The sequence below is a fragment of the Helicoverpa armigera genome, chromosome 17 (genome assembly GCF_030705265.1).
Source record: "Helicoverpa armigera isolate CAAS_96S chromosome 17, ASM3070526v1, whole genome shotgun sequence".
In the NCBI taxonomy this organism is placed as follows: Eukaryota; Metazoa; Arthropoda; class Insecta; order Lepidoptera; family Noctuidae; genus Helicoverpa; species Helicoverpa armigera.
The window spans coordinates 3,600,068-3,672,156 of NC_087136.1; the positions used below are offsets into that span (position 1 = coordinate 3,600,068).

General features: G+C 34.9%; 4 protein-coding genes and 1 long non-coding RNA gene across 6 annotated transcripts in view; 3 read left to right on the forward strand and 2 right to left on the reverse strand.

The window, feature by feature from the left end:
* Positions 1-725: 725 nt before the first annotated feature.
* On the reverse strand, positions 726-49,261 carry LOC126055842 (uncharacterized). 2 transcript variants are annotated; one of them, XM_064038862.1, is made up of 3 exons: positions 48,707-49,261; positions 47,423-47,438; positions 726-3,453 (listed from the first exon to the last, which is right to left on the reverse strand). In XM_064038862.1, exons 1-3 carry the CDS (start codon positions 48,866-48,868, stop codon positions 3,320-3,322), a joined length of 312 nt encoding a protein of 103 aa, XP_063894932.1. In that variant the 5' UTR covers positions 48,869-49,261; the 3' UTR covers positions 726-3,319. The 2 variants fall into 2 exon arrangements, with proteins under 2 accessions (XP_063894932.1, XP_049702529.1); XM_049846572.2 differs by having other exon boundaries at positions 47,417-47,438; positions 48,707-49,252.
* LOC126055461 (uncharacterized) lies at positions 35,734-38,896 on the forward strand. The gene is made up of 2 exons (XR_010277322.1): positions 35,734-37,740; positions 38,425-38,896. It is a non-coding gene; the product is annotated as an uncharacterized LOC126055461 (long non-coding RNA).
* A 5,238-nt stretch (positions 49,262-54,499) lies between the features above and the next one.
* On the reverse strand, positions 54,500-55,277 carry LOC126055704 (WAS/WASL-interacting protein family member 3). Its single transcript, XM_049846077.2, has 2 exons — positions 54,954-55,277; positions 54,500-54,862 (listed from the first exon to the last, which is right to left on the reverse strand). Exons 1-2 carry the CDS (start codon positions 55,275-55,277, stop codon positions 54,500-54,502), a joined length of 687 nt encoding a protein of 228 aa, XP_049702034.1.
* A 5,044-nt stretch (positions 55,278-60,321) lies between these two features.
* LOC126055688 (chromatin assembly factor 1 subunit A-like) lies at positions 60,322-65,804 on the forward strand. The gene is made up of 6 exons (XM_049846035.2): positions 60,322-61,461; positions 61,928-62,168; positions 62,507-62,974; positions 63,365-63,543; positions 64,065-64,226; positions 64,831-65,804. Exons 1-6 carry the CDS (start codon positions 60,478-60,480, stop codon positions 65,311-65,313), a joined length of 2,517 nt encoding a protein of 838 aa, XP_049701992.2. The 5' UTR covers positions 60,322-60,477; the 3' UTR covers positions 65,314-65,804.
* A 4,967-nt stretch (positions 65,805-70,771) lies between these two features.
* Positions 70,772-72,089, forward strand: part of LOC126055691 (dual specificity mitogen-activated protein kinase kinase dSOR1) — a 5,559-nt gene continuing 4,241 nt past the window's right edge. Inside the window, exons 1-2 of the mRNA XM_064038964.1 lie at positions 70,772-70,981; positions 71,520-71,702. Coding sequence (XP_063895034.1) covers positions 71,584-71,702 — 119 coding nt within the window. The 5' untranslated portion in view covers positions 70,772-70,981; positions 71,520-71,583. The remainder of the gene's footprint in view (positions 70,982-71,519; positions 71,703-72,089) is intronic.

Genomic DNA, 72,089 nt, shown 5'->3' on the forward strand with positions numbered 1-72,089 from the left:
GTTTTTTTATATGCCATTTCAATTTTGATATTTATATGGAAACTAGCTGGTGCCCGCGACTTCGTCTGCGCAGGTTTAGTATTTCGAACAATATGTTTACAAATTGTAGCCTATGTGTTATTCTGATGTATAAGCTATATTATTGTAAAGTTTCATTAAAATCCATTCAGTAGTTTTTGCGTGAAAGAGTAACAAACATCCATACATCCATACATACAAACTTTCGCGTTTATAATATTAGTAGGATAAATTCAATATGCGAAGAAACTAATAAGCTACTTTTTGCTCTACGTTGTTCAATACCGAACTTCATGTTGTTCTAATTCCGCCATTCAACTTGTACACAGAAAACAAATATCGCCCAATTATATAAGGTTCTACATATTCTATTGTGCATTATTTACCTACCAATAATTTTCCCAATATCCAATATGTAGTGCGATACCACTCACGGTTCGTTCGGCACGGGTTATGCTACGCGCGTCATCGGGAAATTCCGCGTAGCTCTCGTGCTACGAATGTATGCTACGAAAGTTGTACCACCAATAATGTGGAATGTTTGTTTTGTTACAATTTCAAATGTGGAATTGTATAACGAATGAACTACGTATGTTTCATTTAATTCTGAAAAAAATACAGTCTACGCGTTTTATTGGTTTACACTGGTACAGCTATACCTAGGTAGGTATAGCTGCTTTTAAAAAATATTGAAAAATAAAACAAGCTTTTATTTATAAAATCAGTTTATATTTTAGAAGAAGTTATTTTTTTCTGTAGAATCACACCGGAAGTAAAGGTATTACAGGCAGGATATCACATTGAACATTTATCTTATAAACACTTAGTAATTTACTTGTGAACATTCAACTACTGAAACTTTTACACTGAAAATATATACTAACTTTTATATATTATGTTATCTTTTTATAAAAGACATATTTTTACACACTGTATCCCATTAAGGTCGTTCTATGAAATACTTTTTCTCTCTCAAGTCCGACAACATAATTTGAAGTTTTATTTAAAAAAATCTTAAAACTACTGCAGTTTTAAATTAAACTTAAATTATAAAATAGCTTTTTAAAAATAATACTAATTTTCCATATTAAATTGTGCTGTTTTGTGCGTCGATAATTAACAGCAAAATTATTAAAACTTAAAATCGAGATTAACATACAGTAACCAATTCCCAGTAGAGTATAAAATTACATTGTAAGTAGTAGATAGTATAAAATATTTGGTATATAAATGATTTTTATTTATTACAATACGTAGATAATTATAAAAGTTACATATAGGTACACAGGTGTTGCTGGTAAAAACACTTTTTTTTACAAATTTATAATTTAATCGAAGTGTAAAGTGAAGTTTCTATGAAAACAATAATTATAGATAATGTCTACACAAAATATATGTGTATCGTACAAAGGTGAGTAAATACATACAATACGTAGAAATTACGAAGGCGCGGCATACTTACACAAACACTATTATTATAATTAATACTCATGTAGATATATTCTTTCTACCATATTTTTGAAAGGACAGAGACACCAGTTTATTCAAGTTGCTTGACCCTAAGTTTTGCGGGTACAGAACGTTTGTAAGTAAATAGGCATACATTCATTATACTTACCACACTTCCAATTAATTTGCCGTTCTGGAATCTTAGGACCATAAACTTTAGAGACAGATTTACAATTAAATAGTGAAAATTGGTAAAGTACGTTTTTCAATCATTAAATTCCACGCGCCTTCGCAATTCAATATACCAACAGCATAATGTTCAGATATTTTAATTTTATTACTAAAATACACCTTATGAACTATAAGCGTAATCACACCGATCACATAACACCATGTTACACCGTTTTAGGGACACTAAATAGGAAGACTAAGGTTTATAACGGGACAGTGTGGGATCCACCAGGACTTAAGTCGAAAACCTTTCTTACATAATAAGGGCTCTTGAGATACATCACGCTTGATACGGCGACAGAACTTTGCCAAATGTTAGTAGGTAAATCTTTTGACGATAATCCTGGCCTCCCCCTTTGAAGAAAAGAATAGTCATTCTACATTGTGGACATAATATGGATAGAAGTTACTAGAATACTTTTTGTCTAATTCGCAAATCGGGCTTGCAAATGCAATGCAAATTGATTTCGAATGGGTATGAATTCTCAGCTGTTGTGTCGGCCGTCGACCTGATACGAAGGTCGAAGGGGCGTTTGCCTAAGGCGCCAAGTTTGAAGGGTCGCTCGTTTTAGGAATAGGTACCTGCGTCAGCTAGAAAGTTTGAAGTCTGGACAGTTGATCGGTTTAACTTTAACATTCTCTGGTCTTTATTTTCACGGGAACATTGAACTTCATTGATTCTCAGAGAAGATATACGTACGTTTTTTTTTTATTTATACATAATAATTATGAACTGGGTAAACATCTTTGGTAAACAACTACACAGTCACATTTGGATAACTAGGTTTAGGTGTCAAAGATATGTTGATTATTTCTGTAAAAATAACCAAACGAATAATCACGTTAAATGCTATGATATTTGAATTATAACACTTATTGACACTACTATTAATGTTAGTAAATCTACAAAGATCGAGTGGTTTTTACTATTTACCTTTTGGGGTCTTTCGGTAAATTCCTTTGACAGTAAGAAAGAAACCCTGAAAGTATAATTTTAATTAAAATCTTTGAGCTTTGTGATTATTCTTTTCCTTTGTAATAAAAGGGCTCTCGAAAATGTTTTGTGATCAACTTAAGAAACATAATTAGAATTGTTTCTTTGGGGCCAAATATTGTCATAGCTCGAGGCATGCCCCTTACCTCGCCTCTTAAAAAGTTGTAAGAACCCGCCAAAGTAAACACAATGATTTGAACTTCAAAGAATACTGCAGATCCAATTAAAATAAATATCTAAAAGCAAAGAAAAATCAATAAACCTCTAATCTTTGTAATACAAACCCAAACCTTTAAACTCGATATCAAATAACGAAAGTTTGAGACAAAGGGCCTAGTACGAATATTTATTTAATGAAGGTATTGTGGTAGGTACGATAACCTTTTAGTCTACTCTATTCCTTTCACATATTATGTTTTATAAATGTTTTATTTGAACAGCTCAAAAAAATGAGAAAATTATACGCTGGAAAATATTGCTGTTTCCATTATCCATCTATACCTGAAAGCAAGTCATCAATATAAAGGACTAGCTAATTAATCACTACCGTACCTTTCAAGTAATTCGTAATTTCGTACTAAGCCCACAGAAGTCAGATCTACAAGTTCAAAGTGCCATGTGATCGGCTTAGCGCTTAGTAAAAGGGTTATTTCGGGCCGTAGTGCGAGCAGCGGCTGCAGCGGTCTGGGTGCAGTTGCATAGAGCGTCAAACATCCGCAGCACGAAGCCTCGCGCTCGGCCCAATCGCCTCTTCAGATTACCTGGAACAAAATACGTAGTACATTAGTCGAGGTAACTTAGGTAGCTTTTCCTATATCTACGGAGGTCAGCTTATTGTTTTAACCTGTGATTCTGTGACTGTCTGAACTGAGTGGCTGTCAACTTTGCCACGAGATAAATGGATGTGTCAGAAAAAATGTACGTGAAAGAAAAATTTATTTCCCAAGCGGTTGGCCGTCGTGTACCTACAATATGTAGGTACAGGCGCCATGTTGCTATTATTTTTTTACCGTGTGGGTGCCTACAGACAACGAAAAATATCACCGAAAGTCTGGCTTGATACGGCAACTTTCGTAATAATGGATAGTGTTTCGAAAAAGGTTTTGCATTACGAACTCTAACCTCACATTAGAAACAAACGGACATACAAACACTTCGTGCTTATTCCCACACCAAGTTATTACGAACTGCATCAACCACATAACCTACCGCCTATGTCTACACCTAACTGCACATTATCCAAGCCTTAATCAAACAAGCATTGTTTGCTTCCCGGCGACTGAAATACGAGCGCATGGCATGTGACGTCACTTGTCATGTTCGCATGACACGCGAGAATGTACTTTGGAAACTGTAAACAAAGCCTGTGAAGCGAAAACTTTTAAGTGGGAAGTATTGAGGGTTTTAATTAATGCGTATATTCTGTTTGAGTTCAGGGGAAGTTATAATTGCATAGGATTGAGCCTGTATTGTGTTGCAAATATTGAATCTTGACACGTTCTAAATTATTTCCGTCCACTTAAATACTGTATTCTTTATTAGACATCCATATTTTATATAGGAAAGTATTTAATAAAATAAAAACAATATAGCAGAACCGACTATTTTATTGTCTTGACGCCTTAGGCGTTTTCTGCCAATCTACCATTGGTTGGCAGAGCTGCAAAGCGATTTAACGTAACTTAAACTTAATTTTGCAATGACATTTTTAAGAATCTTAAATTCTCAAGCTCTGTCTAGACTAACCCCTGTGCTTTCTTCCTAGTTACGTACCGTATTCAAATACACAAATACTCATCCTGAAGTCATGTCATGCTCAAAAGAAGGCATGTCACTTAGTATGACGTCACAATTTATAAGTCGTTAATCATTGCTACCGAGCATAGTTCTCTAACTTAAGATAAGATTTTATGTTCATTAAGATTGTAATTACCTTTTTGCTTTCTTACATTAGACGTGTTTTCGCAGTTCGTACCTAAGTAGAGAACTTTTTCATTTCATTTGTTACGTTTTTTTATTAATTCAGTCTTTGTTTCTCAAACTTAGAGGTTTCAATTTAGCTTTCTTTCTGTAGGTAGTTAGATACTCCCATTTTTTTTTTACCTGATTAACCTTTTAACAGACAAGGGTGCAAATAAAAAAAATATTTAAGGAAATAAAAAACAAAAGCTGGATACTTCAAATTGCTGAAACTTCGTCCATTATTCACACAAAATACACATTCTCACATTTATTTAATACCCAGCCACTTACAGCTAAAACATTAAGCTTCAATCAAACAGGCTTTGTTTGCAGACGTACGACAACGTGGCTTGTGACGTCACATTCTTGACTAGAATTACTTCAAACAAATGAACGGAGGAGATTATAAGATTTCAGGTTAATTAAGATTCTCATTAGTCGGGAGTAGGAACGTTAAGAAGTGAAGCTTATTGGGAACTGTGTTTGATATTATGTTTTCAGACTTTTTAGAAGATGTCTCTACCTAGCTAAGCACTCTATCGTAATGTGTATAGTTATATGGTTAAAAACACCCGTGTCCTGACAAAACTTGTTTTTGCATCCCAAAAAAAGACAGCATAGGTACTTATATCCATTGCAGGCTATCAAACTATCCGTGAACCAATTACATAGAAAACGGTTCAGCTTTGGAGCTAAAGCCGGGCAGACAGGCAGACAATACTACAGACCGACAGGCTCAGGTAGGATTTTGGCAAAGACTTCAATTAATAAGTAAATTATTGTGATTTCATGTTAAAGGAGATTGGGCAAGAATGTATGAAAGAATGTATGTGTATTCAATGGGGTGAGCATATAACTGGCCTCACGAATAGACTAAGCTCTGCTGCGTACGCTGTCAGAAAGGTAAGAGCTCTCACCGATGTAGCCACGGCGCGTTTAGTGTACTTCTGTTATTTCCACAGTGTTATGTCTTACGGAATTCTTATGTGGGGCAATGCTGCCGACATAGAAAATGTCTTCGTGTTACAGAAGCGTGCTATCCGTGCAATATACCGACTAGGTACTAGAGTCTCCCTAAGGGAAAGGTTTAAGGATATTGGTGTTCTGACTGTGGCGTCTCAATATATTAAATGCCAATATAATATATGTAAGGCAAAACATAGAGTTATTTAGTAAAAAGAGTGACGTGCACAATTTCAATATACTAGAAATAAACATAAATTAACCGCATCCAACTATCGATTGCATAAAGTGCACGGTTCGTTTGTGGGCCTTTGTATACGCATTTATAATAGAATCCCAGTTCATTTGCTAGAACTAACGGACAGTTCTTTTAAAATCAAAATTAAGGATATTCTGATTAAAAAGGCGTATTATAACATTAATGATTATTTCACAGATACACGCAGATGGCAGCTCTGAAGTGGACAACAAGTGTTTTATATATATGGGTGTTATTCATAATAATTGTACGTAACTGATATGAAAAGAAATTTAATGTAACAGAAAAGATAACATATAGGAATTGTAAGGACTAGTGCATAATACGCATAAAATAAATATTATTTAATGGGTCTTCTGGTCATTACTTTTATCCAGTATACTATATAATAAAACGCTATTATTTTATTTTACTACCAGATTGCTTTATTTCGATTATTTTAGGAAAGTAATTTTGAGGAATCACATAATAATGATTAATATCTCAACTTAGGACTTTAAGCCCGTCACAGACTTACATAGCTATAAATATAATATGAATCATAACAAGGCATTTTTATATACTATATTAATTATAGATTGACCGCATACGCAGCTATAATATATATAAATATAATAGTACATTTATATATATGTATATATAATATGGGTATTTATATATAATATATTTCTATGATATCACTAAAATATGTCGGGATATATATTTTGGTGCATTTTAGCATAATAATATATATATTTAGGTTTCAAAAGTATTTGGCAGACCGAGTGAGGACAAAATATATATTATACAATAGCTCCCGTAAGGGGTAAGCTATACTATAATTATCTCGAAAAATATTATAGCTACGTATCTGATGGGCTAAAATCCCGTCACTTATAGTAACATCGAAATTTATCAATGTCAATAGTAGGTATAGAAACACAACATCCTTTTTTGTAAAAAGGACTACATCGATCGGCGTGTAATTTTTTAAATCTTATTAAATAATGCGTAAAAAGAAATGAATATACTCCAATTTGACTTTGTAATCTAAACCCCGTTATTTTGAATTTCTTAGCCCTAGTTGGGCAACACTGAAAACCCGAAAAACAATTATATAATCTACGTATAGCGCGATAAAATGTTAGGAACTGCAGATAATGTATTTTTGTTATTTAAAGTAAGTTATTCAAACTATCGGGGTAAGTAAACTATGTTAACAATCAAATAACAAAAAATCAACATCTTATCAACTACGTTAACAATGAAAATGGCAAACTAGATTTTTAGCGATATTTGTAGAAACTTACAATAAAAAAAATGTTTTCTTAATTTGGCAATCAGTCATAAAACTTATCCAGAAAAATAAACCAATAAAAAAATCAACATCTTTGTAGAACTGAAAATGGCAAACTAGATTTTTTATAGCGATATTTGTAGAATCTTACAATAAAAAAAATGTTTTCTTAATTTGGTAATCAGTCATAAAACTTATACAGAAAAATAAACCAGTAAAAAAATCAACATCTTTGTAGAACTGAAAATGGCAAACTAGATTTTTAGCGATATTTGTAGAAACTTACAATAAAAAAAAATTTTTTTCTTAATTTGGTAATCAGTCATAAAACTTATCCAGAAAAATAAACCAGTAAAAAAATCAACATCCTTGTAAAACTGAAAATGGTAAACTAGATTCTTCACCATATTTTCAGCAATTTATAATTAAAACAATTAGTGTTCTTAATTTACTAATCAGTCATAAAAGTTATACATTATCCGTCAGTTGCACAAAGCTTCATTAAGGTTAAAGCTTCTTTAATTCTATTGCTGACTCTTTCCTTGTCAACAAAATAAAAAGTGTCAGCAATAGATTTAATGAAGCTTTATTTTTAATGGAGCTTTGTGCAACTGACGGTATGTCATTTAAAGTTTTTGCGGTCTGAACCATTTGCTTAGTCTAAATAATATAGAACTTTGCAAAACAGTGGTAAAAGCAATTGCAAAACAGTACACCATCCAATAGAAAGAAAGTCATCTACACGAGTTTTTTCCTACGAGTTTTTGTGATTTCCGAGATAAACAAAATAAAATATGTCAATTTTTGTGATTTCCGAGATAAACAAATTAAAATATGTCAATTTTATTTTGTTTGATTTTTTATATTTGTTGCTCTAGTTTATAAAATCATTTAATTTCAGCTATCAACTAGAGTTTACTAGAACATCAAATAAATTAAATCAAACACAATAAAATCTGACAACAACTCGAAAACCACAAAACAACGCGGAACATAAGTACATGTAGTATCTTAGTGTACCCCGAGGCATAAGGAATCCGGATTTTGCGGCTTGACGTCAAGTTATGGACCAACTTGTACGTAGATGGCTTTCTTTCTATTGGATGGTGTACTGTTTTGCAACTGTTTTTTACCACTGTTTTGCAAAGTTCTACATTATTTAGACTTTGTATAGACGTACCATAAAGCACAACACCATAAAATTATTGCTTATTTTGTTGTGTACAAAAATCCTTAAAAAATGTCATCATCGTCGTCACTATCGTCAAAGAAATTTGTTGCACATTTGTTTTGAGTATTAGAAGCAGAAGGCAATAATTCATCTGGCGTCGTCAGCTCTTTAAAATCTATTCGTATGTCATTTGTCGAAATATTATATGATTTTGAAGATCCCATCAGAGATTGTAATGTTTCTCGGTCGTAATTGACTTTAACCTTTGAGAGATTAGTTACTGTTGGAGTAGTTTTTCTATAAGATTTTTCTAAATCTGGGAGTTCGCTTTCTTCCGAAGATGTTGATGGAAGTCTTCTAGCACGTTTAATAGGCTTCAATAAGTTATAGGTCTTTAGTGAGTAACAATCACACATTCCCCTCTCGGGTGAACGAGCGCAGAAACAGCTTAAAATACGTGACGCAATATTGTGTGTGTAATTTGTGCTTTGGATTTGATGGATCTTCATCGTTTTAGGGACAGCTTTAAGTGAAAGCAAAGATGCTTTATAATCTTCCTTAATATTATTAATCTCCTCTTCATCAATACAGAAAAGCTTTACGCTGGTCTCTTTTTTCAAAAGCTTATATGCAGTTTCTGCATTCAGGACGTCATTTCCATGTGCCACTTTACTATCTAAAAGCCTTTTAATAACACCACCTACGCCATCTGCAGCTCCCTTTCCATGGGCTGCTTCAAAAAAATTCCAGGTCCCAGTTAAATCGAAATCTTTAATGATTGTATTAAATAAAAAAAAGTTTTTCTTTTGCCTGTACTGTGTTGTAGGTCCATCCGAAAAAACGTGTAGTGTGTCAATTTCTGGAGATTTTTCAGTTACGTGGGTTAATATGGGTTTTAGATGTGCCCAGATAGCTTCTGGCGAATGGTCAGTTGAATCTGAAAAAGTACAGAAGCTCTGTGGTTTTTTATTCTTCTCATATACCACACTAGTATGTAAAGATATCTGAAATTGTGAGGCCCCGAAATGAACCGCTTGGATCTCTTGAAACATTTTACACGTGAAGTTCTCGGAAAAATCACAATGTAAGAGTATTTCATTCGTTTTAAGATTATCCTTCATATCTTTATACATTCTGTACTGATGGCCGATATTGTATAAATGAATTTTATAATCGTGTAGCTCTTGTTCAAATTTACTCACTAAATCTTGTAAAGTGCCAGTCTTAATTTCTTTTACATTTCTTTTACACTTCTTTATTAAATCATCGTGTTTATATTCTACTTCTTTAATAAACCACTCCAGCCATGTAACGTTTTCATCAAGTGTAATTGAACTTAAATCACAAGTTATTCGTTTTGTTTTACAGATTGTACATTGCCCATACATGCATTGTTGAGAGTTTGAATCGCAAACTAAAGATTTCACTAGATCGTTTACATTTCTATGTCCGATTAAAATTGATAATCTTTTCAGGGAGGCGAATTTAAATTCAATATTTGAATGCTTCTTACACAAACATGTATCGCGGTCTGAAAGTTTTGGGCTGACTACATAAAAGGGCTTATTTCTTAAAAATGTCGTGTAAGATAAATTAATACCTGTATCTTGTTTAAACTTTTTATATAAATTAGTTATGCTATCCAGTAAATATCTTTTTTGCATCTTATTTTTTTTTACGGTCTTTGTCTCTTTTTTTCCAGCAGTTGCACGGGACACGTCATCTTGCATATAAAACTCTTGTATTTTGCTGATAAGCTCTGCATATTTAGTATTTTTTTGACTTATTGTATTACGAGGCCGACCTTTCAAACCTATACAGGAACCCAATCTAGTTTTCATTCTATATTTATGGATCACAGCATTGTTGACAACATTCTTTAAAATATTTCTTTCAGCGTTACTTTTAGCGTTCTTGTAAGAGTTTGTTAAGGATTCACTTAAAATGTTCTTTTCGAGTATTATTCTTCTTACTTTATCCTTTTCTGGCGAAGGAACATCTTGTAACTGCTGAATGAACGACTCAGTTTTAGATAATGGAGAAGTTGACGTTGATGGTAACGGAGGTTCAACGTTTTCTTTACTGTCTTCTCTATCATTTTGCTGACATGCCAATAACAACTTGTATCTATAAACTCTTTTTCTCAGGGAATCTACATTCTTTTTCAATATATTTATTTTTCTTTTCTGCTTTTCATTTTCTTTGGTAATTCTGTAATATCTCTGTTTATATATTTTACGACTAGATTTATTTGGTAATGTTTGTTTGCATTTTTGTTTTTTTTTTAATTGCCGCCAAATTTTGCGTCTGATAGCTTTTTCGGGCTCCGATAATTCCGATATTTTTATATAATTTTTTCTTTTTTTCTCAGCATCTTTTTTCTTTTCTTCATTCCATTTAATAGGATTATTCTGCTTTAATCGTTCCCTATATCTTTTTTGTCGTTCTGCTGATGTTAATGGCATTTTACCTAAAAAAAAATATTTACGTTACTTACTGTATATTTACACAAAAAACTTTTTTACAAAAAAATAAAACCGACTTCCAAAAACACTAAAAAGCCAAAAAAATAATTTTAGGTGCATCGGACTAGAAGTCGGTGTCTAATGTATGTACCTAAGTTTATTTCGCCACCGACTTCTAGGCCGGTTCACCTAAAATTATTTTTTTTGGCTTTTTAGTGTTTTTGGAAGTCAGTTTTATTTTTTTTGTATAAAAGTTTATTATTTTTGGATTTTCAGTGATAAGCATAGTTGTCACTATCCACATTAGCGCAAAGGTATCTTCAATACAAATGATATAAGCCCAAACACGAGGTAGTTTACATATTCAGCTGTCGAGTTCCCTCGACCTTTTCATCCTCCGGTCCTCCGGACCATTCCATCATCAGGTCAGCTCCAAACCTTCACTGTTGCAAAGGTCTCGTCAATACAAATAACACAAGCCCAAACACGAGATAGTTTACACATTCAGTTGTCGAGTTCGCTCGATCTTCTCTGGTCTCCATCATCAGGTCAGCTTCAAACCTTCATTGTGAAATATTGCTACTAGGCATACAGTTGAGTGTCAAGTTTTTACCCTATGTATGTCTACAACTTTCGAAACTTTCCCTCGATTTCTTGGAAATTGGTTTCTGATGACCATGGGACTACCTCGGAAGTATACCCTATCAAACCAAAAAAGAATCATCAAGAAGATCGATTCATACATGGCGGAGTAATCGCGTAACAAACATCCAAAAAAAATAATAATAATACGGTCAAATTGAGAACCTCTTTCTTTTTGGGAAGTCGTTATAATAGGTATTCTGATGTTAATTAATAAATCATGGTACTTATAATAAAGATAAAAAATCACTAAATCACTTCTTAAATTCTTGAAGTTAACCTTAACACCTTATAAACTCAGCTTTACCTTTCATATCTGTTACGTAACAGATAAATGCAACGGAGAAGTAACATATATGAATATTTTGGCACGTGTCTAACCTACAAAATAAAGTTTATACCCGTCATCGATTAGTTTTAACTAATTCATTCTACCAATTTCACTTCTGTTACCAAGATTCTTTTCTCATAATAGTATAAAACCTGAAAAGTACTTACCGTATTCAAATATGCCACAAAAACAAATTAAAATAATAAAAGTCGAATACTACCGACGTGCACTAAAATGGATCGCACTGAGTGAAAGAACAAAATGGCCGAATCTACAGTCACGCCATCTGATAACTGTTTGTGGTGTAATGTTGCCAGTAGATAATTTTATTTCCAAGTTGGAAATAAAGTTGTAAAACACCGTTACCGAGACGAAAAACGGATATGAGTAGATTATTGGACTTCCATTTAAATATGTAAATAAAATGTTTTTAGTACTGTTTTTTTAATGTATTTTAAAGAAAAATATTTTTCAATGGTTAAACATCCTATAGGAATACTAAGTTTTGTTCTAAAACAATTAGTTTTTTTTATATATTTTTTCAAAGTTGATTAAAGTAAAAATGGACAATAGTCCTCTCTATGAAATTACTGTGGACACAATTTTAAAATTTGATAAACTGGAATGTTTTGTTCTTTCTATTAGTTTACTGAGTATTTTAAATTGTAGTTCTATACTTTAAGTATTAGGTTGAATAAAATTTAGCCAACATTTTATTACCAAATTAAAAATAGTCGAGCTGGACGCGGAGAGGGAAGCAAATGTACAATTTTTGTGAATAATGCCCATATATTTTGTGACTAATATTGAATTGTATAATTGTAATTTAAATATAATTAAATTGTAATAGACAGCTGTGTTGCTGGGAAGTTTGTTCTTCACCACTTCTTCTTCCCAGCCATAACACTAGGAAGTGGTGAAAGGGGGGCGTTTTGGGGGTGCTGTCATTTTGTATTTTTTTGACGTGAAAAAGTGCTAGAATCTAGCCTATTTTCAATAAACGATTTTGACTTTGACTTTGACTTTATGAAGTTTGGTCCAAATGTCCACCACGAACGGGACCTATATAATTAAATAGTCCACTTAATTTAGAGTAACTTTTACTAAGAAAGTAAAAAAAAAACAATGCCAAAAAAAAGTTATAGCCAAAAATGTATTCTTAATTTTCGGTAGTTTTTGAATGTTATCATTATTTTTTATTTTTTTATTCTACCATTTCCGCATTTGATCTAAAACTAAGATGAGATGTAAGAAAGACACATTTGCATATAAACAGCCCATATTTTTTTGCCCGATGTATATACGAATCACTAACCAATTGAGGCGCCAGAAGTGCTTGAATAAACTCAGCGGTGCCTGGATCTAAGAAAGTTCGATGTAACTGGTGGTGTCTTCTCTCTAATAATGAACAATTCTATTTTGTCAGAAGTTACAGAAAGTACGAAAATCGAACATCACGAAAAGTAATTGAAAAAATGGAATTGAAAAAATCTATAAAATGTTTTATTTGATTTTGCTATAACTTTTTTCTGGCATTATATTTTTTTTTACTTTCATAGCAAAAAATGTTCTATATTTAACGTGCTATCTAGCCATATAGGTCTCGTTCGTGGTGGACATTTGGACCATTATCCTTTAGAACAGGTATCAAAAGAGCGAAATAATTGCCAATGCATGAAGGTGTAGGTAATTATTCAACTCCTATCATTTTGAAGTGACCTAAATACGTCACGAGCATACAGTGGTAGGCGCATACTCGATGTACCACATATGCCTATTGCATACGATACAGGTAAGATAGGTCGAGGTTAGGTATAACATAAACTACATATATCTAGATAATCCATAACTGAGCGAATGCAAGCCTTGTGTATAACCTTGAAAATATTTTGTAGAGAATACCCTATCGAATGAAATAACGCTCTGAGTTCAAAATTCAATAGGATATAGTGCTAAAATGCCTGGAAAGAATGTTCTTGTTCAAGCTATAGTACCTCGTTAATTTGGTCTAATAACATTATTCGCCCTAATATATGTAGTTACATGGACCGTCTAAGTCAATATTGAAAATTATTTCAATAATAACAGATGATATTATACCTACTGGTTAATATTATGATCCTTTTAAATGGCTTAAAAACACTACGCCATGTCTCATGAATGTCACATAAAGCCACAAAAACTCGAATATACGTAAGTATACTTAGGTAAACGGTCGGTAGTTAAGTTTGCCACAAAAATAGTCCATGATACTTACTTTGTAAAATATTTTACGCAAAATACAGACTACTAAATAAATAGTTACCTAAAGGGATAATATAATTTATCACAATAGTATTACTCAGATTACAAACGGATAGTGCTCTTATGTAGTCTCGAAAGAGGAAAACACGGATCAAAAGGGAAAACTCTTAAAGTAAATCATATCAGTTACCAAAATCACACATCCGCACCATACTAGGGTAAAGCTCTCGAGAGAATATATGTACATTACTTAAGTCCCTTATATAGTGCCTTTCACTTAATCCTTGCTAATATGATAAACGACAAAAGTTTGGAAGTATGGATGATGTTTGATGAGGTTTCAGGCAAAAGCTAAGAAATTTTCGCAGATGCATTTCTATTGCTACTATAATAACACACATTGAACACTAGCTAGAATATAGTCATTATAGAGCTTCCATACAACAAACATGATGGAATCCAGGAAATGCAAAGTTGAAGTCTAAAGTGAAACCAAGTAATCCGTAACGTCTGTCTGCTTATGCTATGCTCAAAAACTTCAAGACGAAATTTAATGTGGTTTTCACTAATAGATAGAAAGATTAATGAGGAAGGTATAGATGTAAGTAATATTTGTATCCGTACCCAGCCGGGGCAGGTCGCTAGTCATTAATATTTAAAGCAACATTTTGCCGTGAAATGGACGAACTTTCCTGACACATATCTGTTTATTATTCAAATTTGTAAAGTTTGAAAGCCTTTACAAGGCTTAGAGTCACGGTTTGTTTCCCAACAGTTCCGTAACTATAACTAAGGGAGATGTTTCCTTTCTGCTAACATGTATTTGGTTGTGTTTCTCATTAAATTAAAGCTTGAGGCTGCCTTGACAAGCTCTGCCTGAGGTATTTTCGTTTCAGTAGCAGTTTGTTAGAGAATTCTAGGCACAAAATAAGAAATATTTCAAAATATGAGCAGCTAACCTTAAAAAAGCAAATTCGTTAAAATCTGTTTTGCAGTACCTAACTTTTATGCGGGATTAAAAAGATCTCAATGTTCATAAAATCTAATGTTACATTAAACCCATTAGTTTAGCGGTCACCGCATCAAAATTCAATATCACTAATTCAAAACAACCGCACATCAAACCAAAACCACAGCCAAATAATGCACTTCACAAAAAACAAATGAAAAACAACTTCATTATTGTATTCGCGAAATAAAGCAGAAAAACGAATGCCAAAGTGAAATTCGATGCATTGAAATCAACTACAAAGGAACGTGTTTGCAAAAAAACTGATCCCACCAAAAACATTAAATGTAAAAAAGCCAATCCTCTACGCAATTCCTCCACCGTAAAAAGTTTTGAGATCGCATAGAAGCCAAGTCCTGTTCAACTTTATTTGTAATAATAAATCAATATTTTGTGACTATATCAATAGTTTTGTTCACATTACAATAATATTGACTTGGCCATTTTTAATCATTATTTGTACGCCTACTACCCGTAATATATCTATTTAAAATCGACTCCATCCAAAGGTTGTCTGTAAGAGATTGCTTTTGAGCGATAAGACCGCCTATTGTACTTACACGTATTTTTTTTGTAATGTCCTTTTCTGTTTATTTTGGTGTACAATAAAGAATATTCTATTCTATTCTATTCTATTCTATTCTATTCTAAATATATAACAAACTAAATATGTAGACCTAAACTAGCACGTAAACAACATTTTTTTAAAATAAATTAATCAATTTCGAAATTGTCGAATTTTTTAATCGAATATCTTTTAGAATAAAAGAGATTTATTTTAGAGGTAGATGGCGCTATCACATGAAATTATTTGTTTTTTTTTTAACTAAAAACCGTAGCGCGATTTAGACCAGGACAACGCCATCTATCGAGCGAGCATGCAGTATTTATCGCACTGCATTAATATGAAAGATTTTATCATTATTCATTTTATTTTAACCTAGCTTTTTATTCATATGTATGTATATTTAATACATAATAACAATATACCACACTACGTAACAATAAAACAAATAGTAACATTTTGTACATAAATAAATAACAAAGTTATCAATGCAGTCAAAATTCATACACAATGTTCTTGAAAAACCGCAAATATAAATTTGTTTCCTATTTTTTTATTAAGTTTTAAGGTTTTTATAATTTTCCCTTTATATGTAGCCAATAACCTATCTTGGTGCCAAATTTGAAGGTTCTAAGTTTGCTAGAAGTACCTTAGACTTTTGATGATCGGTCAGTGAGTGAGTCAGTGACAAAATGGTGTAACTTTGATCGCTCATAACTCGTAAACTATTTATTCAAATTTCTTGTAATTTTGGGACTGAGCTTGTTCTAATACTTACTCTTGGTCATCGAAAACCTAAACTCCTGGCTTTGTTCACATGGAAGATACAGGGGGCTGAAATAGCCGCGAAACGCTTCGAGAAAAGATGGTACGGCCGTGCCCGCTTTGCTCGAGTCTTGGCTGGGGCACTGCCGTGCCCTCAGATAAAAACGGAACGTTGTTGTCCCGAATCAATATGGCGCTTTTGTTCTATATTCAAAAGATGTAATAGCTCACTAATGGATGAACTAAACGTTTAGTCGGAGTCAATAAAAAATGAAATTACGTGACTTGTGTGGCTTGGCTGTGGCTATTAATAATTCACACGTAACTAATGGCTTTTTTCCTTTATTGGTTAAAAAGGAAATTATGTAGAAAGGAACTTATTTTGGTCCGTAAAGTTTTTATTACTTTGCTTGTGGTTTCGCGTCTTGCCCTTCCTGAACTTACATTAGAATTATGCAAATCTCAGCTTGAGATATTTGAAAAAATACAAATAGGTATCTACTATATATATACTTGATCCTTGACTCTGTTGGCGGTTAGAAAATGAAGTAGCTTTTATATAAAACGATTAAGTTTGCACCTACGAAGAAAAATAAAGCGAATATTCCACAGCCTCTTTATTAATCTAATACAACCTTGATTCTATTCTTATTATGGAAACAGAACTTCGCAACGTAGGTACCAAGTTTTAATAAAACGCAAAAGTTTTTAAGACCATATTTAATGTTACTTTCTGCCTTATGAAAAAACAAATGGTAAAAGAAAATGGAAGTTTAAAAGTAAGAAAAGTGAGAATTATTAAGCTCAGATGAGCACAAGATAGGCCACAAGTTTTTTTTTTATAAGCTAACTCCGTTCCTCTTAAATCGTTTTAAAGATTTATCTGGCCAGTAAAATGAAAAAAAATTTAAGGAACAAACGTGATTTTTTTTCCGTTTTAAAAATAATAGTACGGGACTGAAATAATAGTGCGTCTCGCACTTGGCTGTTTTTTTTTATTATCTACTGAGTTTCTACAATCATTTTTTACTTTTACTTAAATATCCACCTAATAAAGTCATCTTTACTCCAGCCTCTAACATACCTACAATACTTCTTACTTCTAAACATAGGCTTTTCTAGGTTACATCAAAATGGTCTTAATCACTATTGGCTTTTAGCACTTAATAGGCCCATAAAATGCGTTCTAAATCTGTCTTTTTATGCCTCACTATAGCTATCAGTGACTCATTGTTCAACTCTGCTAAATCACAAGCTTTTGTACACACATTGTATACCAATCTCTTATCATGTCATAAATCCCCCTTGTTTGTACAGTCACGCTACACTCAACGATTTTTAACCGACTTCAAAAAAGGAGGCTAGCAGCTTAACCGTATGTACGTTTGAGGGCGATTATCTTACGTTTGAATTTATTCGGTCCCAATATTCTATCTATCCTTTTCAGATATTCTTTAGTTCCATACAAGTAATGTACAAAAACAACATGGAACGGTATCCGTCGGACTTATGAGAAGGTTTTAGGTAAGTAAGTAAGTACATTATTGAAGTTGCTATTTTTTGTAAAAAGTTTTTAGGAGACAAGAATGGCAAAATAGAATAATCAATATTCTTTCCATCATATGTAGTTCTGACCTTCTTTTCTTGGCCTTCGATGTATTTTCCTTGCATTAATATTGCATTGTATCGTGTGTCGTTTACAAGGCTGATAAAATTACACTCTTGTTAGATCACTTTGTTTTTTTTGGTTTATAAATGAACAGTAACTATTATAGGTAAGTGTTACTATTTTTAGAGACACACGAACGAACAGGTGATGGAAATTATATTACTCATTGTTAAGATAGGTACCATGAATAAACATGAAGTATTTTTTTTACTAAGTGAGTGATCGAAGAGTCTCAACAACAAAAAAAATATGTATCCTGAACACTTGACACTGAATATGAATATCGGTGATCTAGTAAGTCCAATTTATATATTTGATATGCTTACTAATATATGTAGTATTTTGCTTTGTAGGTGACTTCACTAAATAGAGGAATATGTGATTCAACAGAGCTTTTGGCCCAGCGTTTGCTGCAAGAGTAGAACACAATAGCTCCCTTTGTTGGACATTTTTCTGCAACAGATAGGTTCCCTTTGACGTTGCATTCCCTCAAATTCAGTTATCCAGCCTAGATAACTATCAACAATTTGAGGTAACTTGCTATTCTGCAAATTTGATAAAAACTATCAACTGCAATGTTGATAACTATCAACATTCAGTTGCAGAATATCAATACTAGTTAACCTAGTAGTAGTAGTGGTAGATAATTTGGTATTGATATAATTCTGAAAGAAAATTACATTCTTACTATTGTAGCAAGATTGTGAAACAGAGAAGTTATAACGCTTCCTATAAAGTACTTTTTTACATAATAGGTATAGGTACCTATACAATAATAGGTACAACCAAACAATTCACAACATGAAACAAGTTCCAAAATTAAGTAAGACCGCCATTGTTTCTATTATGAAATTATAATTGGACGTAGTTATACGGATTTGTTCCGAGAAATCTTTCTTCTTGTCTTGGGTTAATAAGGCTCTTTGAAACGTACTAACTAAAGGAATCCTTATATTAAAGAAATAAAAGTAAAGACTTTGGTACGTTGACGAAAGTAAACAAGTCAAATTTTCAGTGACAAGCTTTATAAGTAAGATATTCGCGAAGTAAACATTATGAGTAAATAAATTGGTTCTCGAAGGAATAAGATCAAGAACTGAAATCAAATTATTTACAGTAAGAATATACACACACCCTTATTATACGTGTAACTAATTTTATACAAATAAATAAGCCAAGGTTCCTATCTATTGAGTAAATAAAGTAAATAACCATTCTAAACAAAATAAAAATATAGAACGGTCTAATATTTTGCAAATAGGACCCATCCTCCTCCTTTATGAAACTAATAATGGTAGGAATATTTTTTGCTAACAAACATAGTAAAATGTTTCTATCTAAATTATTGGTGAGTACGGGCCTTCTAATAAAGAGCAAAACGATACGATACCAAGAATTGCGAAGCAAAATTTCATTGGAAGGTCAACGCTAAAAGGAATTTTTAGATTAATGTTACCTATTACCTATTCGCGGAACTTATTGGAAAAATATTACCTATCTAATGTAAGGGAAAACTATACTATGGATAATGTTTGTGTGTCTGAAAAGGATGAATGTGTCTTTGTTAAAATATATTGTTTTGTTTATTATAGTAGTTAAATTGTAATTATGGTTTATATTAAATGCGTACCGGGTAATAAGTTCTCTAGCTTTTAATCGGCTTTTATAGGTAGTTATCGCTAAGAGACACACAAATAATCAGGATAAAGCTTTTGCACGATATGGTAAGTATCCCTGTAAAATATACATACTTAGTTAAAGCTCTACTTCAATAAATCAGAGGTCGCTAAGCCCGTTGTAGTATGAAATGTTTTCCTCATAGAAAATTCTTTTCAGAGGTCAAAATAAAAACCTAATACCTACCAACGTATTAAAGGTCAACAAGGACCTTGTATTTTCAGTATTAAACCTTTTTATTTTTTTTCCTCCTTGCTATAGGTACTGGATATGTTGTTAAAAGTGGATTACGGTTGTGTAGCCCAGGCGATATCCACCAATCTGGGTACCTTGTGTAATCGATAATTTTTTCTATTTTCAAATGAATACAAAAAAAAAACATTATTTTTGTCTAAAGAGGTTCAATTACTTAAAGAGTCTGCAGACGTTTTTATTAGGTACTACCATTCGAACAGAAAAATACCGATTCAATAACTTCGAGAAAGCAGTAAACAAAAGTACTGAGAATAAAAGAAAATTATTCTGGATAAAAGCTTCGAATACGAATCGGGTGACGAGGTTAGAAACCCGAATAAGTGAATATTACCGAGATAGTAGTTCTTTATGAGGTCGGGTTTAGGAGAAAGTAATTTGAGATTCCATGAACCAAATACTCCGGTGTTTTATTTATTAAATAGAATATTGTGCCCATTTCTAGGACAGAATAAAAGATATATTTTTAATAACGTCAACTGTTAATGCATAAATCTTAAATTTTATTATCGTAAAAACATTAATTAATGATACTATCTCTAGTACTGGACATATTAATTAGATTATAATGAGTCATAATGTCATCACATCCTAATGTCATTTTCAATTTTCGAAATGGTCAGCATGCTTACCAAATAAATCGAGACTAACTCTTCAGTAACTCTTCGTCCTCTAATGAGTTACATCATCTCGGTTCCTATAGAACCAATTCAACCACGTCCACTCAAATGGAAGCCAATTAGGATAAACGTGAAAGAGTTTTTCCAACAACTCTCGGAGAGATTTCGAAAATCAGATATTTTTACTACATTTACCGACGGAGGTACCGTCCTTTCCTTCAATCTAGCACTCACTAACAAGACGTCACGGCAAGGGATGTTTCAAGCTCAACCTATTTTATTTTATTTTTATTTTTATTTTATTTTATTTGGGAAACAAACAATCATACATTTCTTATTATTTCTAAATTACAAAAACTATTACTAAATGTACAATCCACCACGTTTCCACATATTACTATTTAGAAAAAGATACAGTTAGATGAAACAATATAAAAGAGATATACAATTTCTTCTCGTTAACTTCAACAATACTGACGTTAAATGCAAAAGTTAAGCCTACAATACTAAACTTACGCGCGTAGAACACAACAATCAGCAACTTTCGGCAAGGCGCTTGATTATTTGGTTTTTAAATTTATTTTTTGTTAGGGCAAATACATCAACATCGTTAAAGTTACCATTGTAAACCTGAACCAATCTCTGAAGCGGTGCTCTTTTTCCTGCATTTGTACGGCAAGGCGTTGTAGCGAACAGTGGATAAGAACGAGCCTCTCGTCTCGTTACCGTTCTGGGTACAATGTAACATAATTTACTAATTAGTTCAGAGCAGTCGAACCTATTGTTCACAAGTCCATGGAGCATCATTCCTTGAAGCAACAGACGTCGGGAATGTAAAGATAATAGTTTGAACTTATTTAGAGCATCTTTATAAGACAATCGTTTGATGCGACATTTATACTGCATTGTACTGAGGAATTTACGCTGAACTCTTTCCACTGCAGCGTCATACTTAATATAATAGGGATCCCAGATCATACAAGCATATTCGATCTGTGGGCGAACTAGAGATTTAAATAAATATAAATATGTAGCTGGTCGTTTAAAATCGGATGTGGCTCTCATTACGAAATTATACATTTGATATGCTTTAGAGGTAAATTTGTCAATGTGTAAATTTAAGTGAAGTTTGCTATCAAGAAGAACGCCCAGGTCACAAATATAAGTTTATTTAAATAGAGTACTATTACAGAGTGAGTAATCATACGGTATCGCCTTTTTATTTTTTGTAAAACTTATAAATTTACACTTAGGGAGACTTAGTTTTAATTTGTTTTCGTCACAATAAGCAGATAATCTATTTAAGTCCTCCTGCAAAAGTTCGCAGTCAACAGTGTTTTTTATTGTTCTAAATACCTTGAGATCATCAGCGTATAATAAAAAGTGACTATTTCTAAAGCAACTACAAATATCGTTTATATATATAACAAACATCAATGGGCCAAGGATAGATCCTTGGGGAACGCCCGAAGTTGCCACATATGAGTCCGACCTGTATCCATTGCACACAACAATTTGATTCCGATTGCTGATGTATGAACAAAACCAACGGAGAAGGTTACCTCTAATGCCATTAAAGGCTATTTTGTTCATTAAAATCGAATGATCCACCCTATCGAATGCCTTTTTAAAGTCCGTGTAAACAGCATCGGTTTGACTCCCTGCCATTGAACAAGTGTTCCGTAAAGATCATTAAGTTGGTTACTGTAGACTTATTTTTAACAAAACCATGTTGCTCCGGTATTATATTGTGACGCAAAAATGGATAAATAGCCCGGTGAACGAGTTTTTCAAATATCTTTGCAAAAGCACAAAGTATCGATATAGGTCTATAATTTTCTATGTCTTGTCTAGGTCCACTCTTGTGCACAGGTATAATATTTGCTTTTTTCCACAAGGACGGAAATGTACCACTATGGATGCACCTGTTAAATAACATGGAAAGAGGTTTACAAATTGTTTCAGCTGTACTCTTTAGAAAATAGGGCGGTATATCATCGGGTCCCGGCCCCTTGTTTGTGTCTAACATTTTTAATTGACTACGAACTTCATGAACAGTGAAATTTAAAGTACAGAGAGTGCTATTATTGACATTACTCAAGTCAGAAGGCGGGTGCCAACCTGATGAGAGACTAGAGGGCTCATAAACTGATTGAAAAAATTCCGAGAACAGATTACATATCTCAACCGAGTCATTAGAGGTTACATTGCCATAGGACATGCAGGTCGGTATACCTGATTTACCTTGCCGATTAGCGATGTAAACCCAAAAGTGCTTAACATCTTTGGTAATACCTTCCTCGACGCTGTTCATGTATTTTTGAAAACATTTGTGACATTCATCCTTAAAACGTGCTCTGTAAAGGGAAAATACTTCATAGTCACTTATATTATGATATTTTTTCCATTTGGACCAGGCTTTCTTTTTATACTTAAAGATGTGAATGAGCGGTTTGGAGAACCATACCGGAAAGTGCGTATTGGGGGGTGTCGATAGCGGTATGCGATTTTTTATTATACCATATAAACAGTTATAAAAATTATCAATACACTCGTCCGTCGAATTACTCTCCAAAATGCCTTCCCAGTAGATCTCATCAATATCTTTATTAATAACTGTGTAGTCGGCTCTACGGTAATTATATTTCGAGGTGTGTAGAGGTTTTGACAAACTGATATTCATGTTAAGTGATAATAGTGTGTAAAATGGTGGATGATGACTATCAACGGGTAAAAGATCTAGATTAGGTATCAAAACAGTGCAGTTCGCGTCCGAAATAAGAAGGTCCAGTATGCGTCCGTTAGGGTTTGATATGTGATTGAATTGTTTGACGTCGTGGACTATCAAAAAATCCCTTAATCGGTTACAAGTTGGTGAAGTTCCCAGACAAGTCATATAGCTTTGCGTAGGATCAAGTTTAACCCACTGAGCTATAGGTATATTGTAGTCGCCCAGTAATAATATATTCTCCGTTTTTATTGAGTCAATTAAATTGTCCATATTATTGAAAAAAGCGTCGTATACGGCAAAAGGTAAGTTGTTAGGCACATAGGCTGCGTGGATAAGGATATTTGAAGAATTGTTGTGGCTAGGAATCATAATGGCAGCTTGTTCAAGGTAATGGTCTAGTGTACCGAGCTGTGAAGAAGGAACACAAATAGGGTTATATTTTCGCAATACCGCTATCAACACGCCGCCACCGTCAGACTTCCTAGTAGCAGTTCTATTTCGGTCACAACGAAAAACTATGTACCGTTTATCAATAAATTCTTGGTTGTTAATTGCAGGAATAAGCCAAGTTTCTGTTAAAATAATGACATCGAAACAGTTAGAAAGAATATTCATATATAAAGTATTCAATTTAGTTCGAATGCCTCTAGTATTTTGGTAATATATGCTAAAATCCTGATGTTTTGTAATATTAGCCATTGCAAGTAGTGATAACATAAATGATACATAAATGAAATTAATTAGCTAAAAGTTAATTACTCGGGGCGCTCTTAATATTTCTAATATCATTTTTACATTTAATAGCTATAGTAGGTGATGTTTCAGACTGCTTAACCAGAATGGTGGCGTGTTTTACCCAGACAAACTTATAACTACATTTTTTAGCCGCATCTCGGGTCTCATTTTGAGCTCTAAAGTCATAAAAATAAGTGTCCTTTTGAAATCTCCCAAGAATTTAATAAATCAATCAAATATGAATCTTAAAGCGTAACAAAATAAGACCGACTTTACTTTTGTTTGACTTCAAATTACAAAGTAAATATGCCACAAAGATAAAACTGAAAAGAAAAACATCGTTCAAAGTTCATCGTAAGAACTCAAACCACATTTCCTAAAAGGAATAAAGATAAACGAAGGACGTGAGTTGAAGATACTTTCAGAGCTTTGAATCGCGGTCCGTATGAAATATATGTACTTACATCACGATAAGTAAATACTGAATAAATAAGTTACGTACATACGTAACCAATCGAATACAGTCGACAGGAAACGTGAATTCGTTTCTTGTTTTTTGCAAAAGAAAATATTTTTCTGATATTGACTTTTCTTATAAATATGAGGTACTTTTGGCAAAAATAATGGAACTATATAAATCATAATTATAATCCCGAAATAAGTTATATATCTAGAAAATGTGTAATGTACTGAAGACTTCAGATAAGAAAACCTTTAAACAATAAAAAAATAATAAGATCACATTAGAACCTGGATTGTTTTGAATGTGGGTAACAATTATATATTGTACTTACCTAGATAAAGATAAAGATAAGATAAAGATTGTTTATTTGTCCAAAACATGAGTATGCAGTACAAAACAGGTTTGCAAAGCAGGGTGTTACATAAAAAAAATCAAAGTTCTTGCATGTTTTGCCCACAAGGGCGTACAAAAGTTAAATAAAAGATAATGCTTACATTTCTAAAATAATTTTAAAATATGAAAAGTAAATTAAACTAAGATATAAACTAGATTACTTATTTAAAAATTCGTTAACATTATAAAAACAGTTTTCTATTAAATATTTTTTTAAATGAAATTTAAATTTTGAAAGCGGTAGCTGTTTAATAGACTTAGGTATTTTGTTGAATATCATGGGTGCCAGACAGAAAATACTTTTGTGCATGAGCGCAGTATTTGATCTTACTACGCACAGCCGATCATTGTCTCTCCGATTACGGACAACTACGTCTGAAAGGCGGCTGAATAAGTGTGAGTTAATTTTAACAAAAACGGCTACTTCATATATAAATAGGGAAGGCAATGACAAAATTTTATATTTTATAAAATAAGGTTTACAACTATCAGTGGTTTTAAGTCTAAACATAGCTCTAATACATTTTTTTTTGTGCTTTGAAAATAACTTCTTTACTGGTAGAGTTACCCCAAAACATCACTCCAAACCTTAAAATGGAACCTACAATGCCATGGTAAGCGGTAACAAGAGCGTCACAGTTTATTAGGGCTGCTAATTTTAAGAGTGCGTATGCTGAAGAGCTAATCCTCTTTGCAAGTCCATCTGCATGCGCTTTCCAGTTAAGATTTCTATCTATTGTAATGCCTAAAAATTTTGTTGTGTTAGCGGTGTTTAGTTCGGTCCCATGGAAGTTTAATTTAAAATTAGGGGTAGGTACGCGCTGACTAAACCACATTATTTTAGTTTTATCTAAATTAATTTTCAAATTATTATTATTCATCCATTGAATTAAGGAATGTAATGTATCGTTGATTTCTTTTTCATTTTTAGAGTGAATCGTTACAGTACTGTCATCGGCAAAGAGTGTCATGGGGTAGTTGGTTACTTTCGGTAAATCATTGATGTATATAATGAATATAATGAATCCTAATACACTACCTTGGGGTACTCCGTACAAAATTGTTCGTATATGAGACTTCCTCCCTTTTTTTTAATGGATTAATTTTAGTAATTTCTGTATATTGTTTTCTGGCTTTTAAATAGGTTTCTATTAGTTGGAGCACATTTCCTCTTATACCGTAAGCTTCTAGTTTCTTTATTAAGATATCGTGACTAACATAGTCAAAAGCTTGAGTCATGTCGCAATATATGGAACAGACTGGCGTCTTTTTATCTATTGTTCATTTACTAATATTTTTTGTGTTTCTAGGTATCTATATATTTGATAATAGAAGTATTTCTCAAATATTTTCGAAAAAATTGATAAAGGCGCGATCGGCCTATAGCAATCCATTTGTAGCTTATCGTTTTTTTTTAAATAATGGTTTAATAACAGATATTTTTAAGTTTTCTGGGAATATACCAGTAATGATGCATAAATTTATGATATGGCTGAGGTGTGTACAAATGGTTTCGGCTACATGTTTAATAATTTTAGTCGATACTCCGTCATGCCCTACACTGTCAGTGGTCTTCAAAGATTTTATAATTGTTAATATGTCATGAGGAGTGCTAGGTGCCATAAACATAGAGTTATTTTGTCTATCAATCATGGATGTAATAATAATAATACCTAGATACTTCATTGTATAACTACCGTGGAAATGCAGTTCTCATAAAAAACTGAAAGAAAAATATAAACATTCTATTGTTGACTGTACCTATCGCACTGTTTGAAGGGAAGTTTAAATATACAAGGATGTTTTCATAATACCGTTCGTTTCTGTTTATTCTTACTGACAGATTGTCAATGTTTTTATTTGAAGTGTAACTATGTACCTAATAGTGTAGATATTATATTCTAGTGTATTTCTTGTTTTAGGAAACAAATCAATCACACTCCATAATATGTCTTTTTGTGATTAAAAAGTCAATAATGATGTCATCTAGCGATGTTCATCACTACCTATCATGCATACTTATTACATTTTACATTGTATAAATAATCGATATTGAACACCATTTCAGAAAACCCTATTCAAACACTAAATATTTACCAACAATCTCTCAATTGATATCACACTCGCATGAATAACACAAATAGTAGATTCGAATATTCGATTATCATAACGTATGGTTCAAATATCGATATAGTAACACCCCTACTATAACCTAGTTACATCTCTATTACGTTCCATAGTGATTACGGCGCCATCTTGGATGTTAACCACATTTGTCTATTATTCAAAAGGTCTTCTGTCAACGGACTTTGACAATTGAAATGTTCAAATAGAATACGAACTTGTGTGTTTAATTAAATAATGAATGAAGTTTTGCCTTTGATAGAGAATTGTTTACTTAGGTCGGTCTTCTGGCCCGATACTTACATCCGTAGTTGATTAGTTGAATCTGGTATTAAATAGAGGGCAACTACTTATCTAAACTAAACTGTGATATAAATTAGACCGAATATCAATTAAATAGAGCAGTCGATAGTGAGAATTACATATTTTGTGTACCTACCTAATAAAACTTCATGTACGTTTTTGATCAGCAGAACTGTAGATGTAAAGGAATGTTGTTTGCTTTTGTATATTGATTACGATGATTAAATGGTAGCACTCATTAATTACCAACTGGTCTCGTACAACTTCGTGTGACATTTCCTTGCTAAGTCCTCCTTTCTCTGTCTGAGCATATCTGCTGTACACGTGTGTGAGGTTTATGAACGTCACATTCTAAGACAAGCCCCCTAGAAATCTGTTCAAGACACGTTCAAGGATTGATCGATTGCTTCACTCATGTGGTTTGCTAATTGGTATGACCTGTAACTGGCGACCATGAATACTATAGTACTTTACAGTAGGTATTACTCAGCAAATGCATGTTTGTAATCTCAAGATAAGAAATTAAGAACACAATATCCCGAGCCACAGCATTCTTGAAAAGAAAATATCCCCTAGCTGCGAACATTACACCATTCGATAAATACAGGCGTATGTACATTGGAGCCGCGTACATAAAAAAACGCCTTTGTGCAAAAAGCCAACATGACAGGCGCATTATCGAGCGATATTTCCCTCGTCTCTGCAATGTAAGCAAAAAAGCAGCATACCCATACAACCAAGCTGGTCTAGCGTGACTGTGTACAATATCCTTAGTCTATATCACAGTATAGAAACACCGCCTAGACTCCCCTTTGTCACGACAATGGTGACGAAATATCGATTTGAGCCCAACAACCGAGGAACTCCGAAATTTAATGCATAATTTGGAGCTGCGAACCTATTACGTTCCAGACTTGACGTAATAAGGTGATTGCAAATTAGCTTGAAGGATACGAAAATAGAAGAGAACTTTGTGATTTGGAAATGGCTTTTTCAAAATCCTGAACATGTTCCAGTCGTAAAAATCTCTTTTACTCGTGTTTTATTTTTAAGGTCAACCTTATAAGTACCTAAGCTCTTAAAATAATTTTGTATCGACAACGATGGACCTTGGGCGCGTATTGGATCGATGTTACACAAAAATAGAATATTGGCTAATTGACATACTTGATGTCACATTTAGCTTACATGGATGTAATTTTGATTACCTACCTCTAGGGAGAAAATATATTTTTACAGGGAATCTTAAAGAAAGGTGTAAATGTGATGCTAGTATTGCGAGTTGGCACTGTGTTTTCAAATACACTCAGTGCTAGAGCAACTTTTTGGAACCCATACTGGGAATAAAATGCCTGAGAATAATAATAGAAAAACATACATTTAAAACAAATGAATTACAGTATATTGTCAAACGCAGTCCCAGCGAGACTCAAGTGAAATTACATTTAAAATTGAATAAAATTTCCATAGATGAGTGCCCTTTTCACCTCCCTTTATGCAGAAGTCTTACATTATGAGCCATAAACAAAGATGGTTATCATTGAATATGCAAATAATGTGATAAAACCGGAGAGCACGGAAAGCTTGTGAAAAATGTATGAAACATCGTGCGTCACTCGTTTTGGAATAATTCAGATGCAAATGTTCTTATTTATGGATTTTTTCTGGTTGATAGACTGTATATTAGTCATCTGGTACAACTAACGATGCATCTTTTAACCTTACCTTAGAGTTAGTTACTAGGGTCACTGACTTAGCTAAGTTAGGAAATCATGTGTACGTTTTTTTTTATGTTGGCCTATAACAATTTGCCATTCCTGGTATTTACAAACAACCACTTTAGCAAATAATATAATTGCACATGAAATAACTAGACCCAGACTCTACAAAAGCAGAGCGGAGACATCAACCAAGAATCGAATTTGTCCGCTCAGAAATTCCACTGAGTGATAAGGAAATTCTATTGGTGATAAAATTTCTCCGACTTACTCCGCTTTGGAGACCCTTCCTCAGAAAAGCTTTCCTTAGACACATCGCCATATAAACAAGGATTTCATTTACATGATGTAAACTACATTCTCGGTAAACGTTCTAGTTTAAAACTATGTGCGCAAGTTGTTGTTCAGATAACCGTTGGGACCGCATCGCTCAGCGGGCCGCAAAGTTAAGGGGTGCCTAAGTGATTGGATAGAAGCCCCTGGTTCAAACTTTATACTTCCACGTTAACATGATTGTATGGGATACCATCTAACTAAATCTAATTGCCCTGGAACAACTCAGTTCATATTTTAATCACACTAACATACAAAAAGTGAACATTATTGAGTATGTTACATCATGCAGTGACTACTGAACGAATTTATAAATAAGAGTTACAAATCACTATTTATCCAGGTACAATTAGACGCTCTATCGGGTCATCCGCCTTCCAAAACAGCGTAGAACCACAATTTAATTGTAACAGGCATTTAAATCGAATAAAACTTGCCGAAATTCTGTAATCATTGACCTGTGATAATTCCAAAGTCAAGTCAATAAATAAAATAAGATTTATCTAAATTCTGAAATCAATGAACTTACTTCTAAAGTCACCTACAAGAAACAACCTAGGAGAAAATATGAAAACATCTCAAGATTCTCAGAGATGAAAATAAAATTTTGTATAGTAAGTTCAACTCAGTCGTGCGCGCGGCCTTATGTGTGGGTAACCCTTGTACATATACAGTGACTTTGTGTGCGTGACAAGAGGTACAGTCGGGTACAAATACAGTTATCTAGGGGTTGCATACGGGTGTTTAAAGAAAAACAGTTATTACGTAATTTAATGTTTATTTATTTATAATGATTCTAAATCGCTACTTAAAAAATCAAATGATGAATTTTCGGATTCGCTACTCTCCAAGGTGAATTATAAATTCTGACTCCATGTCAAAATGTCTATAGCATTCTTCTTTTTTCTTACATGTCGACAAGTATTACCCAACATCCCTTCATCAATTTGACTTATACGTTCATTTACGAGTTTCATTATTTCCGTCTTATTTTGGTCGACATTATGCGAAGCAATATAATTTTTTTTAATTCCCCACACATTTTGTTTACATTATTATATTTATTGTCTGCGTACCCCGAGCTAGAAACTATGTAAGGAGTATTTAAATCATCTTAGATATTTCACCTCATTTATTTCTTAGATACTGTCAATGTAAATTTGAAAAGACGAAAATAATGAAAAACTATATTTAATAATAAAAAGCTTTGAATGTTGTTTCTCCTTAATAATTTCTCCGTGAATAACTAGTATTTTCGTAAGCGACTGTACTCATAACAAAAAGCGATAAGAACACGTCATCCTCGGACGACGTCACTGTCACACGAATGAAAGTTGTATATTTACAAGCCGACGCACACATAGGGCCGCGCGCAAATCTGAGTTGAACTATCTATAGTAGGTACCGATAAGGTTCCGATAAACTGTCTATAAGCAAGAATAAATTGAGGAAAGCGTTGCATCAGATCAAAAATAAAGAGAGAATGGAACGCCAGCAACATTTTATTTTATTTTTTTAAGACAAACGGTAGGTATTTTTCAAAAACGAAATTTCATAAGAAATACAAGACGATATGTGTTGCGTGTTCTCTCTATAAAAAAGGCAGAAGACCCGAATAAAGGAAATGCGAGACTAAATGAAATCATAGTCGTATCAGTAAAGGTTTTCCTCTATCTCGGTCATAAAGGAAAATGAAAACGTCCAACCTTAGTAAGTAGTATGGTCGTAGAGATATATTGCGAACATTTTTACTGAGCACGTTCTGCTATCAATGATAATAATATCTTTAGTTATACAGAAATAAGACTGTAATGTAGGTGCAAGTTATTTAGGTTGGTCGACCAAACCAAATCGTTATAAGTCATGTATTATGAAAGACAATTCAACAAACTGTAATCTTAGTCATAGTAATATTAACAAAAATTTCCATGTTTATATTATTTTTTATCTTTATTCTTAATAACTTTAAGTAGAACGTAGCATTGTTTATCGTGTAAGCTGTGTACAGTAGTAATTGGGTCTCAGGTTCATTTATTGTGTTTTTCTTATTATTTTCTATTTCTTGTATAACCTGTTATCTGTATCTGTACCTAATAAATAAAATAAAAATAAAATAAAATAAAGAAACCTAATTTGATGGATTGACTATCTGTGGATTACAATAACAGAATTATGCATTGTTTTGCGATTGTAGATGGAATTTGACATTAGAATTGTAATAATATCAACAACGGATGAAACGGTAATTGTAACCGCAGTAGGTAGGTATGACTAATTCGGTAAATTAATTTGAATAGTTTTTAAACAACGTTTGCCATTTAAAATGTAACCCAACCCACGTATTATTGCTTTGAGATTGAAGATTGACTTTAATAGATAGTTTGAAAAATTAAACTAATTGAAGCGTCCTTCTCTGATTGGTGCATTCAATTGCACAGTGGGCGTCCCTTACTGACAAACAACATGAAAGTTATTTACGATAAAATAAAATACGTTGAAATTTACGATCTTGGATGCTTTGAGATATCCAATTCACATCAAGCTTGTTTGTGTCTTTTACAGAAAAGCTGGAGAGGCCCATGTCCAGCAGTGGACTGCGATAGGCTGATGATGATGATGATGATGATGACAGAAAAGCAGTGTAGGTATACGATCTATATTTTCGAAATAAATGAGACCTTGATAATAAACCTCTTAAATGGCCTTAAAACTCCACACGACAAAAACAAAAATACATTCCGAACTAACATTATTTAAACGAGTAACTCGTTAAAATTATGTTAATGATAAAAATTAGTATAATTGCCGTCAAAATGGCGTGCGCACGATAATTACTTGTCTAATTTTAGACGGTTGCTGACGACGGTGCATCCATTTTGTTAAACAATGGATGATAAGACTGGCTGTATTCGGGATGGTTTTAAATATATTGTTAAGCAAGTCAAGAAAGTGTTAATTGTTAACGACTGCTTATACATAAATGGTTTGAGATTGTGTGTACTGTTTACATGTCATCATAGTCATCCTTTTTTTAACTTTCTTTCTATAAAGTTAGTTCAGTCAGAATTCAGAACCCATTCAGCAAATCAAAATGTGAATCAAACCTGCTTCCAAAGGCCTGCATAATTTGGACAAAGAATCAACGATGCAGCACTATGCCTATGAAGACCAAAAAGCACAATTCCTTTCGTGTTTCAAAAGAGATCAGTGCTCTACAGTGGGACAATGATGTAATAATTTCTTGTAAACGCCTTAAGTGAAATAAATTATTGACTTTGAGGGTCTTCTCAATTTTTTCTGCCACAGGGTGGCGCCACGTATGCGTCTGGTCCAAACAGCTGTCAAATAGTATGGAATTGTAGGGTCCGAACTTATTGTTTATTGAAATTCTGTTATATTTTAAGTGTTATTGATTTTATTATGGACTACGGTCAGAATAAGGTTTCCGAACTAAAAATTGAGCTAAGAGAGAGGGTGCAAAAGTCACTGGTACTAAGGAAAAGCTTGTTGAAAAATTTGTTAACACAATATGATTTAGTTTTTTTTATTTACTCAACCGCAATAGTAAAACAATAATGCAGTGCTTTAATTATAAAATAAAAAAACACTAAAATCGTTCACTATTCATAGTGAAGATAAGCACTTTGACAGTTACCTGGACCTGACGACTCGGTGCTGCCACCTCGTGGACGCCATTTTAGAAAACCCTCATTGAATTTGTCTTTCGTACTTACAATAGGTATTTTCTCTGGTATTTATTTGTATGTCATTTTATCTGAATGATATTTAGTTATCTTGTAACTATGCTTGACACTTGAGACGTTCGTAATGGCCTGATAGCAACAATTCTATTTATTCTCTATTGATAACGTAACAGTACAAATAGAGTACAAACCGATTAAGTTATTTACGGGCCTTTATACTTCTTAACAATTCAGGCAAGTTTTCAAATTAAAATCAAATACCATGTACTACTTTCCGCTAGTGGTTTCGCCCACTTCCTAAGGGATTTTTTCCCCGTTCCCAATTAATACTAGCTATATGTTTACCAGTTGATCAAATTGCCCAGTTTCATTAAAATCCGTTCTGCCACATGCACGTGAGAAGTAGGTAACTACCATACATATGCACACACGTGTAGAAACTTTCGCCTGTATGAATACCTATTAAATTGATTTTCTCAAGAGTTTTTCACTTTCATAAGAAATGACAATTCTATAACTGACGTGACTTACACAATTTATAAAAAATCAATATGACCGTACATTTATCAAGAGTCATTTACGCACGTAATAAAAATGAAGAGCCCTGTCAAAACTCATAAAGTACATAAGTTAGGAGAAAATGTAATTAAGCCCGTATTGTGAAGAGTGGCGTCTGGCCTTGGGTATGTTTTCTTAATATAATATTAGGAGAAGGTAAACGTTAAGTAAAAGTTATTTAGAATGTTTTAGATTGCTAAAATCATTATATAAGTTATTACGTACAGATTTATTTTGTTTCTGGGAAAATAAAATTGTAATGAGCATGAAATAAATAAGGAACTAACTTCCAGAAGACCTTGCAAAACAGGACATTTTAAATGTACATAAATAAGTAGGTATAGAGAAATTCTCGAGAAAAAAAGGCAGTTCTGATTATCTGATGAAAGTTATATAAATTAAGTTGCCTCATAGGGGCCCAATAACTGTACGTGGTATTCAAGATATTCAACTTGAATTGTTATTTACCTACCAGTTTAAAAAACGATTGAAAAACAGCATTAGCATTTGATGGACGTGAGACCTTTTAACGCGTACAGCAGACACGTTAAAGCCAAAAGTTCAAAGAAAAATATAAATAGGTAGCCCCTTTTGAAAATTTTCCAAAGTGAAAAGGGCTTATCTTGACTTTGAGTGACTGAGGTATAATCAATCCTTTTCAAATTCAGAGTGAAAACGTGCCTCGTGAACCGAAATGAAAAATGCCTACCTTTGAATATCTATTTAAGGATTACAAAATCTGAAACTTAAATATTTTTATAATACCTAACACTAACTAACTGTAAATAGTTAGTCATAGAAATAGATTATTAATCAGAATTATATTTGCACGCCATTGATCATGGCAAACATGTCTAGAACTCTATCCAATTTAATATCTTGCATGCGATTTTTTATTATTGTATGTACACATGTGTTTGAGCAAATAAATAAATTATTATTAAATTATTATTATTAAATTATTACTAAGGGCTTGATAAGGCTACAAAGAAACTTTTATTTAACCAAATTATCCTATTCTCCTTTAATCATGGGCAATTGAATTTTAATCTAGATAAAAAACTGTTTAGAAAAGGAGAATTTGAGAACTTAATTCATCTTAATCAAAACCTTCTTTACGCCTGAGTCCTCATTAGCAACTTATTGTTACGCTTGCACTCTAAAATTGCTGGTCCGATTTGGGTTTTAAATAGAAGGGCTCTTAAATAGACGGAAAACGAAGATACTTTACTTTTAAACTGGGTTTAGAAAGAAACTTATATCGGGATGCGGTTATAGCGACGTAAAACAGCTATCGGTTAAAACGAAGTATTTCTCGCAATCTCGGCAAAATCTAGCGAAAATATCTATAAAAGAGCCTCATCATCTCAAGTCAAATTCCCGACTATCTAACTTTATTCAGTAAAGTCTACCATAATTTATCACTGTAGGAAAACTTGTGGCATCATCTAACAATAACTTAATATACTTCAGAAGGATCGAGGGTACTGAATAGATGCCAAATTCTAACAATAGGACCAATGACAAGAAAGATGATGTGACAATTTCCCCGAATTCGGGGTAAAGGGAATTCTTGTAAGTCGGAGTTGTACGGAAATCAGTTGGGTCCGAAAGGATATGGTAAATGAAGTGTGAAAATCTTCGTAGTGGAAATTACGTGTTGGAATTCAATATAAATGGGACCTTTTACTGTTGGACTGTTATGTAGAATGGTCCAACTTGTTGAAGTGACATATTCAATTATAGCTGACAATTATTGAGTATCTTTAGTACAGCTTAGGTACGACTTGTGGCTTTTTGCCAAATAACTACCTATACAGGCAATCTTCTTCTTCCTGTTTTTTGACATTGAAACTAAGTATATCATTTTCAAATATAAATTGGAACAAAGGTCCTTAGGAATAACTTATGTGGGTAATAGAAGTCAAACAAAATACATATTTCAGAAGCCAATAAAGGTTATCTTCAGCAAAAAATAAGGCTATAAGTCACACGAAAGATCCTCAGGGCAGATAGGGCGAACATAAAGGTGAACGCTTTTTGTACTCACTACTAAAGAACAGGTATACAGATTATAGATTATGTAGGTTACAGATGGGTCAGATTATTTACATGTCGGAGACTGTCAATAGTACGGACACTAAACGTCACACAAGCGCGCCCTCTGGTGGCGTTTCCGGTGAAACAACATTTTGGCGCGCTTGGCAGAGTCGTGGTGGTCGGCGTGGCGTCCGCGGAGCTCAGTCTTCGTTGAGTCGTCGTGTTGCACACATCTCGAAACTGCCTTACGTCACGTCTAGTGTATCTAGTGTTATTACCTAGTGTTGTAGTACCGTTGTAGATCCATATTGTAAATCGTAAAGTGTCGTTTGAAATTAAAGTGTAAAGGTTCTTCTAACCTAACAGACAGACATGTGTTGCTGGGGAGTTTGTTCCGCCACTTCTTCTCCCCAGCCAAAACACATAGGAAGTGGCGAAGGGCGGGCGTTTTGGGGGTTGTCTTTTGTTCTGACCAATTTGAATAAACGTTTGAGTTTTGAGTTTGTTTAAGTTTCTTTGAGTTATCTCTTTGTACGATTACCCTAACTGATGTCGGACGATAGTGCCATCCTGATGTTTCGGCGCCCTCCGACATCAGAAGTGGGATGCAATCCGAATGCCCACATGCGTTTCGAATTCGCCATGCGAAGATAAATTTCTACCCACTAACAAAAAAAAAATGTAACGTCGATAATTTGAAATGAAGTTTGTAGTAGAAGATTTATTAAGAATTTCAGCGAAGGTACAAGTATGGTAACCACGGTTATGGTAATGGTATCGTTTTCCATTGTTACATGTCAAGCTACTTATTGAGGGTATGCTAGAAAATTAACCGAATTTGTCTTTTTTCATGTTTCAACAATGACGGTCGTTATTGTGCAATATGGCGACAAAATTACTGCGGAGCATCCCAGCTGCCAGGAGCCTGACGTGTCATCGTGAGGTCGGAGTGTTGGTGCTCGTGCATCTACGTGGCTTCACGTCCGCGAAAGCCTTGCTGTACTGCGCGCCATAGCGATGTGCGCATCGTCATGCGCGTTGAGGTGTTGAGTGGAAACCCGGTGAGACCGATCCATTTTTGCTTTATGTTAAGGTTATTTGTCTTACGACATTTTTAAACTTGAGGCAGTTTCAGTCTCGTTGTTTAGTGGTAGTGCTCATTAATTGGTGGAATCGTAGATAATCAGAATCAGAAACCGTGAACCTAGGTTTGATCCCAGAGTTGAAAATTATTAGTTATCTGATCTCATCAATATCCTAAAGTTAGAATATTTCAGTTTTTGCGTCATTTGATTGAATTGTGCATCAGACGATAGATTTTTGGTAAAGTGTTACGTTCACCTACTCTGTAATTTCGTTGCGCTAAGTTGTACCAATGATAGAGACCAGGGTGACTTGGAAAAGACTCGTTGGCCTGTGTGATGGCATCGGGGTGACCAAGAAGAGACCTGTGTAAAGTCTGCGGTACTGTTTTTATTGTGTTAAGCTGTAACTATGATGGGTATCGGGGTGACCTGGAAGAGACTCGTTGGCCTGTGTGACGGCATCGGGGTGACCAGGAAGAGACCCGTATACATCTGTGGTACAGTTGGTGTCATGTCACTGTGGTTGTGGTTGTGGTCCCTAGGAAGCCAGGATGGGCTGAGAGCTCGGCTAAGGGACAACAGTCATGTGAAGCCTAGGTATTTAGTAATTTACAAGTTGAGTCTGACTAGCAATTCGATCTTTCTTTGATTACGTGCTTAGCTTTTAAGGTAGGGATCTAGTTTCTTCATTTGAATAGTGATTGCTATTCTTTAAATCTGTAACATGTGTGTAGGTCTTACTATCTTACGAAACGAGAAGGTTTGTTGCTGACCCATATGTTGTCAATATTTGATGCCTAAGCACTTTTCATCTCTGACTTAACAGATAACATCTAAGGTGAACGGAGCCTGGAGAACAGAACGAGGTCTACTAGGCAAGCGGCGGGCGAGGTGCGCTGCATTGGCTGTTTGCAGCGTCGTCCTCCCCCAGATTCGTCGTGGAGGCCGTATGAGTTGCGGCAGGCCAGAACATCGCGTCTTATCGCACAAGGTGAAAGCATTCTATTGCATTGAAAATGTTTAGATTGATCAGACAAAATTAGATCCGAAATTCAAAGGTCCATTTAGAGAAATCGAAGTTTTGGAAGGTGATCGTTACACATTAAAGCTTTGAATTGTAAACGTACTTGCAAATTTGCTCACGATAGATTAGGAAAATGCCAGAAGGTCATGTACCAGTCGAAATTGATGTAATGGATGATCGTGTTGATAATGATGATGATCAAGTTTAGAAGGTTTGAGTAAATTAAGCTAACGGCCGTAATGTGTTCGACCGTACCAGTAGTCTCTGGCGGAGGTCGTGGTCTATGGAGACCGTAGCGTGTAACCGCAGGGGTGGTGTACACGGGCTGTCCACTGGGTGGACATGCGTACTAAGTTTTGTGTGAGAGCAATGTGATTGCTTTTCGGCTGGATAGCCGTGGCGTTAGTTTTTTTTACTTGGAGTTTTTTGTAAGCTTAGATTATGTTTACAGTTGTGGTTATGATGACGATGGTACATGGCTGTGGTATGTGTGTGTTGTGATTTAGCAGTTAAAACGTTACGAAGTGTAGAGCGTAGAGTATTTTTACTTTCCCCGTTGTGTAGTTTAATTGGAATGAGACAAGTTACTGTTGTGGTCAGGAGTGGCCGAGGCTGCACTGTGCATACTGTGCTGTGTTTGTGTTGTTGCAGATTAAACGACCACGAGGACGTGGTCTACGCAGGATGGCCGTGTCGGAGACTGTCGATAGTACGGACACTAAACGTCACACAAGCGCGCCCTCTGGTGGCGTTTCCGGTGAAACAACATTTTGGCGCGCTTGGCAGAGTCGTGGTGGTCGGCGTGGCGTCCGCGGAGCTCAGTCTTCGTTGAGTCGTCGTGTTGCACACATCTCGAAACTGCCTTACGTCACGTCTAGTGTATCTAGTGTTATTACCTAGTGTTGTAGTACCGTTGTAGATCCATATTGTAAATCGTAAAGTGTCGTTTGAAATTAAAGTGTAAAGGTTCTTCTAACCTAACAGACAGACATGTGTTGCTGGGGAGTTTGTTCCGCCACTTCTTCTCCCCAGCCAAAACACATAGGAAGTGGCGAAGGGCGGGCGTTTTGGGGGTTGTCTTTTGTTCTGACCAATTTGAATAAACGTTTGAGTTTTGAGTTTGTTTAAGTTTCTTTGAGTTATCTCTTTGTACGATTACCCTAACTGATGTCGGACGATAGTGCCATCCTGATGTTTCGGCGCCCTCCGACATACATAACTTTGCTTTGATAAGCAACCTTCTTGTTATGAAAATATAACTCACTGTAGAAGGTATATTTGTTAAAGAAACTGAATTCTTTAGTAAGTAGAAAGAGTTTTTTAGTAAGTGCGTAGAAAGTTGTATTAATGACTTCCTTGGAATGATATAAAATCTGCATAAAAACCATGCATGGGTAGATTGTGTGAAAAACACCATGACTAAAAAGAATTATAATTGTGAGAAGACGTCATACCTATACACGAATACATGACATACTGTGCCAGCATAGACATGCTGTGCCAACTCCAAAATTTTAATAAAAAACTCTAAAATTCGGGTAAAAGCATGTTGGTGATGATGGTGTGGAAATCTTAATATCAGTCCATACTCCTATTTTAAGTTGCTAGCACTTCTTTCATAGGACTTAAATTTAAGGAATTTGGATGTATTTAAATACTACAGCTACCTTTTACTCTGCACAAAAAAGCGCGATACTGTCATTCATCTGAACTTATGTTCAGTCAGCCGATAATATTAGTGTAAAGCCCTAATCAGTGAGATGGAAAACCATTGTGAAAGCGCAAAGCCAGACCATGTTCAACCAACATGGTAATGAAATCGATATTCGGCTTGCGGACTTAATAAAACAGTTATTGTTTTATGGAAGGGATTAATTAACAGCGGTTGCAGATGGGTTGAAAATATGTATGGTTTGTTTGATGTCATAGGTAATGAGAAAAATTATATAAATATACTTATGTGAAATTGCAAAAGGGATACCGCGAGGGAACGACTTCCCTCACGAGGATGGAAAAGTACCGTAAGTCCTTTTTCTGGCTCTAGACTATCTATGTACTTTTCATTGAAAGTGGTTCAGTAGTTTGGCGTGAAAGCCATAGACAGACAGAAGTAGAGTAGTCCAATCAAAGTTTTCGGTGTGTATATGTATGTACCTACTGCCTACCATTAATCTTCGTACTGATTTCCTCTAAGGATATTGCTTAACTATCAGACTACATGCCTCACAATACACAGACACCATTACGAATGTACCATCCATTGTAAGAATCAGTTCCATTTTTCTCCCGCGGTTCAAAAACGAGAAAATGGACGAAGTCTTTAAAAGAAAGGCAACACAGTGGCTTTTAACAAATTCGCTTTAAGCCTTTCCGCTCAGCCACAGAGAAGATTAATGGACTTTTCACTTGAACACTTCGGAAGAAATTCTTAAAATGACTGTTAAAACATTTTACATTAAACAATGTCCAGCTATTTAATACAACATCCATCATATTTTGTTGTGAAGTTAAATACTTGCTATTTGTAAAATGTCAAACAAACAGAGAGTCTAACATAAGATAAGGGCAGATAAATTATTTGTAAAGAGTTCATATGCGTCTTGAGACCGGTATTAGCTATGACCGTGTACCTACCTTCTGTAAGCTTTCTTCAGAATTGTAACTATTGTACCAAATCACACGTAAGTAAATTGGTTAGCCTACTTTAACATTAAAACGCTTCATAACGTCAAAAGTAAGCCAAAACATAAGAGAACATATACCTTTTACCAGATAAATTAATTAAATATTAAAAGGCAGGTTCATTGACGAGAGAACATAAAAGAAACTCGTATGTAATAAAAGCAGAAAGTTAGTGTTCCCATAAAACCCAGCCACGAACTAAAGTTACCGCTCCATTATGTCTGGGAGCTGTATATAAAGACATCGTAAATTATACGTGTAGCCTATAAAAACCTTTCATTGGTTAATACCTATTATGAGAGAATAAAGCACGGTTTATTTATTATAGAAACGATATTGATGGGAAAATATATAGCCGTCAGAAACCACCGTTAAACATAATATAACGTGGTTTTAAAACGGATAAGTATAAGGTTTAATCCATTAACTCTCTTTAAGATGAGGGTTTAAACTTAGCACTGAAGTTGATACTTTTGAAGACTATGTTTTATAATCGGATGACAAAATATACTACTACATATATACATGAAATTCAGAAAATAGGTTCAATAAAAAATAATTATTGAAACATTTTCTGAAAAATATTATTTCCTGTACCTACTAAAAAGTTGCAATATTATTCAAAACAATGACTAAAGTAGCATCCCTTTGTTCAGTCGACTCAAACCCAAATCTTCAAGCTTAGAATAAGACACTTGAACGATATCCCAACTTAAGATACTTAAGTAACCTAAGCTTCGAACTACTTAGGCGTCCAAGACAGAGGGTTTATTAAACTGGTAGGTTTTGCCTGGAACTTCGTCTTGTTGGTGATAAAACCCTCATCCTTCGTACTAACTTATCAAGGCATTGTAAAGTTTTTGTTACTGTAGGCTAAGATAGCACAAGGGATGAGACACATGCCTCAAAGAGTACCTATGTCAAGTATCAAGGTTAAAGAATGGAGGAAGATTGAAGGAAAGGTGGTCTGGCTGGGAGACATATTATTATAAGATATGAATAAGAAGAGAGTCAATGGTAGCATGACGAATGACAGATGAGAATGGAAGCAAAAAACATAGGATTGAACTCAAATCAAATTGGAAAATTAAGAGTAGTTAGAAGCAATTGAAATCACTCATGAAAACCTCTACCATGGGCCAACCCTTATACTCAAAGGTGTCAGATACATAGAATAAGATCAGGAACTTCTAGCTGGATTAAAAAATTAACACTGCAAACATTTACATATTTAACCTGCAAGCCCAATTCTCAAGACAAAGGTCCTTAAACCTGATCTCTCAGATACAGACAAAAACGCCTTCAACTCAAAAGCACAATAAGAAATGCGACAAATCCGCAATCCCGTAATGTAATCACCGGAGAGCGGGGGAAACAATTGTCAGTGCGGAGATGAAGTGCTTCCGTTCCAACCTACGTACATTTAGTAGTATATTTAATCATAAAAGTCCGGTTAATAGGGCTGGTAGAATCAGGAGTAAGTAGTATTAATAACGAGTTTCTTTTTTTTGCCGTTGTGACGTAAGCCATTTAATGCCTAGAGCGTGCGTAGTAGCGTTTTCCTCGTACATAAATAAGTACTGTGCAAGGAACTAACAAGTGATAGTGATAGTAAGTGATACAAGGAACAACTTCAGATTGGCGAAGATATCTGACGGGAGATCGTCTCTGCCTTATTCGTGTATTTGATTCTTGTTTAGTCAGTGTGTAAATTGTAAGATCGTATTCAGTATCCAGAATAAAAATCAGAGCCCAGTTTCAGATCTCTTCTTTCCATTAATTGTAAGAATAATTGTTGAGAAGTGTGACTCATTGAATAACAACAGGAAAAATTCTGTCAACTGCCTTTACGCAGAAATGGGAGCTCGGTCCTTTTCATTTGACCATACTGTGATTTTCTCGAAATATAAATTGGTAGCTACCGCTAACAATATTCGTCTGCAATTCCGCAACACAATTTTCCAAGGAATGCACCTTTGAACATCAAGATTTTAATTAAAAAGCCATTTTCCGGAACGATAGTTTCAAAATACGGGGAAGTGGTAATATTTCGTGACAATTTCCCATTTTCCGCGTGGCAACCCTAGTTAGCACCTGAGGCAAATACCATTTGTATTAATAACTGGCGGATAAAATGAGTAATTTAATTAAACGTTATTTTGTTAGCTCTTTGATGTTATTGTTATTACTTAGTATCCATTCCGTAAGCTGAAACGGTGTACGTGTAATAATATTATATTCTCGAGATGGAAGGAATACACAATTTTATAAACCGTAATTTAACTTTTGGACTTTGGAATAAATTGGAGAAATCTCCTTGAAAAGATTTCGTGAAGGAAATTATCCAGTTTTTATACTAGTACATTTTATTAGTATGTACCAGCCAGTATGTACTGTATCAGGTAGGGTAGCTTTCAATCTCAAGAGTATAATGGAAGGGCATTTCAAAATGACGAGTCAATCGCCGCGTCTACGACTCTATGGTCACCGAGATACGAAAAGAGTTTCGATATAAAACAGATTCCAATCTACTTTCTCGTATCCAGGACAGCTTTATCTACTATATCTGTCGATCTGCACGTTACTCAGCTTCTTTTAAACATACATACAAGCCAAACACGGAAACTGGTTTTATTCTAGTTGATTAAAACGTCAAGTTGAGCCCTCAAAGGGGATTTCCCCCTTTTAATACAGCCGGTAGAAAAGGGCTAAAACGCCTTTGAAGTCTAGTGCAGGTAATTTCTAGTGGAGGGTGCTAAATATAGGTAATTATATAGCCGTCCATTACCTACGACAATATAGTAATTACTTTTTAGTTATTTGTGAACAGTGAATACATTGAAGTTAGTTATCTCTTCTTGATAATTATGATTTAAATAGGTTGATGGACATTTTGCATATAAATTAGAAACTCAATTTGCGATAGCATAGATAACTATGCCACATCAATCCAACTATAATAATATTATCAACGCGAAATTTTGTAACACCGTGTATTTTTTACTCTTTTACGGAAAAAGCTACTGAAGTCAGTAAGTATCTACCTACCTAGTGAATAGTTAGGGAAATAGTTCCCTCAGGAAGCGGATGAAGCCGCGAACAGCCGGAAACTAGAAGGCTATTTTTTGATTGAAAACTTCTTGTAGAATAAATGTTAATTAGGAGCCTGCTCGCAAAATATTTCGTTCGTACAAATAAGTTTTATAATGTGAAAGTTTGAAATTATTTGTGGAAGTTCATTAATTAATTTTACATAAATCAGCTGTGGCTACATATTTGTGTAGGTATAAGTTAACATACTTACTAAGATTGTAAATCCCAAATTACCTTATAGGTAGGTAACTTATATAGGTAAATACCTAAAATATAACTTTGCCCGTCGAGCTTTCACGGCAAAACTATTGAACACATTAAAATGTTTGTTGAGTACACCGATTGTCTAATAGAGCCTGAGAAACATTGGCTTCTTTTTACCGACTTTTAACTTTGATTAAACCACGTAGAGCAGCTAGTATCTATTTCATAACCGTGATTTATCCTGAACTCAATTCAAAACGCAGATAAAATCGTAGGTGGTAGATAACAATAAACATTTCTTGTTACAATGACGTAAGACTTATCTCAACTACTAAAGATTATCCCATCTCGACATTAGAGATGATTTATCAACATTCAGCGTAATTATGAGATTTATCTGTCAGGGTTAAGAAACGACCTGACCTTTATCAATGTCCCACAGAAGTGGGGTGATAATAGCGCCCTATTAATACAGATTTTGGGACTCCTTTCATTGAAGATATAATATAATTTTAGCTGGTGAAGCAATATCAGTCTTTCCGTAATAGTAGCCAGGATATCACAGAAGAAGATGAGGCTGTGGGAAGTCTTCGCAGATCACATAATGATGATGTCTAGTGATTACCGAAAGACTAACACGGGCTGATGACTTAGTTACTCTAGAAATTGTACAGAAAGTATCATCTATTCTTCTACAGATTGTGTTTAAGAGATTTCTGGAGCTTAATTAAATCAAGTTAACTCAAGTGCAAGACGTTTAAATCGAGTTTATGACTTTTGAACTTCAATAGAAACAATTTGAATTCTTGTTGGCTTTTTGTGCCTCTAAAGTCCGTCTAAGATTTGAAACAAAAGAAGCAAAGCAAAGATTATGCAAAAAAAATCTCAGTCTGAGGAAACAAAATAAAACAAAACACGACCGCTATTACAACAAATATTTATGTAAGAGTACTCTGTATAAATATGTAGTAAGTAAGTAGTTCCCAAATATTTGTAAGGAACGGTAATCCAAACAGTTTGTACAAATATAACTGCTGTTACACGCACGAGAACTAACATCATAATCGTATTTCATTCGTTTCTGTATTTTTCTACAGTGGATTTACTTTGAATGTTAAGATCGAGGCCACGATGTAAGAATTCCTTTATGTTAATAAAGCTTAGTGTACCGATCTATCATTTTCATGGACGTAATAAAACAGTATCAGAACTTTATCCAAAACGTCATTGTGAATAGTTTTTTCATTCAGTGTTTGCCAAAGTTAAAAGCCAACCCGAGAAATCAAGCCAAATGCCCATGTAATATGAAGATCATGTAAGTGAATGTATTGTCAGAAAGACGAAGAAAGGTTAATGGGTACTTAAGCCATTCCTTAGAAAAGGATTTGTATGAAATTCCGTCACAAATGTCTCTGAGTGGGGAGGTAACTTTCATAGTCTAAACACACTTGGCAATTTATATACCATCCTCTCTAAACAGTCAAATGCTTCCATTAGCGCATCCATCTAATTTGCTTCAGAAAATAGTGAATTAAATACACAGACCTTCCTCATTTCACCAAAGTTTTCCCATTACACTTCTATAAACGGCAATTTCGTACCACTAGGCACAGCTCTGTAGCCTAGTTTTACGAAATAAAACTGCATGGAAAGTTGAACTATGAAAAGCCGAAAATTTTGCGCTCGTAACTTGGTTCTGTTCACTCGGCCAGCCAACCGTAATGAAATTTGTGTCAGACTTGTACTGTAGGCTGTTTGTAGTTGCACATACACCATAAGTTTAACAGAGTATAGTTACACCACGCCCTATGATGTCGTTTTTGTTGATATTAGTTTTTCTTCGGTGTCTGTCTTGCTAAGAAAAACTGCGTCTGAAATCTCGAAGCCTTGAACTGTGATCTCGTGAATACAATAAGCCATATTTTTGGTATGACGATTATAACTACTGATCATAAATATATAATATACAATCTTATCTATGAATCTATCTTCTCATACTTTATTCAAATCAATTCTTTTTACAATGAAAATATGAGATTGAATGATCATGAGCGAAACGAAATCACATATTGAGAATATGCACAGCAACACTGTAAGTAAGTGATTTCAGAATACCTAACGATGTAAATTGGAAGTCAATGTTATAAATCTAATATCAAATACAATTATGTAAAGCCCTAGTTGATGTAGATTAAGACATTACAATATCCGTCGTTTACAAAACCTATTGTAGTAAAAACAATTAAACACAAGAACACTTAAGGATAAAGTGTAATATCATTCCAGCACTTTGCACCAACGTTTATTGTAGATTGAAGTTTGCCATTACGATCTACGGATTACGAGATAGCAATCTCTTAGTATTGTTTGTTACTATTGCAACTGCTTTTAATTTTTTCCAATCAACTGTGGAATTGTTTGTTTTTATTTATAATGCTTTTTATAGTATGTGTTCTTCTATCTGTGTTATTGTTTTACAGAAGTACGGTTGTAGTTTAGTCTATCTCAAGCTCTAAGCTAGCAAGCCTACTGAGCATAGGATCCTGAGTTAAACGACCAACTCCATTTATTTGATGTTCGATGTTCCACCAAGATTTCTCATGTCTAGATTTTGACCCTGCAGTGGTCTAAAATAAACGTCAACCGTGTCAGGTAAATTCTTATAGCAAAGGATAACTACGTGGGTAAATGTATACCCTACCTAATTCCTCTAGAAGCTGTCGTAATGTTATGATTTCTGTTATAGCCAACAAGAACCTTACCTTAAATCAATAACTTTTTTACCAAGATCAAAGGCGCTCTTTTCTCTCCCTCCATCAACATCAAAGTCGAAAAATTCAGGGCAGTAAATTATTCCCCCCAATTTCAACCCATCTTAAAATATCCGCATTACAAAGCCATGAACCATGGAGAAAAAAATTACAAGCAGAAATGTCATAACGCAAAACTGACCAAGAAAGTTGTTAGAAAATGGGAGTATTTGGGGGATACACGCCTTCTATGTAGCCTTAGCCTTAGCCTTAGCCCTTAGCTCATCCATTATTTTCAAAATAAAATCACCAATCATTGACAGATTGGTCCTAATTTGACAAGGATCCCGAACGTCTCGTCAGTTCTAGTAACTGACCACGCCTACCGTACGTTGCTTGAACTACACGTCGCCTGACCTACCATTCTTATGGCATCTCTCTATCTTTCCATCCTCTGTGCCATGAACATTATTTCTGTGTCACTTAATACCATTATTATGAAAGTCGTCAATGTATTTCACTGAGCGAGTCACATACTGAATACCGAGCAGTTCAGGGTTACTTCAATGTAACGTGATTTCTTTGGTGTCGCGTGACTTGCGATTTATGCGAAGGTAACATTGTATTTTCCTTATAACAGCCTCATGTTATGTGGCTTGGGTATTGATTGTGGAAGTCGTTGTGAAATTAGGAGGTATATAGGTTAAAGAACGGAGGGATTTTGTTGGGGATAGATGAGACTGATGCAGCTGACATCGTACGTGAATAGAAAATTCGTACGTGTTTAGATAGTTTAAACATTTTCAAGAACTGTCAGTATAATATTCAACTATTATCACTAAAATTAATTCGTTAAGATTATGCAATAAATGCAGGGATGATTATAATACTCGATGTAAAAAATTGAAACTTACCCGAACCTGCATCTTGTGATTCCTGCAACAATAACATAAATATAATGAATATGATTATGAAAAACAAATAATATCAGCAAAATGTATAAAATCAATGCATAAGCTAGCAAGTCATAAAAAACTAGTGATTTTTAAATGCCTGTGATTTTAACAGAATTACATTTTTAAATCCATAAAATGATCTAGTAATTATCCTGATTGTGATTGAAAAAAGTGTTCAGTGCCTATAAATATAAATTGCAATGTAAAAGATTGTGCTAACGCTAAAATAATTGCTGCCGTGTGCTAATGATCTAAGTCACGCTATCTATTTAGAAAAAGGCTATTAAACTAATGTGAGAATCTAAAACCAGATATACGAGAAGGCAATTTGCTAAACAAAAGAAGTTGTTTAGACGAAATATTTGTTAAGTCAACAGTAGATAGGTATTATTGTTGACATAAGAAGAGTTGAAGATGAACAGTTGCAAAAAGTAGGTATTATATAGAACGAAATACGTGTCATGTACTACTCGAAGTCTTTAGATTGATGATTTCGGCAATTTCATGAATACATACTTCACGGTTCATGAAAATTGATGAAAAAGATGTAAATCAGCAATGTTCCTAATTTTGTTGTTATTCAGCTGAAAGTGGCTGAAACTAAGTCTAGAGTATCGATCAAACATCAATTGGCTGCATTATAAGTACTTCACATCACTTTTATCAGATAAACATAAACCGATTGGTCACTTTAATCTCACGAACATCAATAAGGTTTTACCAAAACTATTCCTGGCAGTTTGTTATAAAAAAAAGAAAAACGGTAAGATATAAGTAAAACTTTGTAAAATTTTCTAATACACGATGAAAGAAAAACATTAATCAAAACCACGATAAAATGTTTACCGAACGAAGGATTTATGAGGTTGTAATAGAAGAAACGATTAATTTATTAGCTTCAGACTCGAATGAAAAATTGGTGTCGAGTCTCGCCACATTTCACTTGCAGCAACAGGCCAAAGATGTGAAGCTGTATCGATTAAAATATGATCGTCTAATAGCTCAGTGAACGATGAGTGAGGATTCTCTATTTTGTTTGCAATATTCAGTGATAAGCATGCAGAAATATATTGATTCTTTAGATTAATGTGTTCCAAAATGTTTAAAATTTTGATGAAATAGCATTGCTATTTGGAAGAAGCCAAATGTTGCAATCTACAGCAGCACTACGCCACTTTTAACACTTACCGCCCTATCAATTCCGTTTATTTCTTTTCCTTACGGGGATAAATATACATTGATACTTACGAATTTACTTCTGTCTTTCTCTTTTTGTTTAAGTTCAGCTTCTTTCTTTGCTTGCTGTATGAGTTGGTCCACAAACTCAGTGGCCTCCCGAAGTTTCTCCGGGTCGCTCTTGAAAGCGGCAATTTGCTCATTCAAAGCAGAATTTTCGTTATCCTGAATCATTTTGAATAGAATATTTTTTCTTTGTGTCTATTTTACCAGTACCCGTCAACTGTTGCAATCCTTCAAAAGTCCGTATCACAAAACTCAAACAAATAAAATCACTATAAATTATCGGATTTTAAAACGTCAGTCGGGAATAGCGCGCGTTTTCCGGCCATAACTTTCGTACCGAGGGTTGTCGCCCTTCACTTATTTGGGGAGCCGCGTTTCGGGGGTGGTGTCAGTCATTATTTGTGCAGCCCTCTGGGAGGGACAGAGAGGAGCGAGGTGCGTGCGGCAGCGTCGAGGGCAGCGGAGGTACTGACGCCGGGCGACGGTGACTGGAGACTCGATCATGCGCCGACGGACGGAGCGGCTCACGTACTGCGCTCGACAGATTAGCACTAATCATAAACGCAACCTATGACCGATCTTGAGGTAACATCTTCAGGTTAATAGATGACCCGGATCGTCCGCTTCGCTGCGCTGCTGTAATTAGAGAGACGTGCGCGATGCTCAAGAATTTTAAGGACTGTTAGGAGACTCAATTGGATGCAAAAGTATAGCAAATATAAATTCCAACTAAACCGCTTAGGCGTTACTGGCGCTATAACATTTTTCAGTTATCGTTGCGTACCAGTTGTTTCTGCACAAATCCTAAAGCCAATGTATAAGTGCAAAAACCATTGCCGTATTGCCGACACCTTTGTTCAACTCCATTACGAGTTTGGCTGGGTCCCTAGAGTATTCCCATTTGAGGTTCTGCTTCTAAGTGAAAAATGCAATTTTCGTAGAGATTCTATTGGCAGATAAGCATATTTTTTGGAAGCACCAATTTAGAGGTTTCCTAAAAATTGTTACTTGTTCTTCTGGTACTAGTGACCTTTCATCACTAAGAGTGTTTTAATTACATAAATCACTGCAAAGTTATCTTGTTAAAACAGATAATATTTATACAACGAGGTGTTATGTTTATTTATACGCCAACACGGTCTATCTTGGCGAGACAGGTGTTCACGGTACACGACCACATCAAAAATGTATATCCCCGCACCGAACCTTTGCTTACATTTTCATACAAACCAGCTTTGCGTAAAATATGATATGAAGTTAATGCCACCATGAATTTCATATCTGTTGATAGTGAAAAAGAGTTGGCCGAATAAAGCTACTGTTTATTAACTGATAACTAGCGATAGCGAAGACTAATGAGTTAATTTAAAAATGAGTTGATGACTTTCAGATTGCAGTTTGTAATTAACCTGCACCGCCTGCACGGTAGTACTGTCTGGCCGTTTAATGTTTTTACTGGACTTTTTGATTGATGGTACTAGTCGCTGTATTTTTCTGAAGTATTCTGCTATAGAAAGGAGGAATAAAAATACCAGAAGGACTTTGACTTTTCGAAATGGCCGCTTCAATGGGTATCACGTTTTAATAGAAGTTACCTTTAGGAAAAATGTAGTTTATTTGAACAAAGAAATAATTCTTAAAAAATGATGGAGAAAATATTTGATTCTTAATAAAAAGGTAAGTCAGGTGTACCAAAATGTCGCACTAATATTTTAGAAGGTAGTCCGGGAACGTCAAAGATCAAAGGCCTTCCTACCCTTCTTGTAACCGCCATTCTTTATTAAATGCTTTAGCTTTTTGCACAATAACATCAAGATATAATAAAAACTCTACAAAGAAAAATCGACTTTCAACGAACTAAAAGACTTGCAAAAATTTAATATTTTTAGAAGTTTTTAAAATTCAGGAATAGATATAGTAATCGGTAAATAAACAATCTAAAAAGGCCGCATCTAAAATAAAACCTTGTTCTGCTAGCTCGGAGCACAAACCCGACCACATAATAAAACGGTCATAAATAAAAATCCATATTACGCCAGTTCGACTGAAACAACTCAGATATTCAATATTCTCGGCTACACCATAAACAGGAGGTTTTATGAAACGAATTCGATTGGCCGACATGTTGTCAACTTGATTACCATTGCAAAGGGATCGCTCTCGATTTTACTGAGTACCTCCTACAGAGTGTTTGGAAAATAGAATGTTCCCTACATAGCTCTGTAAGTTTATTAGCCCTAAAATGTACGAACTCAGACTTACCGTCATTTTAAATGAGGGTCTATAAAAATATATGCCATTTTATTTTGGGCAGTATTGGAGAAAGCAGTGCTAATTACTACTAGAAATAAATAATCCATAATCTGGCATTACAATTTTCAAATGAATTTTAATACTTAATGGACGCTGAAAAAGTAGTCGATGTCTGAAAGGTTTCTATTACTACTACTTTGATTACTTACGGACATGAAAAAATAAGAATAAGTAATATTTATTTTAATGCCTAAGGTGTTCCGCGAAAATTCTAAAGGTCAACGCCGTTTTATTTTCTATAAAGAAAACTCAATTTTCGGTGAACTTAGCTCTCTTATATTTCCTTTTACCTATCACAGTATTAAGTATGTTTGCGTACATTTAGCACGTCTTCGTTCAGTTTCTCATAATATGTCCTTATGTTATGGTTATGAGCCGCATATTTATGTGGCATACGAGATAAGAATACATTAAGGCATGTGCTCCATTTAATGAATACAAGAGGTGTAGGTACTAACGGTAAGCTATAAGCATTCATTTGTGGATGAAAAATTAAGGGGTAACTGGATTCTAGGAGAGAATTTAAAACAGTAGGTAATCTTAAAGCAGTTTTTATAAATCAAGAAATAAGAAGACTTTCCTTGGGTAGGTACTTCGATCTGCATTAATAATTCAATGCAACAGGCTATGTATTTAATAGGTTTATAACCCAACTTATTTCCAAATCAAGTCCCCATAAACGAAACAAATGAAATTCGTTCCATTATTCAGAACAACTTACGGAGAACAAGAAATATAGAGTAAGAACGATCCTCAGATCTCTGTAAGGCTAATATTTTGACATGAGAGGATCATGGACGTTAGCATCATTATCTCATATCCTTGTCTCCTGAGAAAGTGTCAAGAGTTTATGGTCCTTTCTCAATTAGTAGAGACGTTAACTAATGAACGGAGTAAAGTGCAGCGAAATCTCAGAAAATAGGTCAAGTAAACAATAAACAACAGGATTTAGATAAACAAGCTGATGCTGTAAGCCGTGATTCTGAGAAACATAACGCGAATTGTTTTAGAATTCTTTCTTTGGCGCCAACAATTTAGTCGTAAATTCTTATTTAGAACGTAATAACTTTTAATTTTGGTTTGTTTGTTTATTTCTGTTTGAACTGTTTTCTTTTTTTGCATAAGAATAAATCGTAGCTAAAATATATAAAAGAATTCGGATACGAGCAACAGTATTCTAAAAAAATCTGTAAGATATCTAAGTGAAAACAAATCTCTAAGGTTATTATTACAAGTTGGCTGCTGAAAATGAAGCCGATCGATTCTGTCTGGACCTCGTCAACTCTACTACTGAAAAATACATAGGTAGGTAAGTAGGCAGGCTACACCTCTAAGAACACAAAAGAAGAAAGTTGATATGATAGATAAATAATGAAAATATTGCATTTTCTGAGAGTCTCATGCGAATAGGTAGGTAAGTGCTAGACTTTATCCCAAAAAATTCTATCTATAAAGGGAGGTTCACTATATTCATACCGGATAATTATGTTCTCACTTAGGTGTAATAAAGTAGGTAACTAGGTAAGTACTAGTTCCCTTCATAAGACGAATATTGTACGAGTGCCAGTAACGGTCTCACTCAATTTATTTTACGGCTGATGTTTATAGTTTACTTAGCACTTCACTAATTATAACTATCCAGCTTCTAAGAAAGTTTGTCTTAAATGAAATTAAACTGGGATTGTAGAGTTACGACTAGCACCTGCTTCAGATTTTGTCTAAAGTGTACCTACGTCTGGATAAAGACATAATTTGATTTATCTAGACTCGATACCAGACACCGGATCGGAGTCGATACCAGATTTGATTAGAATTAGATGAAAGGTTAACAAAGTATGTACTACAAAAGGGTACCTACTTAGGTACGGTCAGTGCAGTGCAGAACAACCAATCACTTACCATGGCAGTAAGCTGATTGCACGATTCTACGAGTATCTTCAGGGTACAGTTGCTTTTCTCAGCTCTTTGATTTCTGGGGAATGCATTGGAGATCTTTTACCAATGAGCTAGTACCTATTCCAGCTGCCTGTGTCTACTGTGCTACCTGATCAATTTACGCATTAATTACTTCATCGAAAAGAAAATCATGAAAAAGAAACTTCCCTGTAAACTAAAAACAATATAATTCCACATTTTTTTTTCGCCAGAACAGAAGAGGTCTTCCTATGCTATGTACGAAGGGCCTCAGCAGAAAAGACGGAAAAATTTATAACGATAGAATATAGAGAACTGCAAAATTAGAAAAGCTTATTCACAAGAGGATTCTTTATGTTATGACGAATATGACGATTCTATCCGGTCGAACACTGACGCAGTAACTAATTCTGAATTCGATCACGTAGTGTGGTCACATCTGATTCCCCTGGCTGTCCATTGTTTAATGGCTCGTTAATACAGTTACCATGTTGTGTTCGATAATTAAATGATAGCCGAGCTGACCCCATAAAAGTTAGGCAGGACCTACGAGTAGGTAATTTACGAGCGATGCCGTGGTATAGTTTAAACTAACTATATTGGTTATTGGTTAACTATCTTCCGCCCGCGTAAGTTTGTACCGATAAGTGGACTTTCTAACACAAATATTTTTTTAAATAGGTCCATTCGTTTTTGAGGTAGGTACCTATATAATTCTTCAGCCTTATAAATGGGAATTACCTAGTTGTAGTAAGCAGGTAATAAAACATTCTTGTCTTAGGTCCAAAAAGCTCTTCTCGTGTTTTGATTGCCTTATTTATTTTCCTGAACCACATGGTATAAATACCTACCATATAAATCCAGTCATACTCATAAGTGCTCCAGGTATGCCAAAAAAAATCATGAATTCTTACATTTTACTATTGTCTCGCCCATAACGTAATCAGGGCTTAATTAACAAGCTGAGGCTCTCCAGCATAATTAAGTAGGTAGGTACTTATCCCACGAAATTGGTTTACCACATACACTAAAGCGTCTCTAATCTCATTGCTATGATTCTAGGCTTAGATACCTACATACGTGCTTCAATACCTACATATCATCGGCATTTTTTTCGTAAACGTTTTGGGCACCCATAACACGAGTAACTGGATATTTTGGCAGACATAGGTATCATAGAGGCAAGAGAAGTAATTCCAATAATGAATTTTCATAATTCTTTATTGAGCAAATTAAAGCAAAACATAAATAAACTAAACTAACTAAATGCGCAAATTATCAACAAATAAATAATAACATAAGACAATATTAAAACAACTAAGAACTTGTCTAGTCGAGGAACACTAGGAACAATCTCCTCGACCCTAATAAATAAGTAAGTAGGTAAATTAAATTCCATGATAAATACTGAAGACAAAACTGTAATACTTTTTAAAAACGAAACTCAGTAGCTCTAGACCGCTGAGAAAAAAGACGATGCATTGTCGGTCATACAAGCGTGGTCAATTTCTACGACTACCAACGCACCACCAATCCACCACTTAGAACCCAAACCATTTACATAATTACTAATTACTTCCTCCTTTTCCTCCTTCCACCACTTTTAGGTTTGCACGGATCACAAATCTTAGGTGGAGGCGGCGGCGGCGGCGGCTTGTCATCCGGAGGATCGCAAGGCGACAATTCACAAGGTGGCTTTTCAGCACATGGATCCGACCTCGGAACAGGACACGGCTTTTCTAGAGTAGTTGATTCTTCGGGGCAGGGAGCCTTTTTCTCCGAGCTCGAGCAGGGGGACGGGCAAGGAGGCGCAGGAGGGGAAGGAGGTGACGAACTTGCAGGACTTCCACAAGGTGATACACATACGTCTTTGTAATAGGAATGAGAGTCAAACCACCATACGGGCCCTATGAGTGGCGGGCAAGAAAATTCAATCTGCAATGTAAATGAACAAAAGGGCGATCAATATTTTTTATAGCGATGTGTAAATGATTAAATACATTGGATTATTTATAAAAGTGCTTACAGCGTCTGAGCTTGAGAGTTTAGGACCGACTCTTATTTTATTCGCTCTTCCATCTTTAGGTTTGCGAAGTACTTTTCCTTCAGCGACTGGCGCTACAACGGGAGGTTTTACGGAATTCAGGACATTGCGGTTGCTATACGCCTGGTTAGCGAGTTTATAGTCCGGCCCTCGAGGAATGTCCGGAGTAGGAATTGATCTTGGTGATATTAATGGCGGAAAACGATTGTGGTATACATATTTGCGACCAAGTAAAAAATTACGTATCCTCTGTATCCCTGAAGAGACATCTCTGAAATCCCATCTCGGTGGTGCTTTTTTACCCATTTTTATTATTGATATCACGCAAGTTTAGGTAATGTTTAAAATTGACAAGTAGCTGTGACAGTATTGTTTCATAAAAATACTATTCAAACACCAAAAAGTTTCTCCTTCAGGTAGGTAAAGCAGCCAGCTGAACCGAAAAAAAAAACGTATTTTGATAGTCGTAACATTTTTTCATAATTATAATTTTCTAATTTATTGTTCACCATTACGTAAGAATATTATAGGGGTGGGGTGTGGTAATAAGTTTGCGGTTGGTAAAATTCTATCCCCAAAGATGAAATTCTTGAATCAATGCTTAAGATGTACCTGCATACACCATAGACATAATATTAGTAAACAGGACTGCGCATATAAACCCAAAAAACGAGCCGAGTGAAACAGTTAGTACGGAGGCTGTCTGTCCCTTTCTAATAGGGTGACTATGAGATTAAGCTATGTGAGACAAATCCGAATTTGCTAAGATTATTAAACACAGATTAGTATTGAAGTTTTAACTTACGCAGTTTGTGACCTTAACCCCTCTGCTCGACAAGATTTTGACATATGACTTTACCGTTGATTCGGCGGGATATTTTGAATCGCGACATGGAAGTCAAAAATTTGTACTAACTTTCAACACATGAATTCTAAGTCCGTAATGCCTGATCAGAAGTATTTTAACTATAACTTTAGAGCTCACTTATTTGACAACAACGTGCAAAGGTCAAATGGGGTCAGTTAATTCAGAAAAAGATAATAAAAACGGTGTTTTTAAGTCTATCGAAAAGTTAGGCATTTCAAATTTGGTGAAAACTTACCAATAAATAATCGCATCACTTTCTCAAACACAACACAAACGTCATATTTATAACATTTTCAATCCGTTGCAATACATTTCGTGCACTTATTTATGTTCAATAACTAAAAAATCAGCACATAAAATACACAATAAAAATGAACAATTTACAAGATCAAAGAGAAGTAGACTTTGGAATGGAGTATGTATTTTTTTTTTCAATCAGCGGTGTGCATTCGATACCTAAATCGGATATTTATTATAAATAATCGAATACCAATTTTATATATAGGTACATACCTATTTTTTAATAGCAACTTATTTCAATTTTGTTATTAATTTTAAATTATAGGTTCAATTTGTTTTTGTTGTTAAGAAAAAAGATATTTAAGTTTTATGAAAGTTTTTAGCATTAAATTTTTATATGTATTATTTATTTTGGTGTTGCGTCATTTGTAATAATTTTTAACTTTAATTGAATTTTTATTACTATTTTTATTATTTTTTATTAATATTATTTCTCAACAATTCTAAGATTTTTGTTTCGGCGGAGGGTAAGCCTGGTGTTCTGAAATATAATGCAATTTGTAACTACCAAAGTAATGTACTTATTTGATGATGAGAAACAATAATAATAATTGATTGATTATTATTTAATAATTGATTGAATGATTGATTTAAAGCGACGTGGGTATGCATCGTGATATGGTAGCAGTGGACAAAGGACTCACCCCGCTATCGTTGGCAAATGAGAACTGGCGCAGACCTGTGGTACTAACTACCCATGATCGCAAGGAGGTATGGCAGAGCAAACAGCTACACGGACGCTTCTTCGGGGCTCTTCATGGCCCCGATGTAGACTTCAATGCGTCCGTATCTTGGCTACGCTTCGGTGACTTGTTTGGAGAAACCGAAGGGTTTGTATGTGCAATTATGGACGAAGTTATCCTTACGAATAACTACCGGAGATATATCGTGAAAGACGGGACGGTTGACATATGTCGGGCATGTCACCATCCGGGTGAGTCTATCAGACATATTATATCTGGTTGTTCTCGTTTGGCTAATGGTGAATATTTGCACAGACATAACCAAGTGGCCAAGATTATCCACCAGCAGCTTGCTCTGCAATACAACCTTGTAGACCTTGAGGTGCCGTACTACAGGTATGCGCCCGACCCAGTTCTCGAAAAGGACCATATCACGTTGTACTGGGATCGATCTATCATCACTGACAGGACTATTGTAGCCAATAAGCCTGATATTGTGGTGATAGATCGATTAGCGCGCCGCGCGATGATAGTCGATGTCGCCGTTCCGCATGACGAGAACCTTGTGAAAGCTGAGAAAGAGAAACAAATAAAGTATCTCGACTTAGCGCACGAGGTTGTCGCCATGTGGAGTGTCGACACGGCTGTTGTTGTGCCGATTGTCGTTACGGCCAATGGTTTAATAGCCAAGAGCCTCGACGAACACCTCAGGAGGCTCTCGTTGGGAGGCTGGATCAAGGGACTGATTCAGAAGGCAGTACTCCTTGATACGGCACGTATTGTGAGGAGGTTTCTGTCTCTGGGACCCTAACCACCGGTACCTTGGACCCTGTGCCCGATATCGGTGGCAACCTATTTTTTATATTTTTAAATGTTTTTTATTTTTATATTTAATATTTAAAAATGTAAATAATATGTTAGAAAATAAATAAATGATAAAAAAAAGATTGATTGATTTTAAAGTCACCAAATATTTTTAACCGAATCCCAAAAAGGAGGTGGTTCTCAATTTGGATGTTTGTTTTTGGTCGAAAGGGTATATTCCCCATATTTGTTATTAGGTCCAGGATCTGATGATGGAAACCTTGAGAAATCGAGGGCAACTCTCGAAAATTGTAAGCATGGATAAGGTTATAACTTGACACTCAGATGTATGTCTGATAACACTATGAAACAGTAAAGGTTTGGAGCTGACCTGATGATGGAGACCAGAGAAGGTCGAGGGAACTCGACAACCGAACTTCTCTCGTCTACATCTCCTTCACTGTTGCAGAGGCCTCGTAAATACGAATAATATAAGCACAAACACGAGAAAGTTTAAATATTCAGTTGTCGAGTTCCCTCGACCTTCACTGGTCTCCATCATCAGGTCAGCTCAAAGCCTTCACTGTTGAATAGCCAGGCAAACACCTGAGTGATAAGATTTCAACCTATGTATTTCTGCAACTTTCGAAAGTCGCCCTCGATTTCTCAAGGTTCCATCATCAGATCCTGACCTGATGATAATGAGACCACCTCGGAAGTATACGCTATCAAACAAAAAAAGAATCATCAAAATCGATAAATAAATGGCTGAGTAATCGCGTAACAAACATACGAAAAAATGGTCAAATTGAGAACCTCCGCTTTTTGGGAAGTCGGTTAAAAATAAGTCGGCGGCGGCCATCTTTCCTTCTTGGACCAGCTTTCGATGAACAGCGAACTATTTGCCCTTTCAAACAATAAAATCGTCATAAAATTTTGCGATAACTACACCTAACTACGGCTCTCGTCAAATTGCTTTGCCGCTCAGTTAAAAAGTTGGAAGTAACGAATCGCCATTAAGTTTGGCAGGTCTACAGGAATCCTGCACATAAAACACCCGAAGAAATAAATAAGTCTTCATTTGCCGTCTTCAGAAACCCTAAAAACCGAAGATTATTTTATTCCGGCTACAACGTATTTTCTACCACTGATTTTCTAGCATTTTTTTCAAAATAAATTTACTTTTCCTAATTTATTTTCAGATTATGGTAAGTATACAAAAGTGCAATTTAGTAATATTATAATATCAAATAATATAAAATTATTAAATCGATTCTTTATTTTAACGAATCGGATCATTCGATGCAAAACTTCTATCACCGTCGCCATCTTGTCTATGCGTCTTCAAATTTAAAAAAACAACTAATGTAAACAAACATGGCGAGTTCGATCAGAATTCCCGGTAATTACGATTGGATTTTAAAAAGGTATATTTCTAACGGGATGCTAAATATAAAAGGTTTGAATGCGTAAAAATAATTTAAATTTATTTAGTTATTTTATTTAGTACTCACAAATGTGGTTTGATTGGAAAGAAAATAAATATGAGCGTAAATAATTAGGAAAGCATATGACTGATTCGCAGACCCCAATTGGGGTCTAAACCGAGCTTACGGTGACATTGATGTTCAGACCCCGATTGGGGTCCGCTACGGATTTGACGGTTAAGATACTAATAAAGGCTTTTAATAATTAGCGGAAATTAGCAGTATAAAAGCAGGAAGATTCGAAGTGAAGACTGTTTTTTTTGTATGTCTACTTCATATATAGACTGCTGAGCCATTTATGTCGCCTTTCTTCATTTTTTGGGAAGCTATAACAATAGTACAACAGTTTTAAAATCCATCACCCATATTTTGACTCGTTACAAGAATTCATGGGCACCCTAGTTGTTTGGTTTACGAAAATGTTATTATTAGCTAACCTGTGGAACGATATATTGCAACCACCATAGGATTCACATTTGCAAGTAGAAACGCAACACTTTTCACCATTTTAATAGTTTAAATTGATTTAATACAAAAAAAATATAAACAAAATTTTAAATGCTGATTACGCGCCAAGAATGTTCAGGGTTACCGCTAGAAAATAAAAAAAAGCAAAATAAAGATTTATGTTGTTTATGTTTTAATAATAAATACGAATAAATTAATGCGATTGTTATTAATTTGTTGACTTACAATTGTTAAAATAAGATAAAAATATAAGTGATTCAATTGTTTTTTGGGAAGACAAAACTTTTGATCACAACATTTTTTTATGCTGGCAAGGTGTTAGAAAGAGACAGACAGCCTCCGTTCGAACTATCCCTCTCGGCTCGGATTTGCCTCTGTGTATTATGCAATCAATTTAGTACCTTATTGCGTTAGAATAGAGTTCATTTTCGTAAATATATATTTTGAGCGTGCGCAATCTTGTTTAGTAATATTATATCTATGGCATACACAGGCAAGAAGTGGAACGCAGTCAGGTGTGTGTTCAAAGGTCAGAACAAACATGTATGGTAAACTATCAGGAATTTATGAAAAATATAGGAAATCGTTTTATTTTTACTGATTGATAATAGTAAGTAAATTGAAATACTTTATTTAATTAAAATTACAGCAATTACTAATTATTTATTTCAATATTCGTCAAATATTGTAATATTTGTTGTTTGCACTATGCTGGTATTATTTAATCGGAGGTTAATTTTTGAACGTTCATGTAACTCCCGCGTTTTCTCGCTTCTGTCAAAAGTTCATCGTGTTTTGTTGAGTGTTGTATGTTTTTATTAAAAATTGTTTCTTAGTTATTTCGTACATCAGAAACCTATTTAATGTTGCATTAGAGTTTAATTTTACGTTTTACAATGAAAACCAGTAAGTCTCCTGAGAATACAGAGATAACGCCTTCGAAAAAGAAGCTGAAACAAGCCAGACTTCCCTTCAAGCTTATTAGCGATGTATCACCAAAACCTGCAGCTCCCCAGACAAGGAAGCGAAAGCTTTCGGCTCCCGACACGGAATCAATCACGAAAGTCGGAAAAATAAGTAAAGAAAACGACATAGTTGAGGATCCCGTTGTAATTAGCGACGATGACAGCAAAGGGGCTGAAATTCCGAAAGAGGACAAATCTGTGAATCCTTTCGTCAAATTAGTGGATACAGCGTGGAAGAAGAAACTTCAAAAGTCGAGGAAGAAGAAAACTGGTAAAAAGAAGCCTGTGAAAACTGTTAATGGGTCTGTGGATACTGAGAGTGGTAATGATAGTGCTGACAAAGACCCCGACACCGAGATGATGGAAGTGGATGAACCTGGTGAGGTAAATGGCCATAACAGTGACGTTGAAGAGCCTGAATCTATGAAAGACAAGGCGCCACCTTCTAAAGAGGATGTCACAGAAAGAAAGGTAACTAACAATGCTGAGGAGATAGTTGAACTAGAGGATTCAAATAACCCTGTTGATATTAAGCAGACTGACAACACAGAACAAGATGGTTCCGATAAGGAAGATGAAGAAAATGTGTCTCAAAACGAAGATCCAGACTGTTCCATTGTTGAGGAATCTGCAAATAACACTAGTACTAAAGAAAGCTCTAAATCTCCTTCCAAAAAACTACAGAAGAAAGAACAAACAACTCCAAAACGTAGTAGTGCACGAAATAAGGCTAAAGCAGAACAGAATAACAACTCTAAAGGTTCACCGAGTTCTAAACTCAATGAATCTGTTTGTTCAAATCCGACGACTCCTAAACAGACTCCAAAGACCAGTAGGAGTTCGTCTGTCACTAATAGCCAAGGAGATGTGTCCATAAATGAGTCTACACCCTCTACTAACTTAACACCAAAACAGGTAAGACAATATTTTTTCTTAATTAATAGTCACAGGTATATAGCCTAAAAGGTTTTATTTCAAATAGGCCTTTTAACAGGCTACACTAGTTGCAAAAGTTTAAAAATTTAACTGTATGATGTTTATTTTTATTTTATTTCTAATTATCTTCAGCCAACATTAGTTATTAAGATGTGATTATGTTACATGAGTATTTGTGTAGTATATGCAGCTTTAAAGTATGTATTAAAATATCAAAAACTATGTTTCATTTACTTTGATTTGGCTATTGTTTATCATAAAGGCAATAACAATTCTTGTTAATTGTTCTGTTCTATGTTTACACACTTTGATTTCTTTAGGTATTAGGATTTCTCTCAAAGAAATTATAAATGGATAACATTACCTCAGAAGATTAGTCTTACAGGAAAACATTGAAATGAAACTACAAAATGATTTAATTACATTTTATTTAAACATTTCACAGGTACAGAAAAAGTTGGAATCCGCCAAAAAGCGAGAGGAAAGAGAGAAAGAAAAACAGGAGAGAGAACGCAAGAAACAGCAAGAAAAAGAAGAGAGGGCCAAAATTCGGCAAGAGAAGGAAGATCAAAAGAAAAAGGAACGAGAAGAGAAGGAAGAGGCTAAAAGGAAGGAAAAAGAGGAGAAAGAGGAACAGAGGAGGAAAGAGAAAGAGGAGAAGGACCGGGCTAAGGAGTTGGAGAAAAGTAAGTTTTATCATGATAAGAGATTTTGTATATTTATTACAGTTACTCTGTATGTAAATAATATTTTAACAAAATTGTGTTACACATACACAATTTTGTTAAAATAAATTCCTGGGATGTTTAGTTATATTTTGTAACAAATATTTATCTGTTTTAAATAATATTGTAAGTAGTTGATACCTAAAAAATTAAAGTTTTTATTTTCTGTGTTTCTGTATCAATGCAAATACATAAAGAAGCATCTTAATTAAACCCACTTTTGTAAGAAATAATAATACAAATTAGTAAATAGTGAAACTGCTAAAAGCAATATTCAATACAAAACTTACATTTTCCAGAGCTAAGAGAAGAGAAAGAAGAACAAAAGCGTAAAGAACGCGAAGAAAAGGAGGAACAAAAGAAAAAAGAGAAGGAGGCGAGAGAGGAAGAAAAACGCAAGAAACAAGAGGCTTTAGAACTTGAGAAGCAAGAACAAGAACTCAAAAAGAAAAAAGCGGCTGAAGCATTTGTCAACTTCTTTGTCCCGAAACAAAAATCGGAGAAAGAACAAGCTACTGATTCTTGCATCAGTAAAACTAGCATGTTATCCAACTTTATGATTAAAAATGATATGCGTTTAGCTCCATTAGTAAGAGTTGATCTAAGTGAGGAGAAAAAGGAGGATTTAGTTAATTTAATCGAGAAACAGACTGTGTCTGAAAAAGGATTGTATTTGAAATGTCTGAAGGATGGGACGAGTAAGCCATTGTCAAGTGGCAAGACTTGGCCGTTGAGTGATAAGGATGATGATGAAGTTATGATAGTTGGTAAGTTATTCATCTTGTCTTTTGTAAAAGTAAATACCTAGAAGTTCCTGCCAGTCTTTTAAAATGTGCCTCTTGAAGCAAAATTATGGTATAATAAGGAAACAGCTTGGGGATTACAAATACTTTGATGCTTTTCTATACATAAAATTGTTTACATCTTTTAACATTCACCCTCACATAAAATAGCTTCCGTTGTACCCATGTCCCGTGGGAACTATCTAATTTGCGCGCACGGATAAAAAAATTAGCTTATAGCCTTCCTTGACAACTGAGCTATCTAACACAGAATTCCTGTGTTTAGAGCATTCAAGGAAACAAATAAAACAACACTTTATCTTTATAATATTAGTAAAAATAAATCTTTTAATTTACATACCTATTTATTTACAGAAGACGAATTACCGATGCCAGATGATGCGGGTGAAATCCTAACTTGTGAATCTGTTCAGCGAGAGAAACTTAGACCTAAATTGCTCAGTTTCCATGAAAACCGGCGTCCACCGTACTGGGGCACTTGGCGTAAAAAGAGCGCTAGTGTAAAACCACGGCGGCCTTTTGGGCAGGATGAGGTATGTATAAGTTTTTCTGTACTATATGGCTAAGTGAAATGTAGAAAATTCAATGTAGCTATAGTAGCTCAATCAAAACAGTCAGCATAACCACAGAAAGAAGACAACTTCTGTTACATTTCTATCCCCAGTAAGTAAATCAATAGATAGATTATTGAAATCCATACTAGGTCTAGAATTATATAAAATTCTGTACTCATCCTACTGACATTGTACCTCTTACATATACTCTTACATACATGACATGAACATATATTCTATTGTTGGTTAAAATGCTGTGGCTGATTGTTTATTTTATTATGGTTTTTCAATTATTTCTGTACAAAAATGGTACATTGGCAGACTTAACAACAAGGAATTCTTTTTTTTTTGCCTGTATTATCCCAAAGACAAAACGTTCATTTTCTTACTTGTCTTGATTCACTATAATCTGTTCTTCTTTCTCTTAAAAATCTTTCATTTACAAAATTATTCAGTTCACCCATTTGATTCCATATTCAAAAATGCAACTTACTTTCCAGAAACAACTAGACTACGAGGTAGACAGTGACGAGGAATGGGAAGAGGAACAAGAAGGCGAGAGTATTGACGGCAGCGCTGCCGGCAGCGACGACGAACAGGATGCCGATGAGTACGAAGTGGATAATGAGGTGTTTGTGCCGCATGGATATCTTAGTGATGAGGTTGGTATCACGTAAATATACTGTAGGTCATTTAGCCAGTATTGTTGAACGACTGAGTCTAGGAGGACTTCTTTCTGTACTTGGATTAAATATAGTATATTTTATAGCCAGGGATAGTGTGTGTACCTTCCAATTTTAGGTGGGTTCAGTAGTTATTATTATTATTTAAGCTTTATGTGTCTTCAAAACAGTACATTTTTTTTTAGAATTTCACAATTTTATCATTTATTTGTTACTGTTATGTAGTCTCTCCAGGGTAAAAGCCTCCGCCAACTTAAGCCACTGGTCCCGGTCCTTGGCAGTAAGCATCCGCTAGTCTCCTGCTATACTCTTGATGTCATCTACCCATCGCTTTCTTGGTCCACCTAGTATACGTCCATCTTCTTATGGGGTATTATATTATTCTTAGGGTTCAGTAGTTACGGCACCTTAAAAATTTGTTAAAGTCTGTATACATAAATTCACCCTGTGCTGTGCATGTATTATTTTACTTAATATATCATAATATATGTCCGACAAAACTGAATTGCTGATGGATGTTAGATTCATCGATCAACTTTATATGTCTGGAATATTTAAACTTATGTATGTGTTAAAATTACAGGAAGCAACAATGGACGAAGACGACATGCTATCCTTATCACCCGAAGCACAAAAACAAAGACTGAAACATTTAGAAGACGAATTCGAGTCTGAAATGAAGAAGCCCACTGAAAAACTGAAACCGCGAATGTACGGCTTACTCTGGGAGACGGCTGATGGCGGGAAACCAGAGAAATGCGTTGACGCACTCTGGAATTACTTCGGAAAATTATCTATGATCATGAATGACCCCACTCCATTCTTTCAACCAGCCAGTGAGCCAGAAGAAACTGAGAAAAAGAAGGTCAAAAAGAAGAAGACACCTAAAGAAACAACAGACGGTGAGCCCAAACCTAAAAGCCCTAAAAACGAAAAGAAGAAAAAAGCTAAACCTGAGGACAAAGAAAGCAAAGCTCCTAAATCGGAAACTAAAAAGAATGTTCCAGAAACAAAGAAGAATCAGCCCGGTATTAACATGTTTTTGACGAAATTAAAATCTTCATAATTAATTTTACATTGATGTTAATTTTAGCTTGATTTTATTTAGGTAATAAGTTTTATTAAGTTATGGCTGTCGGCTTCACTTATGACTTCTGTTTCCTAATCTCATATAATTTTTAATGAATCCAGTACAAAATTAGCTAAGCTAGGGAATGTTGTACTTCGTATTTTTGTTGTTTCTTTTACTTGTCAGCCGCTCATTTTCAAAGATGGTTGTATTATTAATGCATGTGTTAATTGTGGCGTCCACTCACACAAACTGATTTACAACTTGGTCTATTTTGTACTGGCATTCATTATATTTTATTTCTATGATGGTGCGATCAAATCATAGACTGATAAATAGGTCTAAACAATAATTTTATTATAATGTGATGTTGAGTACTACATATAAATATTCCTATTGAAATGCATATTGCTGTAAATATCAGTGTAATTCTGCTTAGTATGGATGTATGTTATAGATATTATTCATTAAAATATTGATTTATAGCAGTTTTTTATTTTATTTTCTATCCTGATAAGGCTGTGCGCACAGTAGTGAAGAAATCGCCCTTCATGGCTAGAAATTAGTTAATTGCTGTTAATTGGTACTTAACGATGACCGAAACATGAGAAATCCTAGATAAGCATAAAATCTAAAATCGCTAATCTGAATCTTGAGACTGCAAGAATATGAACGCAGACACAAACTGTGTATATCTAACCATTATAAGGCCAAAACGCTGTAAGCGTTGCCGTGCATTTTTTGTATTGTTATTTTTTGGTATTTGTGTAAAAATGTTTAAAGATGGAGGACCTTAGTCTAAAAAGTGAACTACAATCTATACGCGATTAGTTACAAACCATTGCGCTCTGGCCTTGTACACATCGGAAAATACGCATAAATGTTACATGAGTCCCAATGACTCCACCTTTTGAACCAATCTATGTATCGTTGAAGTTTTAAAATTGTATATTGATCAATCTCTATATTCTTGACAGCATAACGTTCATTCGTTCTTGTTATTTATTACCTGTATTTTATTTTTTGCTGTCAATTTTATAATTTTATATAGCGACCATCGATATATATGTACTACGTACTAGATAGAACGTTCCGAACAAAAAGCTTACCACACTGAACTGCAGTGCAGACTATGCAGTGCCCAAAATGGCAAATCAGAGCGATTTTGACGCCTGCGTCAGATGGATGTCTATGAAACGACAATTATAAAATAGAAAATACATATCAAGGTATAAACTTACACATATAAACTATTCGAGAGTCAAGTTAGTAAAATTACACGCTGTTCATGCTATTACAACGCTTGTATATCATACTTTTCATTTATAATTCAATTTTACAAATATGCATTAATTTGTTCCCGCCCGCCATCTTAAATTATGGATTAAGAAAATCGTGCAGAAACAGATGTGCCATAAAACTGGCAGTAGGTAAAACATCAATGAAAACAGACTTTACTTTGTCATGGTATGTTCTTACTTTCAAGAAAAAATAATTAAATTCGCGAAAATTTGTGACAGTTCTTAAGAAAAAAAAACATCGTAATTAATATTAAAAACTCTAAAAATAAGTTCCTGGTTTTAATATATTACATGATTTTGCATTCAATCAGATATAAATAAACTTTTTGATATATTACATGATTTTGAATTCACTTAGATATAAACTTTTTGAGTAATGAAAAATGTAGGCAAAATACGAGCGACACTTAAGCAATTAACATCAATGAGGATGACTACATGTCACAATACGTCAACGAGATGTCAACAGACGACATAAGCGGGTAAATTATTTGTATGGATGTTCTTGTCTATCGCTAGAATATATGTCAATGATAGCGACTAGCCAAGTTAACCGTCAAATCCGTAGCGGACCCCAATCGGGGTCTGAACATCAATGTCACCGTAAGCTCGGTTTAGACGCCCCAAAGGGTGATAGCCATTAGGCTAATCCGGGGGTACCGCACGATCTCCCGCGAAGCAGCTGGCCTACTCGCTGGACTGCCACCGTGGGATCTGGAGGCGAGGGTCTTCTTGCGCCTGTACGACTGGCGCGAGGAGGCTCAGCGCCGGGGAGAAACCCCGTTGCCGCGGCAAGTTGTCGCGCAGCGGGCGGAGCTCCGGCGCGATCTCATGGTGGCCTGGAGGGAGCGACTATCGCAACCCAGTGCAGGGCACGCCACCATCGTGGCGGTAAGTCCCCTCTTTGAGGAGTGGCTCGGGAGGAGTCACGGCGCCCTCACGTACCGCATGACGCAGGTCCTCACCGGACACGGTTGTTTCGGGAGGTACCTGCACCGCATCGGTCGTGAGGAGGCGCCCGGGTGTCACCATTGTGCGGACAGCCCCGAGGACACGGTGGACCACACAGTCCAGGTGTGCCCCGCATGGGAGGGGCACCGCCGGGTCCTCGTCGAGGCTTTGGGCGGCGGCGACCTCTCGCGTCCGGCCCTGGTTCAGGCCATGGTCCGGGGCGAGAGGGAATGGGATGCCGTCGCCTCCTTCTGCGAAGCGGTCATGCTCGAGAAGGAGGAGGCGGAACGCCAGAGAGTTCGCACCTCTCATCCCGGCCGCCGCGCTGGACCAGGTAGACACCATGGGCGCCGGGTGTCAAGAGATGACTCCCGGCCACCGTAGGCGTGGGTCTGTGGGCGGTGAGTTCGGGTGGCTCATCGTCCCTCTGTCTTCCTAGACGACAGACCCGTGTCGACGGCGCGCGTTGTTCCACGCGCTCCTCAAAGAGACGTCAGCAACCCCAGCGGGGCCCAGCAGGGCCAAGGCCTGCCGGGGCTGCGGGTTGTTCGAAAGAGATACCGCGGCCCTGGTACATAAAAGGCCTATGACGGAACACGACGATTTTAGTCAGTAAGAGTCTGACACTCCCTCACCGCTGCTAACCCACAGCGGGAGGGGTCATTTGATGATTTTACGTCGATAAAAAAAAAGCTCGGTTTAGACCCCAATTGGGGTCTGCGAATCAGTCATACACTTTCCTAAATAATTACGCTCATATTTATTTTCTTTCCAATTAAACCACATTTGTGAGTACTAAATAAAATAACTAAATAAATTTAAATTATTTTTACGCATTCAAACCTTTCATATTTAGCATCCCGTTAGAAATATACCTTTTTAAAATCCAATCGTAATTACCGGGAATTCTGATCGAACTCGCCATGTTTGTTTACATTAGTTGTTTTTTTTTAAATTTGAAGACGCATAGACAAGATGGCGACGGTGATAGAAGTTTTGCATCGAATGATCCGATTCGTTAAAATAAAGAATCGATTTAATAATTTTATATTATAATATTACTAAATTGCACTTTTGTATAGGTACTTACCATAATCTGAAAATAAATTAGGAAAAGTAAAATGACTTAATTTAGTTTGAAAAAAATGCTAGAAAATCAGTGGTAGAAAATACGTTGTAACCGGAATAAAAAAAATCTTCGGTTTTTAGGGTTTCTGAAGACGGAAAATGAAGACTTATTTATTTCTTCGGGTGTTTTATGTGCAGGATTCCTGTAGACCTGCCAAACTTAATGGCGATTCGTTACTTCCAACTTTTTAACTGAGCGGCAAAGCTATTTGACGAGAGCCGTAGTTAGGTGTAGTTATCGCAAAATTTTATGACGATTTCATTGTATGAAAGGGCAAATAGTTCGCTGTTCATCGAAAGCTGGTCCAAGATGGAAAGATGGCCGCCGCCGACTTATTTTTAACCGACTTCCCAAAAAGCGGAGGTTCTCCATTCGACCGTTTTTTTTTGTATGTTTGTTACGCGATTACTCAGCCATTTATTTATCGATTTTAATGATTCTTTTTTTGTTTGATAGCGTATACTTCCGAGGTGGTCCCGTTATCATCAGGTCAGGATCTGATGATGGAACCTTGAGAAATCGAGGGCGACTTTCAAAAGTTGCAGAAATACATAGGTTGAAATCTTATCACTCAGGTGTTTGCCTGGTAGCACTATTCAACAGTGAAGGTTTTGAGCTGAACTGATGATGGAGACCAGTGAAGTTCGAGGGAACTCGACAACTGAATATTTAAACTTTCTCGTGTTTGTGCTTATATTATTCGTATTTACGAGGCCTCTGCAACAGTGAAGGAGATGGAGACGAGAGAAGTTCGGTTGTCGAGATCCCTCGACCTTCTCTGGTCTCCATCATCAGGTCAGCTCCAAACCTTTACTGTTTCATAGTGATATCAGACATACATCTGGGTGTCAAGTTATAACCTTATCTATGCTTACAATTTTCGAGAGTTGCCCTCGATTTCTTAAGGTTATTAGGTTTATATTAACAAATATGGGGAATATACCCTTTCGACCAAAAACAAACATCCAAATTGAGAACCACCTCCTTTTTGGGATTCGGTTAAAAATATTTGGTGACTTTAAAATCAATCAATTATTATTATTGTTTCTCATCATCAAATAAGTACATTACTTTGGTAGTTACAAATTGCATTATATTTCAGAACACCAGGCTTACCCTCATCATCATCATCATCAGCCTATCGCAGTCCACTGCTGGACATAGGCCTCTCCAAGTGCACGCCACTCAGATCGATTGAAGTAGGCTAAATACCTCTATGAGCAGGCTTACCCTCCGCCGAAACAAAAATCTTAGAATTGTTCAGAAATAATATAAGAATAAATTAAAATTCCGTAATAGGTAATAAAAATTCAATTAAAGTTAAAAATTATTACGAATGACGCAACACCAAAATAAATAATACATATAAAAATTTAATGCTAAAAACTTTCATAAAACTTAAATATCTTTTTTCTTAACAACAAAAACAAATTGAACCTATAATTTAAAATTAATAAATAAAATTGAAATAAGTTGCTATTAAAAAAAATATATAAAATTGGTATTCGATTTTTTATAATAAATATCCGATTTAGGTATCGAATGCACACCGATGATTGAAAAAAAAAATAAAACTCTATTCCAAACTCTACTTGTCTGTGAGTTTGATCTTGTAAATATTGTTAATTTTTATTGTGTATTTTATGTGCTGATTTTTTAGTTATTGAACATAAATAAGTGCACGAAATGTATTGCAATGGATTGAAAATGTTATAAATATGACGTTTGTGTTGTTTTTGAGAAAGTGATGCGATTATTTATTGGTAAGTTTTCACCAAATTTGAAATGCCTAACTTTTCGATAGACTTAAAAACACCGTAATTATTATATTTTTCTGAATTAACTGACCCCATTTGACCTTTGCACGTTGTTGTCAAATAAGTGAGCTCTAAAGTTATAGGTAAAATACTTCTAATCAGGCATTACGGACTTAGAATTCATGTGTTGAAAGTTAGTACAAATTTTTGACTTCCATGTCGCGATTCAAAATATCCCGCCGAATCAACGGTATAGTCATATGTCAAAATCTTGTCGAGCAGAGGGGTTAAAAAAAAGACGACATATTTTTGATCTGTCTCATCATCTGTCATAATCTGTCTGTCGTTCGCTGTCTCAGGTTGACAAATTTTAGTTTTCCGATTTTCTTTATCGTTTTTCGATCGTTGTTGATTCTAATTGTGATATTGTTTTTATTTTATTTTATCAAAGTTCTTGGTTATTAGTTACTTACGTGGATCTTAGTGTTTAAGATGCAGTGACAAAGGAATTAAGTCGCCTAATCTCGGTAAGTAATGATTCCAAATTTTTGTTGCCTACACCCTTACCGAGGCTCACCCTGACTCATTATTTGGTATTCACCTTCTTTTTTATTATAGTTTGGAAATACGGATTTACTTTCCAGCAACTTGTGAAATGCAAAAGCGGGTTGTCCTAATAATAAGTATGCGACGTTTGTTTTTATCACTCGAATGGTTGATAAAAAAACCTAATAATAGCACCGAATAAGTTTTGGTACGGTTTTTATAACGTAACTTACGAGTTGCATTTCCAATAAGTTAGACATTACTAATTATTTGTCAACTTAAGGATGAATGTGGTCTTAAAGGAAAGGATATGAGACAAGTTACTGATTATAATCAGTAACTTGTCTCATATCCTTTCCTCATATCAGTAACTTGTCTCATATCCTTTACTATATTAATAATAATTATTATTGATTGATGAAAATAATATCAAGTTTCCTCAATTAATACGAAATGGTCTCTAATTTCATAGCATTTTACAAACACACAAAAACTGAAAATCTATGTTAATTATTATAGCTATCAACTTGAAGAACAGCAAGGAGGTTTCATGGGTTAAAGCGGTAGTCACCAGTTATCCAAGATGAGTAAAATGTCGAAGAACAAACTGAATCTGACCCTGCCACCAGGGTCGATTGACACGGCTCCAGCGGTCACACCTTCTAACATGACACCACAGCTAAAGTCTGCTACAGCCACAGAGTAAGTATAGTTACTAGGTGTTTTCCTCTTTGAAGTTTTAACAAGAAGGTTCTATGCATAGAATTTTTCCTGTTAACTGTCCTTAGTACATAAATAGTATACCTTGACTTTTTTTATGAACAAGATGTTGGTGTAATATTGAGAATACTACTAGCATTTCTGATATTCTGAACTTGCTAATAAGCATAAATTCAAGCTTAATAAAACACTCATCATTGTCATTTGCCTGGTCTTTTTCCCTACTATTTTGGGATAGGCATTCTCATAATTATATTTTTAACGAGAACCATTTCTGGTAAAGATATATAGTAGGTATTTGTTACCAAAGAAAACCACCATAATTATCACAATAGAATTTTATTTAGTAGTATTTTGGTGCAGACATTG

Coding starts and splice junctions, on each gene's coding strand:
- LOC126055704 (XM_049846077.2), bottom strand. CDS start 55,277: ATGGGTAAAAAAGCACCACCGAGATGGGATTTCAGAGATGTCTCTTCA. Junction 54,863..54,953: donor AACTCTCAAGCTCAGACGCT/GTAAGCACTTTT, acceptor TTTACATTGCAG/ATTGAATTTTCTTGCCCGCC.
- LOC126055842 (XM_049846572.2), bottom strand. CDS start 48,868: ATGATTCAGGATAACGAAAATTCTGCTTTGAATGAGCAAATTGCCGCT. Junction 47,439..48,706: donor AGAAAGACAGAAGTAAATTC/GTAAGTATCAAT, acceptor TTATTGTTGCAG/GAATCACAAGATGCAGGTTC. Junction 3,454..47,416: donor ATCACAAGATGCAGGTTCGG/GTAAGTTTCAAT, acceptor ATTTTGTTCCAG/GTAATCTGAAGAGGCGATTG.
- LOC126055688 (XM_049846035.2), top strand. CDS start 60,478: ATGAAAACCAGTAAGTCTCCTGAGAATACAGAGATAACGCCTTCGAAA. Junction 63,544..64,064: donor GGCCTTTTGGGCAGGATGAG/GTATGTATAAGT, acceptor CTTACTTTCCAG/AAACAACTAGACTACGAGGT. Junction 64,227..64,830: donor ATGGATATCTTAGTGATGAG/GTTGGTATCACG, acceptor TTAAAATTACAG/GAAGCAACAATGGACGAAGA.